Source organism: Tachypleus tridentatus, chromosome 6, assembly GCF_004210375.1.
Source record: "Tachypleus tridentatus isolate NWPU-2018 chromosome 6, ASM421037v1, whole genome shotgun sequence".
In the NCBI taxonomy this organism is placed as follows: Eukaryota; Metazoa; Arthropoda; class Merostomata; order Xiphosura; family Limulidae; genus Tachypleus; species Tachypleus tridentatus.
In genome coordinates this window covers 120,790,028-120,855,825 of record NC_134830.1, presented here as the reverse complement: position 1 = coordinate 120,855,825, position 65,798 = coordinate 120,790,028, and the positions used below count along the sequence as shown (strand labels likewise).

Sequence of the window (65,798 nt, the reverse complement as noted above, 5' to 3'; positions counted from 1 at the left end):
TCTTATTTAGTTATCCTCAAAATGTGTGGTGTTAACTAATCTCAACAAAATACAACCTTCTGATATGTCATTATTATCAGAGATTCTATTTCCATTTCCGCCTTACTATCTATTAGGACACAAGCCACGTGTCGCATGGCAGCATGGTTGTTGACACGCGTGCATGTTTTTTCGCAGTAAAAGACTATTCGGAACTCTTGCATGCTTTCTGCACGTCGTAGTTGTGCTATTCCTGCATGCTGCCTATCTCGGCAACCAGCTACTTTTCTCCGATACCTGTTACACACATCAGTAATACGCAACGTGATTGCTACCTGCTACATTCTTTTATAATCTTTTACATTTGCGTCACCTGTTACTCTTGTCAATAACCAACTAACTAGTTAACAGATGCTGTCGTTGTTTGTAATGTACTACATTTGTTTGTCATAAGTCACTAATGAATTATATGGTTGATACCTGCTACGTATGTTTGCCACATAAATGTAGTTCTAGCTTCAAATTGTTTCAAAAACTTATAACTTAAAACGTCCTCTCACGCAAGATGAAGTATTACGTTATCAAACTAGATGATAACACGTATGTTTGGAACTTTATTATATAAAACATTAATTCACTAAATATATATACGTATACAATTTATATAGATCTGTCTAACTATGCTATTCTCTTACTTTGATCTGTATGTTATGACAACATGTGTACTGATATTGGTCAGTTTTTGTTTTTCAGTTCTGCATCGTGGAATCTTTTATCACAGGGATCGTGGACGAATGGGCGACTGTATTGAGACCACGAAGGAAATTATTTACTATAGGAATGGTTATCGTATTGTACCTGTTACGTCTACCAATGGTCACTGAGGTATGTTCCATAATATTAAAAAATCAATAAACGAGTAAAACGAAAAACCACAGTTGTCACAGTGTAGTTGTTATAGTAAGAAGTTAGTAATAACAATTGTAACAGTATGGTTGTTATAATGAGAAGTTAACATAAGTTTCAGGGACAACAAGGGATATGTTGGTCCATCTCAGCTGTCCCACACTCTAAGCCAAATTAATGCTATTAAAAACAATTAGTGATCACTTGTCATTCATATATGTATCAAGTTTCTTTTAAACTTACTCAAATTTACTAGCATATCTTCATATGCACTGGAAAATAAAGTTGTCATCTTTTATATTTCCTAAATCTATATTTGTGTCACCAAGTTCTATAATTCTCACTATTAAGTATGAAAAATGTTGATACATCAACATTATAAATCCTTTTATAATCTTAAACACTCGAATCAGATCGCCTCTAACTCTTGAGAGAGAAACTTTTAAGGATCTTAATCTCTCCTCAAACGACAACCCCTCCATCCCAGGCACCATTTTAGTTACCCCCTTCCGAATCATTTCCAACAATTCCATGGTTTTTCTAGGGTAAGGAGCCCAAGACTGAACACAATTCTCCTAATGCAGTTTAACCAGTGACCTATACAATGAAATTATAACATATTTATACGTGTATTCAATGGGCCTGGCATGGCTAAACATGCTCGCCCTCCCAGCCGTGGGGGTGTATAATGTTACGATCAATCCCACTATTCGTTGGTAAAAGAGTATCCCAAGAGTTGGCGGTGGGTGGTGATGACTAGCTGCCTTTCCTCTAGTCTTACACTGCTAAATTAGGGACGGCAAGCACAGATAGCCCTCGAGTAGCTTTGAACGAAATTCCAAAAAAAACAAACTTGTATTCAATATTTTTGTAGATACAAATTAAAATACTATTTGCCCTACCAATATTAGCAACAGCACACTGCTTGGATTGCTTAACAGACTGATCAGCCATTACAACAAGATCATTTTTTTTCATGACATTGTTAAAATTATTCCCATCCAAATTATTCTTATAATTCAAATTATTATCACCCACATACAATATTTTGAATTTATCATAATTAAAACCCACCTTCCATTTATTCACCCAACTCATTATGTGAGATAAATATTTTTATAAAGTAGCAGCATCCTCTTCACAGCCAGTAACACCCAAGACCTTGGTGTCATCTGCAAACATAAGTAATTTATTGACTTTCTTCATCAATGTTATTAACATACGTCAAAAAGAGTAAAGGTCCTAAGACTGATCCCTGGGGTACATCTCTTGCAACATTAATCTAGTTTAACTGAACTTCATTTATATCAACCCTCTGCTTTTGAATCCAGCCACTGTTCTATACAGTTAACCTATCCGTAGCTCCTGCAGAGATAAGTTTCTTTACAAACCTTTTATGTGGCATTTTGTTTGTTTGGAATTAAGCACAAAGCTACACAATGGGCTATCTGTACTCTGTCCACCACAGACATTGAAACCCAGTTTATAGTGGTGTGAGACAAGAGACATGCTGCTTTGCCACTGTGGGGCATGGCACTTTGTAAAATGATTTCTGAAAATCCATATATATCACACCTACACCCCTACCCTTATCTACATGTGCAGTAACATTTTTAAAACATGCAAAAAGATTTGTAAGGCAATATTTTTCCTTGGTGAAACTGTGTTGCTATCCAATAAAATTCTAAACTTGTTAAATGACTTTGCAAAGTATCTTTTATCAGACATTCCAAATCTTTTCTCACAAATGAGGTAAGACTGACAGGCCTTCAATTACTGGGACAACTTCTATTACCTCTCTTGAGGATAGGAGTCAGATTAACCAATTTCCAATCAGTTGGTACTTGTACATTATTCAAGGGCTTAAAAACATGTTGCAAGTGGTTCACATATCCAATCCCTGACCTTGTTTAAAACCCTTGGTGAAGTATTATCTATTACAGGATACTTAGTATTCTTTAAATATCCCATTTTTTTTAACCAGCTCAGAATTAAGGCAGCCATCTTCTTTGATCTCATTTCTATTTATCAACTGTTCAAGATGTGAAATGCAGCTTAAGTCTTCATTAGTAAAAACTGAAGCAAAATCAGAATCTAATAATCTAGTCATTTCATAATCATCAGATACAAGCCTTCCTTCATCATTCCTCATGGGTCCTATCTCCATCCTCACATTTTGTTTACCCATAATGTACTTTAAAAAGTTCTCACTGTTAATTTTTATGTTTTAAGCCAAATTTTTGTTCTAGACATCCTTTTGGATATCATAATTTCTTCTTTGACCAACTTTCTTGATTTTCTATAATCTTCTACAGTACCAGTCAATTTAAATTTCTTAAGTGTGTGGTACTTTTCTTTGATTCTATCTCTTATTCCCTTTGTGAACCAACCTGGTTTTTTACTTCTAGATCCCATTTTGTTTCTGTAAGGAATATGTTTATCTTGAATATTTAAAAAATTATCTTTAAACATTTTCCACAACTGATTAGTGCCTCAAAATTACTCAGCTGTCCAATTCACAACACATCTCTTTTAAATTTGCTTTTTTTAAAATTTGGAATCAAAATATCATTATTTCCAATTTCCAAATGCAGCTAAATATCAAACATAAAACAGCAATAATCACTTGTACCTAGTTTACACCCTCTGAACCATTTCTAAATTAGAATTTAACAATAAATCTAAGATAGCATTATTTAGAGTAGGTTCCTTGACCAATTGTTAAGAAATCCATCTTGAAAAGTTTTCAGAAACCTTTCTCCCTCATAGTTTGAGGGAATTTGATTTCCCAATCATAATATTTGCACTTAAAATTACCCTTAATTATGATTTTATTAACAACTGAGATCTTCATCTTATTACAAAGTTTCTTCCTGATTTCATCAGCTCCATCTGGTGATTTGTAACACATTCTTACTAAAAGCTTTATTCCTTGCTATCCACAAACAGAAACCCAATCTCCTTGCTATTATCCTTAATATTCTCAACTTCAACAGTATGTAACTCACACTTTACGTATACAGCCACTCCTTCCCCTTTCTTTAATTCTCTGTCCCTGTTAAATAATGTATGATCATGTATTTCAAACTCATCTACATTTAACCATGTTTCAGTTATTCTAAATCTTTTATTTCTACCAGTGTCCTAAAGTCATCTATTTTATTTCTTATACTTCTAGCATTACTATAATAACAATTAAGCCTACTCTTGTAACTTGTACTGATTTCTGATGTTAAACTTTCCCATACATCTCAGTTTTGTTTTATTTAGTTTATCTTTACCCTTCATTAAATAGTCCTAGTTTAAAACTTCCCTTACAGCCGAGTTAACAGCCCTTACAAACATGTCGGACCTTTTCTACATAAGTGTAAATCATTCATTTCAAAAAGTTCCCTTTCTCCACTGAACTGATTCCACAAGTCCAGTTAGCTAACCTGCTCATTCTTACATATCAATTTTAGCCTAACACTTAGCCCCAATGACCTACTCAAAACATCATCTTCACAATTAATTCTTGTCAGATTCGCGACACAATTAATTTATGACCTGTATCTTTAAATGATTTTATCAATCCCTTGAATTTATTAATTACTTCTTCTGGCTTACTCTTTCTTATAACTTTAGCTCCTACGTGCACAACATAATCTGCATCGTTGTCAAGGTCATTATATCTGTTGCTCAGCTAGTTATATCTTCCACCTGTATCTCTGGATACCATAATATAATATTTTCTCTCTATTTACCCTACATACTGTTCTATCAACATGCTGTGTCAAGGAATCACCTATAACATTCCTTTTAACTTCTCTCCCTCCAACAGTTCCTTGTCTCCATAAGCTAAGAACTGAAATCCTTTGGCCAATAGAATATGGTCTTTACAATTAAATTCACTACTTTTACTAACTTCCTGAATGTCATTTGTTAACTTTAGCCGATGTCTTCCTTGCATGTAAAAACTTAAGCTCCTCTTGAAGTCCTGCTGTCATTTCCCACAGTTTATACTTTTCTTTATATACTTCCTCAACTTTAGTAAAGATAGTTTCCAACTTTTCCTCCAACCTGCAAATTTACATATAAATCGAACATTCTTACAAATAACTTCCTTAAAATTGTATAGTAGCCCAGAGTTCTCAAATAAGACACATTCGTTGCACCTATTGCATTTAACAAAATTAACTCCATTGTTTGTAGAATTAAAATAAACACTCGATTCTATGATTAAATAGTAGCTTGTTGTTAACACTTCAGCCTAAATTTCACAATTCACTAGTTTTTGATTGTATTTAATAAATAAAACAATGTATTTAATTTGTATTACAGTCTCACTAAAAGTTGAATTAAAACTAAGCCTAATCTAACGTTATGCTATATGTTACACTTTTAAAATCTAAAGTTAAAACTTATACCTACTATTTCAGTCCCCATCTCACTAAATCCAGTTATATTTTTTGTATTTTTTAACTTTAGAAATTAAAAGAGAATTACAAAAATATAACTGGATTTAGTGAGATGGGGACTAAAATAGAAGGTATAAGTTTTTAAGTGGGCAACAGAAATATTAAAGTTAGGAAGATTACTGCAGTAATTTCTTGTCCTTTTAATGTTAAAAAGTTAAAAACCACACATACTCTGTCAACTGTCGTTATTAACTTATCACGATAAAAACCATACTTATTCTTAATACTACCGTTTACATTTACTTCTGTAAATGTCTTTTTTCTCTTTGTGTGTCTCTTTTCACCCTTATAGATGTGTATTAAAATGCCAATTCGATTTGTCAATAGATACCGCCAAAATTAATTTGATAAATTCTCAACTTCCTCGTACATGAAAAGCACGTACGCCACTTGTTTTCAAAATATTTATTTTTCGGAACAAGTTAATGTGAATTCTTCACATTATAGGGATATTATAAACACAACATACACACACACACAAATATATATATATATGTATAGTTATCTTCCTCTTGTCAAAAGTCCACTTAGGCCTATTCAGTTACTTTAAAATTTCAGCTGACAAAGCGAAGTTTCTTCTGTTACTATCTAAATATACTTACTTCACTTTATCATTGGCTTACCACAGTTGTATCCTATATGTTTAAACTTTTCTGCTGTCGCTTCTTTCTTCGTATTTCCCAAGAATCGTTTGTTCAGATGCCAGAGTCTACTTATGCTAGTTCATTCACTTTAGAACGCTCTTTAATGAAATAAACTATTATTTTTATCTTTCTTCTACTATTATTTTTCCTCTAACACATTAATAGTTAGGCCTATAGCAACCGTTCGGCCTTTCCCCTCTAACAACAGACAACTTCTCTTTCTCCTCTTATCTGTCTACTGTTCTCGCTCATTTCACACTCTTTGTACATTTATTCCGAAATCGTCTGTTCATTATATTCTCTGCATCAATGATTTATAAACACAACACCCAATACACGTCTGTTTTTAAATCTCTTATAAAATAATTAAAAGTAAACAACTAAACAATCATAAAACATTCTTTCGAAAAATAAACAAAATTAGTATTATCGAAACTAGACAGTCTTTTATATCATGGCAATTAAATGAACTAGGATACGAATGTGAATACTTGACACCAGCAATGTTTAACCAAGTAAGTGTCAATTACCAATATATTAATTTTAATTAGTAAAATACCCAGTATCAAGAAAATAACAGTTTCTTTGTTGTGGTCAAGGCACATATTCATGATTCTACTGATGACAGAACTATCAAATAATATTTCAGTTGTTCATAACCTGAATTTGTTTGATTTTTCCATTAGCTTTATTGTTAAAACTAATTACCTTTACTGTTTTTTTCGTTTCTTATTTTGGGGTCTTATATTAATTTCAGTTGATGAATTATTTTTTACCAGTACCGTAATAATTATATTTTATTACACGTTTCAGCTTTTACAGTAAGTAAGATTTGTTTTCAAAAATACTTAAAATCAAATCTTTTTCACTGTAAAAATGACGTAATAAATAAAACTTACCATAAGCACAACTCCCAATACTATTATATTTTTTCAGTAACGTTCCACTTCCGATATATCTGTTTATTTCTGTGGCTTTACCATGGTGTTATCTTGTATCTAGAATATGGAAACTGTATCTTGTAATAAAATATATTTAATCAAAACGAAACTGTTAAGTAATAATTCTGATTGGATTTCTTTAAACTGATTGTATTATTCACTAAAATAATCTTTTACTTTTCGGGGGGGGGCATTACATATTTCAACTGATGGATTATTATTCTGCCAGTGGAATGACTCTACTGTTCACTGTTTTCTTTCAAACTATAGCTATTACATGGGTTTATGGTAAGTTTCAAATGGCATGTCCTTCATTGATAAAATGGATCATTGTTTTATACATCACTTCCAACTTCTAATACATCTGTTTTTTTCTATGATGTTAGATTTTTCTGTAAAATGTGGTGATGTGTTATACGTACGTTGATCCTGGGAGGATCTGTTGTACACAAGCTAGCCCTAAAAGATGGTATATGCGAGTTAACTCAAAAACGTACTGTTATACTATTTGCAAGTTATCCCTAAAATGGGCTGTATTATTCTCAGATTAACTCTAGAAGATGGTGTTTTATTGTTTTCTTTGGAGGTGTTAATTAATTATTCATTACCTTTAATTCGTGTATTATTGTACTCAATAGCCAATACTTTTGACAATTTAATTTCTTTTCATTTATTGCGGGATTTTCAAATGTTTTCAGTGTAAGCCAGTATTATTAATTAACAATTGGACATTTAATTTATAGATTTGTTTGTCTTTTGAATTTTATGTCAAGTGCTTTTTCACATGAAAATTCTAGTTTGTAAACCAACAAATTTATAAAACTAGTAAATTATTACAGGTGTAAAAAGGTTTTCTAGCAACATTGAAGAGATGACAGGACATTGGCCCAACTGGTACTTCCTTGCCACCTGGGTCTTTGTCTCTCCAGCCGTTTGTTTGGTAAGTTTAATGCTGTGTTTTAAAGAAAGAATATTCAACGGTTTAGTTAAATAAATAATTGAGTGTTATGGAGGATATGGATCTGTACATTGGTTCTCTGTAAGTCATGAAGTGACTTTCAAACCTACAGCACGTGAGAATATTATACGTTAACTGTAAGAACAGATCATTTATCCTACTTACTCAGTTACGTTTCTCACAGTATCAAAATAATATAAATAAATATCTTATCTTTAGTACCTAATATATACTCTTCAAAAAAAGAAACGCAAAAGGCAAAATATGAGACAAACTGTTAACAAGTTTATTCCGGGTAGTTCTGTATGACATGTGTGAAACTTTGCACATTCACTGCTGAACATCCAAAGTCTGCAAAGGCAAAGTCCACGCTCACTAGTTGAAGTTTAACGTCACTCAACGTCAATAACGAGTATGCCCCCCGTGAGCATCAATAACTGCTTGGCATCTTCTGCCCATGGAAGCGATGAGATGACGAATCACATCCTGTGGAATGGCTGTTCACTCAGCCTGCAAAGCTGCTGCAAGCTGAGGTAGAGTCTGCGGTTGAGGTTGTCGCCGTCGCAGACGTCGGTCCAACTCGTCCCACAGATGCTCGATGGGGTTTAAATCTGGTGATCTGGAGGGCCAGGGAAAAACGTTGATGTTGTGGTGTCTCAAGAAGACAGTGGTGAGTCGGGTTGTGTGAGGACGTTGCGTTTACCATGATGGGTTGCACATGGGGCCTAAGAATCTCGTCGACGTATCATTGAGCCGTAAGATTCCCTCGAATGTGCAAAAGGTCTGTTGAGGCAGTAGACGTCGCAGTGGTGGTCCTATCCCGAAGGTGACGTAACCGAATGTAGCGATCTTGTACGGGCGTGGTCTGCCAGATCGTGGACGGTCACGAGTTGATCCATGTTGTTGGTGACGATTCCATAGCCCTGTGATGGTGCTTGGGTGGACATTCACAGCTCTGGCAACATCTGTTCGAGATTTGCCTGCTTCCAAGCGACCAATGGCGTTGTTGCGTTGTGCTTCAGTCAGTCTTGGCGTAACTGTATTGCGTGTCGGTGGCTTAACACTGAGCTATGGAAACCGAGAACCCGTCACTTTTATAGGGATTTTGCACATGTTGCACTTGCAGAACATGCAGATCTCTCAAACAAATTTATTGGACACGTATGCGTTTTGGCGAAAAATCCGATGTTTTCCTCCGTTTTCAAAGTGCACAACTTTTATTATCGTTTTGGTCTGACAATCAGTGCCTTAACACGTGTAACATCACATACTCTGAGCTTGTAACGTTATTACATATATTTCTCTTTAAAATAACTAAAATATCCCTTTTGCGTTTATTTTTTTGAAGAGTATATATATATATATACAAATGATGTTCAATTTTATTTCAGTTTCTTTCAGAGAATGTTTTTTTTCTAATTCTAAATACATATTCCCTTTAGGGAATATTCCTGTTTTCAGTTATGAGATACAAACCTCTGGTGTATGCAGAGACTTACGTTTATCCTTGGTGGGGAGAACTCTTAGGCTGGGGGATAGCCTTGGCTTCCATGGTGTGGATTCCGTCCCATGCTGTATTTTATTTCATGCTAGTCACACCAGGTTCTCTGAAGGACGTGAGTAGCTTTTAGTCTTTATCTAAAGTAAAATTTTAAATATTATTGACAAGTTATTCAGACTGAAACCTATTAAAACTCTACACTAGGTTATTGTTACCTTTGTAGTAGATTTTCAATACTTGTATTGACTATAGATACAGTCTTAAAATTGGCAAACAAGTTATTAGTAAAGTACTCCAGTTTTTTTTTACATATAATATTATGTATGTTATTCTTTCCATATGTGATATATACGATGATAAATGAAGTTAACAATCAGATTTGAAATTTATACCTCCACTGTTGGTTCCGTTTTTATTTCAGCGGCTGATAGCTGGCATAACTCCGAAACTTCAACCTTCTCAGAAATTAACCAAGACACTTGGTCAAGATTTCGAGCTTCCCAGAAGTGAAAACAATAAACTGTCAGACTCTGGAGATTATAAGTCGACAGCCCAAGACATACTTCATATTTAACTGTTAAAAGTCTATGTGATCATATTACAAGCACTAGATCTTCCTTTAGTACATGATCATATTACTAACACACTAGATCCTTCTTTAGGCACAGCAGAATATAATAACAAGAGTTAAAAACAGAGCTTAAAAGATGTACATAAAAATTTTATTCATAAAGAGCCAATACCAAGTTACTTTAAGAAATCTGATAACAATTTGTGATGCAAGCCAAAAAAAAAAGAGTTAAATTATGAAACTAATTATATTTATTTCTCACAAACTGAAATAATCAAACTTCTGTATAAACCTCACACCTCACTAAAACTGTTTTTATTGTGCACTTAATATTGGTGACCATGAAAAGCAAGTTTTAGATTATATTATAGAGGAAACTGGACTCTAATACACTCACAGCATGTAAAGATGAACTAGATTATAATTATGATAGTTATGATACAATACCTTTGGCCATAGGTGTATTAAACCTTACTCAAGCTGCATCCAATTGTTTATGTTCAGTTTTTGTTTTTGTTTCTAGTTTACCATAAACAGATGTAACGGAAATCATTTTAACCTTTTTCTAGCACGTTTGTAAAAATTATGTCGTTATGATTGATAGTTAGTTTATAAGTAAAACCAACAATTAAAGTAGGTAAAATAAAATGAATTGTTTGAAACTCCTTTCAAAATGTCGTAAATAATTTATTCGTTATATTAATTTCACACTCTAATGCACTTGATTGTATATTTTGTACAAATTGTTCTGTACTTTGAGTTTAATTAAGACGTTAGGTGATAATTAGAAAAGAAAATATTGAAATATTGGAAATAACACGATTTGTTTTGTGTAAATGTCTATTATCAACATACACTTGTAATTTAGTGTTCAGTGAATATTTGTTTTTTACATTTTCAAATCTTATAAATAGTATGTAAGTATAATTTTTCCCCTTTATCATATTAGTAATTACTGAACGCTTCACGTTTATGAAGATCTTTGATAAATTTAATAATTTTCTGATATTGCAATTTACCTTTACATGGACAATAAATAAATAGTTTATTTACGTTTAAAAGCCGAGATGTGTAATAAAAGATGTTATGTTTTATTTACGTTTAAAAGCTGAGATGTGTAATAAAAGATGTTATGTTTTATTTACGTTTAAAAGCCGAAATGTGTAATAAAAGATGTTATGTTTTATTTACATTTCAAGAATGTAGTTCCCTAACACAAAGTACGAAAGTACTAACCTCATATTTCTGACCATACTTCTGTGCATATTAATAAACAATGGAATGGTTTATTTCTAAATTAATATTTGTAGCTACTGTGTGTTTGTGTATTTCATCCTCCGTATATGTAATGCAAAGATAACCATGCAGATTCCATATACAGATAGAATTAGCGGTGAGTGATTTGACTTCGTACACGTGCAAGTAATAATCACAATAAATTTAATTTCACGATGAGTCTATAATGAAGATTTATGGTCTAGTGTCCTCCGGAGGGTCTGCGGTAAGTCTACAAACTTATGGAGCTAAAATTCGGGTTTTGATTTCCCACGGTGAACACAGTCTGATTTTCCTCTATCACAAACAGAAATCAGTCCCTATACTAAAAACTACCAGTAGTAAGAACAATACTGTATTAAAACATAAATTGTCGAGTGAACCAAGGAAGCCTTCAGAGTAAATATTATAAATAACTATCAGTAGTAAGAACAATACTGTATTAAAACATAGATTGTCGAGTGAACCAAGGAAGCCTTCAGAGTAAATATTATAAATAACTATCAGTAGTAAGAACAATACTGTATTAAAACATAGATTGTCGAGTCAACCAAGGAGGCCTTCAGAGTAAATATAATAAATAACTGTCAGTATTGACAACAATATTAGAATAAAATACAGATTGTCCAGTGATCTACAAAGGCCTTCGGAGTAAATAGTATAAATAATTACTTCAATTAAAAGATCAGTTTCCAGGTTTTATTATCAATTAATAGCAGTATAATATAGAAAAATACAAATCACGAAATAATATCAAATGGATATACAATTCAATATTAATAACTTAAGAAATAAACAATGTTCAGTCAGCATCCTTCAGAATATTATATAACACACGAGTATTAAGTCATTGTTGTCTTGTGTCATACATAACACACAAAATTTAAATCTTTATCTTCTATTTATAAACAGCACACGAGTGCTATATCGGTGTTCTATACTATTATACACGATATGTAAGTGTTAACACTGTGTTCTCTACTATTGGCCAAGTGGTTAAGGCGCTCGACTGGTAATCCGAGCGTCGCGGATTCGAATCCCCGTCACACCAAATATGTCCTTTCAGCCGTGGGAGAGATATAAAGTGACGATCAATCCCGCTATTTGTTGGTAAAACAGTAGCCTAAGAGTTGGTGGTGGGTGGTTATGATTAACTGTTTTCCCTCTAGTGTTGCACTGCTAAATTAGGGCGGCTAGCGCAGATGGCCCTCTTATAGCTTTGCGCGAAATTCAATAAACAAACAAATCAAACTGTATTTCGCTTGTCTCTGCACAACTAGCCTTTCCATTAACGTAAATCTTGCTGTGAAGTCTCTGTAATTCTTACCTTAAATGCTATTATACAACTTAAGATGGAAGTGGAAACGTTATGTAATTTTATTTGAGATAAACAAATATCAATACAGATATTTGATTTGATTTGCGTTACAAAGTGTTAGGCCTTTCGTTTGGCTTCCTAGTTATGGCTTCATAGGTATGGCTGGGGACTTAAAACGCTAGAAACCGCTAACCTCATACGTATCTTCAAAGTTAACTATAAACAAACATTTCCTTTCTGCTTGTGCCAAATTTTGTTTTATAGATATCTTATCGTTTAACATTTTCGAAGTTTATTCTCTACATTATATAGGAATAATTTTAATGAACCAGCTTTTTGTTTAGTTGGGAAATAGCTCAGTGAGTCGTTCTTTTTTTTTTTTTTTAAGAATGTTGAAAATTGTCGGAGATCCTTTTTTGTCCTGCGATGAATTAGGTGGATATTTTTCATTTGTAATTTGTTTCCACAGCTTTGTTGTAATATTTTTTTTTATGTTGAACTTTTGGGTTTAGTTTCATTTTCAGAAAGGTTGATGTCAGTTATGTATGTTTCTTTAAGGGGTAAACCCAGAAATGGAATTACGTATTTCAATTTCAGTTTATTTTCTTTTATTGTTCTTGTAATGAAATTAAATCTGTTCTTTCCAACCTCACGCTATCACGGGCATTTATTTTTCAGCGAGGCCTAAGTCAATGAATTTCAACATTAGGCTTATTTAGATTTGTAGGATTCGTACTACAGCACGTTAAACGGTAAACATTTATTACCAAAAGGTTTGAAAATATATATGTACATACTTTTCTTTCCTTAACGCTTTCCTATATGGTTTCTTGTATCATTAGCTTGTTGCTGAAATGCTGTTTCTTGTTATTAAGGGATAATGTTAGGCCTATAAATGTAGTGACAGGGAAACAAAAAATAAAAGTTAAACACAACCCAGTTTGTTTGTTTTGTTTTTTTAGTTCTGGAAAACGTTGTAAAACAAAACTTAAGGTAATAAAAACAGATCTTGGCTATAGTTGTAAGGGCATTTTTATTTATTTCAGCAGCCTTCATAGTTGTTTGTGTTTTTCTCGTAAGTGTTTTATAATAGAGGAAATATTTTACTCTTAAAGTATAATAACAAACAGGCAAAGATAGTATAGTGAACATCACCTACAATAGGAGAATAAACCATAGGAAAAAGCAGGTAATTTTATTTAAACGCAACATTCGGTGTCAATTCTGACGGGTTTTTTTCTCGTAAGGAACAACTGTAGCATTTGTTTCCAGGTGAGATTACCCCGCCTTTAAATCAAATGGTTGTAATACAAATCAAATTTTTAAAACTGAATATCACATCGTAATCGACACTGTTTCTTTAATAGCTTGGAATATGAAACGTTTCGTTCCTGTTTTGTTAATATAAGTCGAATGTATTATTCTTTGTGTTTAATAATCTTTAGTAAGAAATACGGTTATTTCTATTGTTTATCGCATATGAAACATTAAACTAACTATGCTAAAGGAAATGGTATTAATTACATCAGCTGGCGAAGAACGACATTTTAGTATTAATGTATGTCTAACAGTAAGACACACCATTCTTTTTGTCCACCAGATTTTTATTTGAGGCCATGTATTAGATGACCTGACAGGTTTTGTTATGAAGCGAAAGACGTGTTTATTTTATATATCTCTGTTAATCAAAGACGATTCACATTTAATATCGAAATGAAGCCGGCTGTTCTTTAACCTTAACCTAAAACATACAGAACAGTGAAAGAGGTACATGTACTTACTTTAGGTGTCTCAATTTATTTTATAACCACTATTTCACGTTTCATAACTGTAAACACATTTGCAAGTGTCGTAGTGCTAGACTTGACTAACAATTGTTCAAATTGTAATACTCAAAGAAATCAGGACAAATCGTCGCATTTTTTATAAACAAATCACTACACGTCATTCATTATTCGCACTTGTTGATAAACTCAACAACACTGAATGAATATTTTATCTCTACACACAGCCAATATCACTTCTCAGATTACTGGTTTTTGTTCTCCAAACAACTGGAGGTCAACATTACACCTTAAGCGACTGCCTATTGATATTCTAACATATGGAAGGTACAATCAAATCATAAGTAAATGTTGTTTTTTTGTTGTTGTTGTTGTTATAACAGTTGGAGGTGAACACTACACCTTAAGCGACTGTCTATTGTTATTTTAAAATGAGGAAGCCATCACCGCATCGTAAGTAACTAATTTTTTCATTTAACACTAAGAGGTTTTTAAGTGACTGATGTTTATAAAAATAAGGAAACTGGAGTGAGATTTGTGATGTACGTTTTATTGAGACACAAACAGAACTGGCCGACAAAACGACCTTCAGTTTTTGGTATTCGAACTTTTCTTTAACAGACCTGTCATGACGTCAAGGAAATAAAAATTTCTACAGGACAGTGTTTTTTTCACTTTCAAAACTCACTTAAGGATATATTAGGACTACTGTATTAACTAACTTAGGAAAAGAGTGGACGTTTGAAGCACGGGACATGAACTTCACACAGCAACCGAACAACAAACAACAGAAAATACCTTTCTACTCTACTGTTCATGGTTTTTACTTATTGCTTGAGGCAGCAAGTCAACAACCAACCATTCAGTAGGAAACGCCTCTAGCATAATTTTATAAAATCAAAGGGTGAACAGAAAATCAACCAATAAAGTACAGAACGAAGAGAAATCCTAATTTCTGACCAATCCTGGCTTTAATAAATGTACATAAGGATAACAACGACTCAGCAATGTTGGAATTATTTTGTTAAATATATTGTCAGTTTTAATATTATCTTTCTGAATTTCATTTCTAGGTTTTTTATGCTTGAAAGCTTGTTTAAGAAATTTAGAAAACCATATAAACAAAGAAGAAATTGTGGCAGTTTAAAATATAAAAATTTTAACATACGAAACTTAAAAATGGATCTACTTGAATAAAACGTAAATATACATAAGTGACATCTCTTGGAACGTACAGTTACATAATGTATTTGATTGTACGGAATTAATGTCTCCCGAGATAAATTTTTGTGTATATGTGCACATAAAAATGGTTTTAAATGATACGATTAAGAGTATGGTTGCACATAGAAGTTGTGTATAATGGATTAAATGAAACAGAACATTTAAACAAATTTATTTTACTTGTTTTCTGAGGTGTATTTATTTCTTCATAGCTTCAACTGTACATGTATATAACTGTATCCTTTTTCAACTATATATATACATATATATCTTGACAGTGTATTTTGTTTTCTACAGCACTTGTTTGTGTTAAAGTTATGTCCTTGAATAAAGTATCTCCTGAAAATGAAACATCAGAAACCGTCAGTGTAGAAAATGGAGTGGAAATGATCACAATACTTGATGAAATGAACCAGTCGGTAACAAATCCAGATAAGGAGAAAGAACCAGAACGTGGAGAATGGGGAGGAAAACTGGACTTTATTTTCAGCTGCATAAGCTACGCTGTCAGTCTTGGCAACGTATGGCGATTTCCATACTTGTGTTATGAAAATGGTGGAGGTATGTGTCTTGTGGTTTAATTCAACATAATATACATGAAACCTTTATCTTACTAAATGTTAAATCGATGGTTCTAATGTTGTTGTTTGTTATTTAGGGGCATTTTTGTTTCCCTACCTCATCTGTTTAGTCTTGTGTGCTGTTCCTCTATTCTTCCTGGAAGTGGCCATTGGTCAGTACCTCAGCGTTGGTGGTATCGGGGTCTGGAATTTAGTTTCTATCTTTAAAGGTAGCTATTGTTGTTTAATTCTAGAGCCTTAGTATTTTTCACATTTTCCGGATATATATAACTCATACTTGTGTCTCAAATATGTCAACAGTTCTTATATTATGTAATCTATACTTTCACTAGGAATTGGCTTTGCTTCAATGACCATCGTTTGTCTCAATAATATCTACTACGTGGTGATAATAGCTTGGACTTTATTCTACTTCGTGTTCTCAATGACGTCACAACTGCCTTGGGAATCGTGTGGTAATTGGTGGAACACAAAATACTGTATGAAAGAGGGAACCAACATTACGAATCTCAACATTACAGCCACCGAAGCAAAATCACCTGTAACCGAATTCTGGGAGTAGGTTTAATTTTTTATTTTTCAGATGAATCTGTTATTTTCGATCAATAAATATAAGTCGTATTTAGATCTAGTGTTCTCAAAATATTGTTTTTTATGTATATATATACATATATATATTACAATGGGAGTACAATTAAATAACTATTTTCTATCAACATAATTTTATTATTTATTCATTTTCCACATTTGTACACTGGTTTTTAGTCCAGTTAACTGTTTACCAGTAATTTATATTTTCTACTTTAATTTATGAAAAATATATTGTCGATAGTCCAAGATGTTTAACTTGTCCAGCCACAATGGATTTTCAACATTTATTTTAAGATATACTACTATGTAAAATGATAATATAATTTATTTATTAACTTATAATATATGTGGTTTAGGTATGTAGAACAAACAACTAATTCTTTACATTTAAGTTTCAATCTAGGTAGATCTCAGAGAAATAAAGATCTTCCCAGTTCTATGGAAATAGATCCCATAAACAAACATTCATTTACTAATGTCAAAATAACTATCTTGGAAAATTATGCAATGTAAATCTACTAATAAAAAGAGGAAAATATTTTGAAGAAAAAACTCCTTATTCTTATGAATTATACAATGATTTTCAAAACAAAACTACTGAATCTTTAAATAAAATTATTTGTATTAGAATTTCAATTGAAATAAATACTTGTAATAGTTAAAACAAAAAAGAAGTAAAGGTGGCTTCCTAGTGGCATAACGTATGTCTGCAGACTTATAATGCAAGAAACAGATATTTCAGTGTGTAACTTTGTGCTTAATAGCTACTAACAGTGACAAAGTTAAAGGTAAAAATATTGATTACTTTTGATAATTTGTTTGAGAATGTAAGATACTTCTTTTAGCAGATATGTTCACAGCTAAAATTAATAATAATAGAAGTTTTTTTTATATAAATGATAGAAAATTTAAATATTTGTAAAATAATTGTTAAATTTTGAATTCAAACATCTTTCTATTAAAAGTTTAATTTTAAATTTGATTAAATTTTGTTTAATATCATTTTTTAAATAAAAGAGTGTAGGTTGGAAGTTTTAACTTTTAGAATTTTTAGGATGTTTTTATTTCTACTTTAAGGTTGTATCTGAATATTAAGCTTAACTGCCTTCCCACAATTGGCTGCAGCCCTATGAAAGGCAGTAGGAGTTGAGATATTACGTTTGTAAGCACTCAAATTCTAACCCTTAAATGATTTTACATACCTGCTGACTAGTCTGACATCAGTGTCTGGATTTTGTCTGATAACATAATGTTATGACCACTTATGTTATTTGTTGTGATTCATGGTTGAGAAATAAGATTGATAATACAAAATAACTGTTTAATTTTAATTCTGTTATAATGTTTGTTATACGTATATTTTGTGGAGGTTGGTTAAAAATACAAGCACATCATTCAAAGGCATTATACGTAAAAAGGTCATTGTTCCAGGGGAAGCACACTTCCTCCAGAGGTACACATGTTTTAATTAGGGAAGTTTAGAAATAGTGTTTCAAAATTATTTTGCATGTGAGTCACTATTCTCACAAACTACCATTGCCTTTGTTTCTCTTCTTTTTAACAATATGAGATTAGTGATTTCAATATAATATGTGTCAGTGTGTAGAATTCTGTTCAAAACAGATGATGCTTACTGCAGCTACATCTAGGAATGGGCTTAACTAACAATGACTATAATAATAATGGACACCTTATGTGCCAGTTTATCATGCACCATGTACCTTGTAAGAATTTTACCTAGTTAACCTTGTTATTGTTAATCTAGTAAGATAAATTTTAGGACATATATTTCTAGGTATAATTAGTTTTAAATAACCTTCCTTGTTTCTATTATTGGCTTGAAAGTACTTATAATACCATAGTAGACAGTTTTATCATTTAATACTCAAAAATTAAAAAGTATGAAACCCTAACTGAAGTTGGTTCAATAGTATATTTCAATAATACAATATTTATTACTCTTTTGAAGGTGTCGAACATTACAAATTACTTCAGGACTACATGACTTGGGAGGTGTGAATATGGAACTGAGTTTTTGTTTGTTACTTGCCTGGTTTGTGGTTTATTTGGTCATATGGAAAGGTCTAAAGAGTAGTGGCAAGGTGAGATTTAAACTAAAATAAAACTTGGAGACAAAAGGAAAAGGAAAGATTGCATAAAACAGTGTTTCAGTAACAGCAAGGAAACATCACCTAATGACATGAAACACCATCACAGTAATCATAAGGAAACATCACTTAATGACATAAAACACCATTGGAGTTATCATAAGGAAACATCACTTAATGACATAAAACACCATTGGAGTTATCATAAGGAAACATCACTTAATGACATAAAACACCATTGGAGTTATCATAAGAAAACATCACCTAATGACATAAAACACCATTATAGTAATCATAAGAAAACATCACCTAAAGACATAAAACATCATTACAGTAATCATAAGGAGAGATCAGCTAATGACATAAAACACCATTACAGTAATCATAAAGAGAGATCATCTGATGACATAAAACACCATTATAGTAATCATAAGAAAACATCACCTAAAGACATAAAACACCATTACAGTAATCATAAGAAAACTTCAACCAATGACATAAAACACCATTGCAGTAATCATAAGGAGAGATCACCAAATGACATAAAACACCATTGCAGTAATCATAAGGAGAGATCACCAAATGACATAAAACATCATTACAGTAATCATAAGAAAACATCACCTAATGACATGAAACACTATTTTAGTAATCATAAGAAAACATCACCTAAAGACATAAAACACCATTGCAGTAATCATAAGAAGAGATCACCTGATGACATAAAACACCATTTTAGTAATCATAAGAAAACATCACCTAAAGACATAAAACATCATTACAGTAATCATAAGAAAACATCATCTAATGACATAAAATGCCATTGCAGTAATCATAAGAAAACATCACCTAATGACATAAAACACCATTTCAGTAATCATAAGAAAACATCACCTAATGACATAAAACACCATTACAATTAGCATAAGAAAACATCACCTAATGACATAAAACACCATTACAGTAATCATAAGGAAACATCACATAATTACATAAAACACCATTACAGTAATCATAAGAAAACATCATCTAATGACATAAAACGCCATTGCAGTAATCATAAGAAAACATCATCTAATGACATAAAACGCCATTGCAGTAATCATAAGAAAACATCACCTAATGACATAAAACACCATTTCAGTAATCATAAGAAAACATCATCTAATGACATAAAACGCCATTGCAGTAATCATAAGAAAACATCACCTAATGACATAAAACACCATTTCAGTAATCACAAGAAATCTTTAATGTTTCTAGCATTAATTATTTCATATCTTTGGACTGTTTTACTTTATTATTTGTTCATTGTTTGCAGATTATTAAGGTGTCAGCAGTCACTCCATACGTCATTCTAATCATTCTTTTTATTCGTGGAGTGACGTTAAAGGGCGCTGGAGATGGACTACTTTTCTTTTTTATATTAGTCCACAATTTGACAAACTTTTGGATCCCAAGGTTCTTTTATGACATTGCTATTACATTTATATGCTAATGTTATTGTTATTATATTCATATATAAATGTTATTGCTATTACATTCATATATAAATGTTATTGCTATTACATTCGGACCGGCATGGCCAAGCGTGTTAAGGCGTGCGACTCGTGATCTGAGGGTCGCGGGTTCGCATCCCAGTCGCGCCAAACATGTTCGCCCTTTCAGCCGTGGGGGCGTTATAATGTGACGGTCAATCCCATTATTCGTTGGTAAAAGAGTAGCCCAAGAGTTGGCGGTGGGTGGTGATGACTAGATGCCTTCCGTTTAGTCTTACACTGCTAAATTAGGGACGGCTAGCACAGATAGCCCTCGAGTAGCTTTGTGCGAAATTCAAATATAAATGTAAACAAATATAAATGCGTTATTACATTCATATATAAATGTATTTGTATTACATTCATATATAAATGTATTCGTTATTATATTCATATGTAAATGTATTTGTTATTACATTCATATCATTATATATATGTAAATGTATTTGTTATTACATTCATATATAAATGTATTCGTTATTATATTCATATGTAAATGTATTTGTTATTACATTCATATATAAATGTATTCGTTATTATATTCATATGTAAATGTATTTGTTATTACATTCATATATAAATGTATTCGTTATTACATTCATATATAAATGTATTCGTTATTACATTCATATATAAATGTATTCGTTATTACATTCATATATAAATGTATTCGTTATTACATTCATATATAAATGTATTCGTTATTACATTCATATATAAATGTATTCGTTATTACGTTCATATATAAATGTATTCATTACATTCATATATAAATGTATTCGTTATTACATTCATATATAAATGTATTCGTTATTACATTCATATATAAATGTATTCGTTATTACATTCATATATAAATGTATTCGTTATTACGTAAATATTCATATATAAATGTATTCGTTATTACATTCATATATAAATGTATTCATATATATAAATGTATTCGTTATTACATTCATATATAAATTACATATTCGTTATGTTCATATATATAAATGTATTCGTTATTACATTCATATATAAATGTATTCGTTATTACATTCATATATAAATGTATTCGTTATTACATTCATATATAAATGTATTCGTTATTACATTCATATATAAATGTATTCGTATTACATTCATATATAAATGTATTCGTTATTACATTCATATATAAATGTATTCGTTATTACGTATTTGTTATTATATTCATATATAAATGTATTCGTTATTACATTCATATATAAATGTATTCGTTATTATATTCATATATAAATGTATTCGTTATTACATTCATATATAAATGTATTCGTTATTACATTCATATATAAATGTATTCGTTATTACATTCATATATAAATGTATTCGTTATTACATTCATATATAAATGTATTCGTTATTACATTCATATATAAATGTATTTGTTATTATATTCATATATAAATGTTATTACATTCATATATAAATGTATTCGTTATTATATTCATATATAAATGTATTCGTTATTACATTCATATATAAATGTATTCGTTATTACATATATAAATGTATTCGTTATTACATTCATATATAAATGTATTCGTTATTACATTCATATATAAATGTATTCATTATATTCATATATAAATGTATTCGTTATTACATTCATATATAAATGTATTATATTCATATATAAATGTATTCGTTATTACATTCATATATAAATGTATTCGTTATTACATTCATATATAAATGTATATTACATTCATATATAAATGTATTTGTTATTATATTCATATATAAATGTATTCGTTATTACATTCATATATAAATGTATTTGTTATTATATTCATATATAAATGTATTCGTTATTACATTCATATATAAATGTATTCGTTATTACATTCATATATAAATGTATTCGTTATTACATTCATATATAAATGTATTCGTTATTACATTCATATATAAATGTATTTGTTATTACATTCATATATAAATGTATTCATATATAAATGTATTCGTTATTACATTCATATATAAATGTATTTGTTATTATATTCATATATAAATGTATTCGTTATTACATTCATATATAAATGTATTTGTTATTATATTCATATATAAATGTATTCGTTATTACATTCATATATATAAAATGTATTCGTTATTACATTCATATATAAATGTATTTGTTATTATATTCATATATAAATGTATTCGTTATTACATTCATATATAAATGTATTTGTTATTATATTCATATATAAATGTATTTGTTATTACATTCATATATAAATGTATTCGTTATTACATTCATATATAAATGTATTCGTTATTACATTCATATATAAATGTATTCGTTATTACATTCATATATAAATGTATTCGTTATTATATTCATATATAAATGTATTCGTTATTACATTCATATATAAATGTATTCGTTATTACATTCATATATAAATGTATTCGTTATTATATTCATATATAAATGTATGTTATTACATTCATATATAAATGTATATTACATTCATATATAAATGTATTCGTTATTATATTCATATATAAATGTATTCGTTATTACATTCATATATAAATGTATTCGTTATTATATTCATATATAAATGTATTTGTTATTATATTCATATATAAATGTATTTGTTATTACATTCATATATAAATGTATTCGTTATTACATTCATATATAAATGTTATTACATTCATATATAAATGTTATTACATTCATATATAAATGTATTCGTTATTACATTCATATATAAATGTATTCGTTATTACATTCATATATAAATGTATTCGTTATTACATTCATATATAAATGTATTCGTTATTATATTCATATATAAATGTATTCGTTATTACATTCATATATAAATGTATTCGTTATTATATTCATATATAAATGTATTTGTTATTACATTCATATATAAATGTATTTGTTATTATATTCATATATAAATGTATTTGTTATTACATTCATATATAAATGTATTCGTTATTACATTCATATATAAATATAAATGTATTCGTTATTACATTCATATATAAATGTATTCGTTATTACATTCATATATAAATGTATTCGTTATTACATTCATATATAAATGTATTCGTTATTACATTCATATATAAATGTATTCGTTATTACATTCATATATAAATGTATTCGTTATTACATTCATATATAAATGTATTTGTTATTATATTCGTATGTAAATGTATTTGTTATTACATTCGTATATAAATGTATTCGTTATTACATTCATATATAAATGTATTTGTTATTACATTCATATGTAAATGTATTTGTTATTATATTCATATATAAATGTTATTGTCATTATTTTCATATACTAATGTCATTATTATTATATTCGTATACGATCTAAACACCAGTAAATATTAATGTTAGATGTTAAAGGTTGTTGGACAGAACCCATCGCATATTCTTTTACCAAAGAATAGTGGGATTAACCGTACATTTTAATGCCCCTGACGCTGAAGACAAACACTAACAACCAGGCTGGGCAACAAATAAAACTTCCCATCTAATGAAGCTATAGTTTACGTCTTCAGTGAAAACAGTGTCACTGTTAATCAGTAACTGTCAAGCGACTTTTGTTTGTTCGGTAATTTGCTGTCAAGCTTTAATACTAGTTAATAATTCTTTAATCAAAACGTAACGAAACTAAATTAGTGTTAAATTTAAAGAAGTGAACTCTTTGTAATCAGTATTAATTTATTGTATTAATGTTATTAGGTCTGGGTGACAGCATGAACTCAGGTGTTTTTCACCTTTGGAATTGGTTTCGGTTCCGTCGTAACTCTTGGAAGTTACAACAAGTTTAGCCACAACTTCTTCCGGTAACAAAAAAAAAACTACAAACAAACTCTTAAGAAATGTTTTCTTATGTTTTAATTTAATTATTTAACAATCATTTGTTACATGATTACAGTAACAAATGACATAAAACACCTATGTTTTATATAGGACCAGCCTGTCCTATATAATGGACAGAGTTATTATAGGAATAATAATAATAACAAGTATGCTGTACATACTTGTTACAGCAAGTAACTGTAGAAAAGTTTTATTTTCTATATCAAAATAAAGAAATTTTGTTTATTTGCACAGAAATGTTCAATGTAATAATTCTCTATACTCTGTATTCGTTATTCTTTCAGTGTTTCTGTTTACATGGATATTATTGTACACTTTGCACACATTCATTATTGTTTCTATATTTTTATTTCTAGAGACGGATATATTCTATGTATTGTAAACCCTGCTACCAGTATATTTGCTGGTAGTGTGATATTTTCCGTCCTCGGTCACATGGCCTACTTGAAAGGCGACGGGACTGGAGTTGCTTACGTTGTAAAGTCCGGTAAGATAATTCAGTCTTCTAGTTCTTCAGTTGTTTATATAAACACTAAAAGTTCTGTTTATGTACTAAATCAACGTGTAACAAAATATTTCAGAACAAACTTTATTATTTTTTTTTAATCTTGGTTCTAAAACATTTAAAATGAAACGTCTAATGGTAAGTTACAGTGAATCAACATCTTAATATACACTAAGTGTTATCAGACAGTGACCTGTTGTGTTATTTTCAGAGTACAAACACGGTCTTTGTTTAGATACAATCTAACATGGTGTATTTTCTTCAGGTCCAGGGTTGGCATTTCTCACCTACCCTCAAGTTGTTTTACAGTTGCCATCTCCACCTCTATGGGCAACTGTATTCTTCTTCATGCTGCTAATCCTCGGCATAAACAGTCAGGTGAGCAGATAATATGTTGATATGTGTTAATGTACGTCAACATTGTGAAATATTCAGAGACTAAAGACTGTCTTTTCGTTTTTCTTTCAAATTTATACGTTTCTGTTATCGTTTGCTTGGTGGGAGATTTAACGTCTTGTGCGTGGCTCAACGTATGGAATCTCCTTGGAAGTGAAATAAACAATTTCAGCAGCATAAAAACGCGAGTAACGTTAACGTGGGGGTGTTATTTAGTAAGTCCGTTACATTTTACCCAATTACACATTTCAACGAAGAACAAGAGATATACGAGAGAACCGATAGGTATGGGGAAAACAATTACCAAGTTGCGACTGTTTTTTGGGATTTAGAAATTCTGCCAATCCCTCAATGAACGTAAGGCAAGTACGTGAAATTTGTAAAACTTGTAGTTGATGAAATGAAAGGATATCATTGTCATTACTTGCACTGACAACCTGAGTAGTAACATGAGCTAACGGTAGAAGCTACGAACTGTTTTACTCCATGACTCCCATATATTATTCCCTGGTGTGCGTGTAACATATAATTTTTCAGTTTAACAAAACTAGCCCTTCTGGTGTGTTGCTAATATCATATATTTTATTTCCTCCTCTGCTCTATCAAATATTTGGTCACGTGTCGAGTGACAATACAATTGTTAATACGTGTGTATGCTACATCCTACAATTGTGTGTAACTTGCTACATATAACAGGTATCATCTACACGATGGATACCTCCTAAGTTTTCCTGTCGTGTTACATATATTAGTAACAAGTTACGTGGCTGTTACGTGTTACATTTTTTAGTTATTTGCCACATATCACAGTAATGAAGTATATCAGCTACATGGTTAATACCTCTTGCAGTTGCTACATATGTTTGTAAGTTGTTACATATGTCACTAATGAGTTACGTGGTTGATACCTGCAACAAATCTCACCACGTTATTCTAGTCCTAGTTTCAGATTGTTGTGTGTTTCAAGTGCTACCTCTAACACATGTTTGTTGTGTGATACATATACTTGTTGCTACACGTCACCTGAGTTTACATTATTATGTTCTATTATATATCTAACAAATTAAACAATGGATGCGTAACCACATATTGTTTAACTATTTATCGCTGGTTAAATATTTCAATATGCAAGAAATTTCAAAGTACCATTCTTCAGTGATTCATAGAGATAAACTTTTATTTCAGAAACTAATAACTTAGAACGTCCTCTCACGCAAGATGAAGTATTACGTTATCAAACTAAATAATAACACGTGTGTTTGAAACTTTATTATATAAAACATTAATTCACTAAATATATATACACTGCTGGCCAAAATCTTAAGGCCAATTAACATAAAAAAAATTTGCATTTTGCATTGTTAGACTCAACCACTTATTTGAGTAGAGCTTCGAAAGATGAAAATAAGAAAAGGGGGAAAAAAAAAACTTTTTAAGCATTTAATAGGGAAAAATGTGAACACTATGAAATTAGTCTAAATACTAGCTGGTCAAAAGTTTAAGACCATACCAGAAAGAAGTCCCAAACAGGGTGGGAAATGCCCAACAAGAGGTCTCATTAGTGAGTTGTACGGCCGTCATTGCGAATAACTTCAAACATTCGCTTTGGCATGGTCGATATAACCATTTGTAGAAGGCTGACTGGGATGTTATTCCAAGTGGTGAAGATGGCTTCACGAATATCATGCACTGTTTGAAATTGACGTCCATTTCTATAGACTTTCCCCAAACATTTTCAATGGGGTTCAGTTCGGGCGAACACGCTGGATGGTTCCAAAGAATCACGTTATTCGCCACGAAAAAGTCCTTTGTCCTGCGGGTATTGTGGATTGCAGCGTTGTCCTGCTGAAAGATCTAGTCATTTCTACACAAGCGAGGGCCTTCAGTCAATAAGGATGCTCTCGCCAACATGCCAATGTAGCCAGCTGGTGTTTGACGCCCCTGAATAATCTGAGTTCTATTGTTCCATGGAAGGAGAAAGCACCTCAGATCATGATGAAACCTCCTCCACTGTGTCGTATAGAAAATTTCTCCAGTGGGATATCCTTATCGTGCCAGTAACGTTGTAAGCCATCTGGACCGTCCAGGTTAACTTTTTCATCATCGGAAAACAAAACTTTCTTCCACTTTTCTACGCCCCGTGTTTGGTGCTTCTCAGCAAAGTTTAACCGAGCTGTTTCGTGGTGTGGAAGGAGGCGTGGCCTTTGAAGACGTTTACGATTTTTAAAGCCTTTCTCTCTTAGATGCCGTCTTATTGTTCTTGAGCTGCATTGTGTGTCCGTAAGGGCCTTAATCTGGTTCGACGATCAGCTGTTGTCTTGCCGGACAACCCATCGAATCCTCCTACTCAACGCCGGCGAAATATTTTTGGGCTGACCACTTGAAATTCTCGTTCCATATCTCTCAGGATCTTTTAAGAAATTTGCAACAGCAGTTTTACTTCGCCCAGTCTCACCAGCGATGGCATGTTGAGAGAGACCTTAATTTTGCAGTTCGACAATGCTGCCACGTTCAAACTCTGTCAATCTTTTTGCCTTTGCCATGTTTGTACCCAATGTTACACAGGAGATGTGAGTGGAAGATGTTGACAATGCTAATGCTTGAGCACAAATGACTAAATTTCGTTACGTGTTTACCGATTAACGCTTCGTTTCAGTACGGTCTTAAACTTTTGATCAACTGGTATTCAGATTAATTTCCTAGTGTTCACATTTTCCCTATTAAATGCTAAAAAGGTTTTTTATTTTTATTTTCCCTTTTCTTATTGTCTTCTTTCGAAGCTCTACTCAAATAAGTAGTTGAGTCTAACAACGCAAAATGCATATTTTCTCTATTTTGTTCATTGGCCTTAAAATTTTGGCCAGCAGTGTACATATACAATTTATATAGATCTGTCTAACTATGTTATTAAGTTACTTTGATCTGTATGTTATGACAACATGTGTACTGATATTGGTCAGTTTTTGTTTTTCAGTTCTGCACCGTGGACTCTTTCATAACAGGGATCGTGGACGAATGGCCGTCTCTTTTGAGACCGCGAAGAAAAGTATTTACGATAGGAATTGTCATCATCTTATACACGTTAGGCCTACCAATGGTCACTAAGGTATGTTCCATAATATTAAAAAAATCAATAAACGAGTAAAAGGAAGATATCATTATGGTAGATGTTTCATTTGTCCGTCAAAAAAAAAATGTTCTTCAAGCCGTCATCTTATCCAAGATGTCTTCAGTAATGACGTCATAATTAGTGGCGTCAATGATGATAACAGTTAGGTACTGCTGTAGAGTGAGATGTTAGTTCCTGTAGAAAGATATCTATAACTATCTCAGTTTATTATGTAATGATGGGTCTGTAGTACATGACGTCTAATGAATGTGTAGCACATGATGTTAAATGTTTAGTGTTTAGTATGTAATGTCTAATGATGATGTGTAGTGCATGATGTCTCATGATGATGTGTAGTGCATGATGTCTCATGATAATGTGTAATACATGAAGACTTATGTTGGGTGTGTAGTACATGACGTCTAATGATGATGTGTAGCACATGATGTCAAATGTTTAGTGTTTACTTTGTAATGTCTAATGATAATGTGTAGTGCATGATGTCTAATATTGGGTGGGTGGTCTAAAACAAATCTTATTCACTGTAAAAATGACGTAATAAATAAAACTTACCATAAGCACAACTCCCAATACTATTATATTTATTCAGTAACGTTCCACTTCCGATATATCTGTTTATTTCTGTGGCTTTACCATGGTGTTATCTTGTATCTAGAATATGGAAACTGTATCTTGTAATAAAATATATTTAATCAAAACGAAACTGTTAAGTAATAATTCTGATTGGATTTCTTTAAACTGATTGTATTATTCACTAAAATAATCTTTTACTTTTCAGGGAGGCATGTACATATTTCTACTGATGGATTATTATTCTGCCAGTGGAATAACTCTACTGTTCACTGTTTTCTTTCAAACTACAGCTATTACATGGGTTTATGGTAAGTTTCAAATGGCATGTCCTGCATTATTTCTTACGTCACTTCCCACTTCTTATATATCTGTTTATTTATATGTTGTTATTCTGTTCCGTAGAATGTGATGATGTGTTTTACGTACGTTAATCCTAGGAGGAGCTGTTGTACAATAAACAAGTTAATCTTAAAGGGTGGTATCTTATTATATGCAGGTTAACCCTAGAACATGCTGTTGTACTATATGCAAGTTACCCCTAAAATATGTTGTTGTATTATTCTCAAGTTAACCCTAGAACGTGCTGATGTGCTATATCCAAATTACCCCTAAAAGAAGATGATGTATTATTCTGAAATTAAATCTACAACGCGCGGTTGTGCTATATGCAAGTTGCCCCTCAAAGGTGGTGTTGCATTATTCTGAAGTTCACCCTAGAATGTGCTGTTGTACTATGTGCAAGCTCTCCCTGAAGATGATGATATATTATTCTCAAGTTAACCGTAGAAGATTGTGTCTTACTCAAGTTTCTCTTTAGAGATGATATTTAATTATTAATTACATTTAATCCTTGTATTATTGTTCTCAAAAGCCAATAGTTTTGACAACTTAATTTTTTCTTCGCTTCACTTTTTCTAGTTTTTTTTTTTAACTTTTATCACCAAAAAGGATGAGATTCGCTATTCATCCTTTAAATTATCTTCTTACTTTTTGTTTTGTTTTTTAAATTTTTCGAAGGCTACATAAGGACTGTCTGCGCTAGCATCACTAATATAGTAGTATAAGATTAGAGAGAAGGCAGCTAGGTGTCACCACTCGCCGTCAACTCTTGGGGTACTCTTTTGCCAACGAATGGTGGGATTAATCATCACTTTATAATGCCTTCATGGCTTAAAGGGCGAGCATGTTTCGTTTGACGGGGATTCGGATCCGCGACCCTCAGTTTACGAGTCGAGCGCCCTAACCACCAGGGGCCTTTTTTTGTTTTTAATTTTTTACGGGGTTTTCAGTTGTTTTCATTATAAACTTGAACTATTAATTAACAAATATACTTTTAATTTGTAGATTTGATTTAATTCAGGTTTTATGTCAAGTGTTTTTTTTCACGTGAAGGTAACAACCAGTAAAACAATAAATTCGTTAAATTATTAATAACAATAAATTATTTCAGGTGTAAAAAGGTTGTCTAGCAACATTAAAGAGATGACAGGATATCGGCCTAACTGGTACTTCCTCGCTACCTGGGTTTTTGTCTCTCCAGCCGTTTGTTTGGTAAGTTTGATACCCCTATATTACCAATAACAGTATAACATTGGAATTAGTGGATTATATCAGCACGCGATTATTGGTATTTTAATGGAGAGTTCGGGTTTGGTCCCAAGAAACGTCCTCACCTAAATGCTACAGACTCCTTTCCAAGAAGAAGAGGACGAAATTCGACCGAAAATCCAACTGGAGTAATGGAAATTTAAGAATAGATTTCCATGATTGTTGAATCCAACTCTGATATCGGAGTTTGTTTGTGGCACCTTTCAGGGTTCAAATGGCACAATTCTTTGAAACCTCACACAACAAGCTAGCAGGATCAAAGGTGACTTGTATGTTCCAGCTACACATGACCAAAGGAATGAGCACACCTCATGGGAAATGTGTTCTGATTGTGTAATTTAGTAATGTTGCATCAAAATGATTCAAAGTACAGAACTCAAACCATTCATATGTTTCTGATATAAACATTAATGTTTTATGTGTTAAAGATGGCACCGTTCATTGAAAATTAAATATAGTTTTAACAACCGCAATTTTAGTATTACATTTAAAACATTTATCAATAAGTATATAATCAGGATCTTCACATACTGAAAGTCCTGTTCATGTTGAGCACACAGTACTTTTATTTATAATCATATTATGTGATAAAGAAATGATGGTTACACATACCACAATTATTTTTATAATTGTGTAAATCTTGAATACACAAAGTGTTGGCCCGATATGGTCAGGTGGTTAAGGCAATCGCATCGTAATCTGAGGGTCGCGGGTTCGAATTCCCGTCACACCAAATGTGTTCGTCCTTTCAGCCGTGGGGACGTTAAAATGTAACGGTCAATTCCATTATTCGTTCGTAAAAGAGAAGCTCACGAGTTGGCGGAGGGTGATGATGACTAGCTGCCTTCCCTGTAGTCTTATACTGCTAAATTAGGGACGGCTAGCGCATATACACCTCATGTAGCTTTGCACGAAACTCAAAACAAACCAAACTCAAAGAGTGAATTTTTTATTGATTTTTGTTTGAGGTGTCATTCAATAGATGGCGAAACATTTCATGGGCCTCAATCGCCACTTCTGAGATTGCATAATAGTATTAATTATTTCGGTCACTGACATTCATATAAACAGCCACCCCATATATCAGTTACAGTAAACTGTATTGACCCTCACCTATGGTGGAGTTATAAAAGTATTTAAAGATAATGGAGAACCTGGATTTGTACATTTGTTCACTGTAAGTAACGAAATGAACTTTGAACCTTCAGCAAGTGATGAATACTGTATGTTAATTGACTTATCTCACTCGATAAAACTGGCATTATGTCAGCTCAGTTACGTTTCTCACAGTATCAAAATCATATAAATAAATACTTTATCTTTAGTAACTAATATATATATATTATGATGTTCAATTTTATTTCAGTTTCATTCAGAGAACCAGAGAATGTTTTTTTTTTCTAATTCTAAATACACATTTCCTTTAGGGAATATTCCTGTTTTCAGTTATGAGATACAAGCCTTTGGTGTATGCAGAGACTTACGTTTTTCCTTGGTGGGGAGAACTCTTAGGCTGGGGGGATAGCCTTGGCTTCCATGGTGTGGATTCCGTCCTGTGCTGTTTATTTCATGCTGGTAGCACCAGGTTCTCTGAAGGACGTGAGTTGCTTTTCGTCTTTATCAAAAGTAAAATTTTAAATATTATTGATAAATTATTTATATTGAAACTTATTATCATGTTTTCCTTTACTACATAATCATATTACTAACACTAGATCCTCCTTTACTACATGATCGTATCATTAACACAAGGTATTCCTTTAGTACGTGGTCATATTTCCAACACTAGATCTTCCTTTGGTACGTGACCATATTATTAACAATAGATCTTTAATACCTGACCATATTACGAACACTAGATCTTCCTTTAGTGCATGATCATATTGCTAACACTAGGTCTTCTTTTACTACATGATCATATTATTAATACTAGATCTTTGTTCAGTACATGATCATATTACTCATACTAGATCTTCTTTTAGTACATGATCGTATTACTAACACTAGGTCTTTCTTTACTACATGAACATATTACTAACACTAGATGTTCAGTAGGTGATCATATTTTTTAAAACCAAATCTTCCTTTAGTGCTTGATCACATTATTAAAACTAGGTCTTCCTTTAGTACATGGTCACATTACAAAAAATAAATCTTTCTTTACTACGTGATCATATTACTAAGAGTAGGCTTTCATTTAGTACATGTACATATTTTTAACACTAGGTCCTCCATTTGTGCATGATAATATTCCTTACTATACATCTTTAGTACGTGATCATATTACTAAAACTAAATCTTACTTTAGTACATGATCATAATACTGACACCAGATTTTATTGTAGTACATGATCATATTTCTAGCACCAGATTTTACTTTAGTACACGATCATATTACTAACTATAGATTTTTAGTACGTGATCATATTATTGACACTAGATCTTCCTATACTACATGATCATATTATTAACACTAAATCTTTAGTACATGATCATATTACCAACACTAGATTTTCCTTATATACATGATCATGTTACTAACATTAGTTCTTACTCTTGTGCATGATCACATTACTTATACTAGATCTTCCTTTAGTATATGAACATATTACTAATACCATGTTTTCCTTTAGTACGTGATCATATTAGTAATACCAACTCTTTCTTTAGTACATGATCATATTACTAATACCAACTCTTTCTTTAGTACATGATCATATTACTAATACGAAACCTTCCTTTACTGCATGGTCATATTACTAACAATAGATCTTACTTTAGTTCATGGTGATATCACTACACTAGATCTGCCTTTAGTACAGCATCATATTACTAACATTAGATCTTCCTGTAATCCATGATCATATTAGTAACAATATGTCTTCCATAAGTTCCTGATCATATTCGTAACACTAGATCTCCTTTTAAGGTTTGATCATATTACTAACACTAGGTCTCCCTTTAGTACCTGATCATATTCGTTACACCAGATCTTCTTTTAGTGTTTATCATATTACTAACACTAGGTCTTCCTTTGGTACGTGACTTATTACTAACAATAAATCATACGTTAGTTCATGATCATATTACTAACAATACATCTTCATTTAGAAAATGATCGTGTTATTAACATTAGAACTTCCTTTAGTACATGATCATTTTACTAATACTAGATCTTTCTTTAGTACGTAATCATAGTACTAACACTAAATCTTTCTCGTGTACATTATCATATGACTTTCACAAGATTTTCCTTTATTATGTCATCATATTTTTAAAACTAGGTCTTCCTTTAGTACATGATCATATTACTAACATTAGGTCTTCCTTTAGGACATGATTATAAAACTAACACTAGACCTTACTTTAGTACATGATCTTATTAACACTAGGCTTTCATTTTGTGTGTCATCATATAACAAAACACTAGATGTTTTTGTGCATGATCATAATACTAATAGTAGATCTCCCTTTCGTACGTGATCATATTACTTTATCCAGATCTTCATTTAGTACATGATTATATTACTAACAAAGATCTTCCTTTGATACATGATCATTATACCAACATTACATCTTACTTTAGTACGTGATCATCTTGGTAACAGTAGGTCTTTCATTAGTATGTGATCTTATTAATAACACTGCATCTTACATTAATTCATTATCATATTACAAACATTAGATCTTCCTTTAGTATATGATCATATTACTAACACTAGCTTTTACTTTTCTACATAATCATTTAAATAACACTAGATCTTCCTTTAGTATATGATCATATTACTAACACTAGGTTTTACTTTTCTACATAATCATTTGAATAACACTAGATCTTACTTTAGTACATGATCATTAAACTAACACTAAAACTTTCTTCACCAGATGATCATATTACTGACAAAAACTTCGCATTAGTACATGATCATACTACTAACGTGAGATCTTTTTTCAGTACATGATCCTATTACCAATACTAGATCTTACTTTAGTACATGATCATATTACCAACACTAGATCATCCTTTAGTACATTTTGATATTACTAACACTAGAACTTACTTTAGCACATGATATTATTCCTTACACAAGATCTTACTTTGGTGCATAATCATATTACTAACTCTAGATCTTACTTTAGTTCATGATAATATTACTAACACTAGATCTTCATGTAGTACATGATCATATCACTATCACTAGATCTATCCTTAGTACATGATCATATTACGAAAACAGATCTTCCTTTAGTACATGATCATATTACTAACACCAGATCTTTCTTTAGTAGATGATGATATTACTAAAACTAGATCTTTCTTCAGTTTGTGATCATATTACAAACACTAGGTCCTCCTTTAGCTCATGATAATATTAATAAAACTCGGTCTCATTATGGTATATAATTTTATTACTAACATTAGATCTTCCTTTTGCACATGATCATATAACTGACACTAAATCTTCCTTCAGTACATCAACATATAAAAGTCATTGGGTCTTGCTTTAGTATATGATCATATTACTAATACTATGTCTTCATTTACTACATTATCATATTACTAATATTAGGTCTTTTTTTCGTACATGGTCATGTAAAATACATTAGGTCTTCCTTTAGTACATGGTCATGTCACTGACACATTGGTTTCTCTTTAGTACATGATTATATTACTAAGACTAGATCTTTAGTTCATGATGATATTACTAACTTTGATACATACGTGATACGCACGAAAAGAAGATTTAGTGTAAGTAATATGATAACGTACCAAGGAAGTATCTGGTATTAGTAATACGATAATGTACTGAACGAAGACCTAGTTTTAGTAATGTCATCATGTACATAAAAAAGGTTCAGTGTTAGTAATATGTTCATACACTAAAGGAAGACCTAGTTTTAGAAAAATAATCATGTATTTAACAAAGATATGGTGTTAGTAATATGACCATGTGCTAAAGTAACATCTAGTGTTAGTAATATTATCATATACTAAAGTAAGTTCTAGTGTTAGTAATATGACCATGTAATAAATGATGACCTTGGATTAAAAATATGATCATGTACTAAAGGAACACATGGTGTTAGTAATACGAGCATGTAGTAAGGGAAGGCCTTGGGTTAGTAATATGATCATGTACTAAAGTAAGAACTAGTGCTAGTAATATGATCCTTGACAAGTTCTTACTCTAGTGTTAGTAATATAATCATTGAAATCTTACTGTAGTACATAATCACATTACTAACACTAGATCTTACTTTAGTACATGATCATATGAGTAACACTAGATGTTCCTTTATTACATGATCATATTACTATCACTAGATCTATCCTTAGTTCATGATCATATTACTAAAACAAGATCTTCCTTCACTACATGATCATATTACTAACACCATGTGATCTTTACTACATGATCATGTTACGAACACTAGATCTTACTTTAGTTCATAATCATATTAATAACACTGGATCTTCATGTAGTACATGATCATATTACTAACATTAGGTCTTGGATTAGAATATGATTATATTACTACCATTAGATCTTACTTCAGTTCATGATGATATTATCAATACATGATCACATCATTAACTCTAGATATTTCTTTAGTTCATGATTATATAACAAACACTAGATCTTTATTTGGTACATGATCATATTACTAACACTATATCTTACTTTAGTACATTATGATATTACTAACACTAGGTCTTTTTAGTACATGATCATAGAAATAATAGTAAATCTTCCTTTAGCACATGATCATATTACTAACACTAAGTCTTCCTTTAGTACATGATCATATTACTATCACTAGATCTCGCTTTATACATGATCATATATAGGTCTTCCTTTAGAACATGAACATATTACTAACACCAGGTCTTCCTTTAGAACGTGATCGTATTACTAAAACTAGATCTTTAGTATATGATCGTATTTTTAACACTAAATCTTACTTTGTTAAATGATTATATTACTAAGATTAGGTTTCCTTTAATACATGATAATATTCCTAGCACTATATCTTCAATTAGTACATGATCATATTATTAACATAAATCTTCCTTTAGTACATGATCACAGTACTAACATTAGGTCTTCCATTAATTCAGGATCACATTACTAACACTTGATGTTACCTTAGTACGTAATCGTGTTACTATCACTAGATCTTACTTTAGTATGTGATCATATTACTAACACAAGATCTTACTTTAGTACATGATCATTTTACGAACACTAGATTTTACTTTAGTACATAATCGTTTTACTAACACTTGGTCTTCCTTTATAACATGAACATATTACTAATACTAGATCTTTCTGTGGTACATGATCATATTACTAACACCAGATCTTACTTTAGTACGTGATAATATTACTAACCCTAGGTTCTTTCAGTAGATGACGATATTACTAACACTATATTCTCCTTTATTACAGAATAATGTTACTAATGTTAGCAATATGATCATGTACGAAAGGAACACATGGTGTTAGTAATACGATCATGTAGTAAGGGAAGGCCTTGGGTTAGTAATATGATCATGTACTAAAGTAAGAACTAGTGTTAGTAATATGAACCTTGACTAGTTCTTACTCTTGTGTTAGTAATATGATAATTGAGTAGATCTATCCTTAGTTCATGATCATATTATTAACACTAGATCTTACTTTAGTTCATGATCATATTATTAACACTAGATCTTACTTTAGTGCATGATCATATTACTAACACTAGATCTTACTTTAGTATATGATCATATTTATTAGCACTAGGTCTTCCTGTAGTACATGATCATATTGCTAACACCAGATTTTCCTTTAGCTCATGATTATATTACTAAAACTAGATCTACCTTTATTGTATAATCATATTTGTAACAGTAGGTCTTTGTTTAGTACGTGATCATATTACTGACCCTTAACGTCTTACTGTCTGATAGAGCAAGTAACTTCAATTTGAGATCGGTTTCTGAAGTTCCTCTCTCGAAAATTAACTTTTTTTTTCATCCTAAGCTCACAATGTATTTATTTATTATATACGTCTAACTTCTAGATATAAACCTCAAATTTCAATAGGAAAATAAAGTAGAATTATCTAATTTTCTTTAAGCCTAATTAATCATGTTAAATAATGTTATTTTGAAAGACTGCATGAAGAAATTCCAAGGGTAACTCTATCCTTCAAAGTTCCATTATGTGTATACTTGAATAGATTGAGAAAGTCGTAATAAATCACTTGATGTATCAAGAGTATTAAATTTTGCTATGACTTCAGGTCAATTTTTGTAATATGTATTTGTAATTCTCCTGATTAAATTATTAAATTGGTACCTTTTAGGTGGTTTGCTTGTTTTGTTTTTATTTGAAGTGAAACTATTAAGCCAGAAAACGACAACAAAACCTGCAAAATCCATGTCATTTGAAGAACGGTTCCTTCAAAAAAAAAGATAAAATATGGTTCTCACATGGAGTTCACATATCAGCCCATACTGCCATCTAGGGGAGAGAGGGGTGACAGTGCTCTGGTAAGAAGTGTAAAACAAAGAAACTTCCAATAACTCATTAACGTCAAAACTCAGTGTGATATGTTGTTCGATAACTGTACACAACTCCTAAATACAAAAAAAGAAGAATCAGTTGATACATTGCTAGCCATAACTTACCTACTATAAAAGAAAATATAAATAACAACCGAAACAGTAAAGCAAATTTAAATCAGTGTAGTCTGTTTTATCGTGACAATAAACGTTATCATATTCAAGACAAGATCAAAGGTCATAGAGGGATGAGATCACATAATATGTTGGTACTGTTGATGTCAAAGAAATGAAAGTAAATCATAACACACTGCTCTTGTTTTCAAACACCAACCTCACTAGTTTTACTCCTTCTGTCATGCGATTTATTGTGTTGAACGTTGAACTTAAACAATTCATAATCTATTATAGAAAACACCACCTACAAATATCATATTAACTTACAATTTGGTTTGAAAAATGTACACTTGATTAGAATCTTGTTGAGGTTTATACAAACATGAACACACTAGGATAAGGCTATCAGAAAAAGCAACAAACTAGGATATAACTAACAGAAATAGTTACAAACTAGGATGTAATTAACAAAAATAGTTACAAACTGGGATGTAACTAGAAAAAATAGTTACAAACTAGGATGTAACTAGAAGAAAGAGGTACAAACTAAGATGTAACTAGCAGAAAAAGATAAAAACTAGGATGTAACAAACAAAAGTAGCAACAAAATAGGATGTAACTAATAGAAACTGGTACATACAAGGATGTAAGATTTATATATAAGAATCATGTTTTTTGTTTTGTTTTCTTAAAGCAATTTCTAATCCCAAACGACTTTCTAACTGTCGTTTTAATCTTCCATTAAGAAATCCAGTCTGAAGAACAAACGTGAGATATGTGAAACGTATTTTGGTTTTAAAGTTTTTAATTGAAAGGATGTTTTTAAACTCTATGAAAGTATACATATCACACAGTAATAAAAATACAAACCTAAAGAATAGATATTTTATACCCTTTGACCCTTTGCTTTCAGCTGTGGCTATTCCAAACTGAAATTCAAATATTGTTATTAAGAACATGATTTATAGAGGGCAGTAGTATCAACTTACTACGTGTAGTATATTTTCAGCCATTGTTCTGGTTTTTGAAAATCATGAGATATTGTACGGAAAACAGGTAATTATTGATAGAAGGTTTATACTGTTAATACGACGTAACGACGACCCTGAGAAATAGAGTTTGTATTAAACTGTCGTCTTTTACTAGGAATTTGTATATTTGGAAAAAAATCTGACTCGAGTCTTAAAACTTTGGATCTGAAGATGTCCATTGTTATTTACTTGAAATTTGTAATTTTTGAAAGAACTGGGACTTGATCTGAATACTCCATTTTGCTTCTATGTTATGTTTATCTGTTTTGAGCCTACAGTTATACTGTGAGCTGTCTGCGCTCTGTTACTAGAGGCTAAACTGTTGCGTTATAAATCCTGAATTTACCTATGTATTTTACTTATGCGCATCATTTTATTGTGCTAAAAGTGAAAAAGTAGTGACATAGTTACTTGAAAAGTGTCATTCTTAATTTGATATTTGTATTACCTGTGTTTAGATTATTCTAGCTGAAATACCTATTTCCTGGACGTAAGTTATGTAAATTCATGGTTATTCGAGGATATGAAAAGTTGCTTCCCTTATATGTAATTATATAAAACGCCAATGAAAACTGCAAAACACAAAATGTGAAACCGAAAATTTGAACATTTCTCCACATCGACTCAACAAACCTTCGTAGACAAATTCAGTGTTGATCGGTCAATAAGGGGCGAAGTAGTTGTAAAAGAAACGCTCATAAAAACCGTAAGCCTCAAAAAGGTCTGTGTTTCCCCCCATGGACCCAATGAACCACCATACCGAGTTTGGTGAAGATCCACCTACCACCGGTTAATGGTAAAAAACGCTCATAAAACTGCAAAAAACAGAATTGAAATATTCTAAGTATCTCTTCATTGACCCGATGAACCTTTGTATTGCTGTTTAAGCTGAAATTCCGAAACCCTTACGGCTATAAAAAACTGCTAAAAAATTAAAAGAACAAGTACGTTTTCTTATATAATTTATCTCATTGTTCCAAATGTGACAATATTTTTAGATAATTTGTCTCAATTCAGTTCCATCTGTATCCATTTTTAATGTGTGATGAACTGTAAAACATGGAAAAATACAATTTTTAAAAAAGTGACCAGTATCACCAAAACTGATATCCCATACGAAACAACACTTTAAACAGTTTACATGTGTTTATTCAAGAAATGTTTGAAACATTCAATATCTAGTGTGACGTCCACGGGCTGTGATACACTTCTGACACTGATTTGGCACACTTCGAATCAGTCTATCAATGTTATCTTGGGGTAAGGGAGCCCACTTGTCTAGCAGGGCTTGTCGGAGTTCCTGTACATTCTGAGGAGAGTGCTGCCGTTCAATAACACGCATCGACAACATATCCCAACAATGTTTAATCGGATTTAAATCTGGAGATCTGGCGAACCACTCAAAAGTCTATATTTCTTCCTCATCAAGAAAGTCCATGCACAGGTTGGCGACGGGGGCTCGCGCGTTAACCTGCATGAAAATGAACCCATCGCCGACAGCACCGGCAAAAGGCCTCACAATGGGTTCCAGAATTTCGTCTATGTATTGTCGTGCGTTTTGATTATGAGTAAGTCGGTGCGGCCACCCAAACATATGCCTGCTCAGACCATTACAGAACCATTACGGAAAATCGCTGTCCTCGGCGTCTCCACACGTGAGAGATCACGTCCATCATTATGAGACACAGTGAACCTACTCTCGAGACACATCCATCTCTCGCACATCCATCATTATGAGACACAGTGAACCCTTTTCCGAGTGACGTAAATAGTTAAACACACTAACCCTAACGTTTCACAAAACTGTTCGATTACGTGTTGGATAAGTTTTCAAGACAAACATTTAATTCGATTTGAATCTTAATTATTTTATATGACGTTCAAGCATGCTAACTAAAGATGCTTTGTATAATTATTTAATTAAAATGTTAAATTAAGACAAATTAGATCATAGTCTATAGATATATGTTGCTGCTCTGCTTAAAACCCTCATAAAAGACCAATATTTGATTTTGTAAGGTCTACGTTAGTGTTAACACCAAACTAGTTGTTGTTTAAAAACATAGAAATGTAAACCCTCATTTTAATAAATGTTTTCAAAGCGTGGAAAATTGATATAAACTGGGGTATGGAAAAAAAACATTTATAAACAACAATCCTTTAACTGTTATATTTCATGTTCTATAAACTAGGTTTTCAGTAACACGTGTCTTAAAGGTCAGAATAGGTTTTCACAAAATTCTTTAACTTGCGCATGCTCACTGAGTGTGAATTTATAAACGATTGTTTGAAATCGTAAATGTAGCAAAAACTTTAGTGAAAAGGGCTATATGGGTTATGTTTATAGTTTTATGAATTTAGATACTGAGACCCTCGGGGTCAAAACAAAATTAAATGTTATTTCATCAATTTCCACCAGGCGTCACTTTAACTAAGATTTGTTTTTAAAAGAATCTGAATTTCTCTCCATCTTTGCGAGTTCAAGATAACAGGTTACAACTAAGTCACTAAATCACTCAACGTGAACCTGCAGTGCCGACTGGAGGCAGTAATTACCTCAAGCTTACTACACCCCCCCCCCCAGCATAAAAACACAAAAAACACTTATTTGGCAGAAGGCCAAAAGTAACGTGTTTAAATTGGGTCACATACTCTCGGAATCATGGATAGAATAGCATGTAAACTGATAGAAACAATAAATAATTATATACTGAAGGAAAAAAAGTGAAGGCAAAACGACCAGTTGGTTTTCATTTAGTTTGCTTTGAATTTCGTGCAAAGCTACACTAGGGCTATCTGCGCTAGTCGTCCCTGATTTAGAACTGTAGGAAAGCAACTAGTCATCACTACCCACCCCAACACTTTGTCTACTCTTTTATCCACAACTACTGGGATTGATCGTTGCTTTATAACTCCCCCGCAGCTGAAAGGGCGAGCTTGTTTGGTATTGAAAACCGGGACCCTCAGATTACGAGTCGCGTGCCTTAACCACCAGGCCATGCCGGGGATCAGTTGGATTTAATCGAAGGAAACTGAAGTTTTGATCTGAAAGTGCAAAAGTATCAAATATTCAACTTCTGAGCCTATTATGAACAGAAAATTTAAAAATATTAAATCTTTTATTGCTTTGATTTATGAAAAGTTTAGTAGAACAACTATCAATTATGTTAGGACAAGTAGGGAGCGATATGTACATAACTTAGCTAGCTATAGTAATATAAAAAAGTTCTTATGCTACAAAAGTACTTTTGCCCGGCATGACCAGGTGGTTTGGCCATTCGACTCGTTATCTGAAGGTCGCGAGTTCGAATCCCCATCACACTAAACATGCCCTTTCAGCCGTTGGGGCATTATAATGTACGGTCACTCTCGCTAATCGTTGGTAAAAGAGTAGCCTAAATGTTGGCGGTCTATGGTGATAACTACCTGTCTTCTTACACTGCTAAATTAGGGATGACTATTGCAGATAGCCCTCGTGCAGTTTTGTACGAAATTCAAAAACAAAGAAAGTCACAACTACAGAACCTGGGCTACTTCCGATTTAAAATTTGTATCCCTACTTTGGCAAATCACTGTAATTGTTTTAATGTGAGCCATAAAACTAAACAATTTTTATTATACTTTTTTGCTTCCTTTTTATAGTTTTGTGTACCAGCACCTTCAAGCGTGGCGCGCGCTTCTATCCGAATATTTTTATTACTCATCAGGATTTTCACCAATCTGCCCTCCAAACTAATTATATGGTAAAGGTAATGCAGCGTCCGTTTTATATCTTTGGTAAAAAAAAAGGAGTGATTGGCCCCTAGACGATAGAGATTTGTGGAAAAATTAGAGTGAGAAGGTTCGTTATTTTTTCTGCATGCTTGTCTGGAAAAGTTACTTACGTACTGATTTATTGTTATTTTTTCTCTGAATATACAAACCAAAGTTTCTGTATATTGAGCTTGTTTTGTAACTTTAATGAAGTAAAAGTTGTATCTTAATGAAATTATTTCAGGCTGCAAATATGGACAAATATTAATTGTTAAATAAAAATTCGTTGAAACAGTGAAATTATTCACTCCCTAAACACGTATTTAGCGATTTAGGTGGCTTTATAAGTACAATATCCTTTAATTTAGTTCACCCAATACTGTGAAATAGTCATAGTTAATATTCAGACATTTTAAAAGTGGTTTTAAACAAACTATTTTTTATAGCCGCCATTTTCTTTCACGACATTTCCTAATTTTAAGTGCTACCATATTTAATGATGATCCTCTGTGACTCGTTTGAAAGAGTCAATAAATGCTTCAAAGAACAGAACATGTTTACCTGTCATCACCTAATTAAACACAACTTACATGTGTTTTGAAGTGGGCTTGAACTCTCTATGTAGAGATTGTACGGACGTCCGTATCAAAGAATTTTTGGATTTCTTTCTCTTTGAAAACTGGCGAATAGCCAAAACCAAGATTTGTTGTTTTCGTTCCTTACTGGCAAAATAAATAGAACAAGAATTTCCAATAGTCGTAAAAGTAAGATTTTAAAGTTAACTGAAGAAAAGGTATAAAGATACAATCTAAGGTTCTATAAAAACACCAATCTTTTAAGCTGAGGTTCTATAGAAATACCAAACTTTTAAACTAAGATACTATATAAATATCAAACTTGTAATCTAAGATTCTTTTGAAACACCAAACTTTTAATATAAGATTTTATACAAATACCAAACTTTTAATCTAAGATTCTATGCAAATACCAAACTTGTAATTTAAGATTCTACACAAATATCAAACTAGAAATATGAGATTCTACACAAATATCAAGCATGTAATCTAAGATTCTATACAAATATCAAGCATGTAATCTAAGATTTTATACAAATACAAACTTGTAATGGACGCAGTGGAGATTTTATTCTCCATGTAGAGTTGAGACAGCTTATCTGCTACGTGATCATTAAACAAATAGTAATAGATCAATTTCCATCCGTGTCTTCTCTGGTTCCTTTTTTCAACGTGCAGAAGCCACCTTTACATAGGGTTTATATTTAACCATAATTGTTTGCTTACACTTGTAGGGATAACATATACTCCTAAAAGAAGATTAATACATAGTCCTTATATAGATAGGGGCGATGTACAATCCGTCCCCAAGTGGCATAGTGGTGTGTCTGCGGACTTACACTGCTTGAATCCGGGTTTCGGTACCAGTGGTGGGCAGAGCACAGAAGCCCCTTGTGTAACTTTGTGTTTAATTATAAACAAACAAAATGTGCAATCCTTATATAGGGATAACATACAGTCCTTATATGCAGAGGTAATACATACATATAATATTTAAAGATATGAGTAATATATAGACCTTTTAAGTATGTACTATATAGTATATACATACTCCTACGACGGAAGGAATATATACTGTGCTTTAAGGTTTGCTGTACACATACGAGTAACATTATCTCGGTAAGAATACGGCTATATATACACATGATAAGCATTAACTAGAGATAAAGAACTTTCTAAATATTTACTCTTAAGAACTAGTTTAATTCAGGTTTTAGTTTCATTTATTATTAAAAAGAACTAATAGTTAGTGTCTTGCAGAATGTGTAACTGTATTTTCAAACGCCAATAACACATTGAAATTAGTATAGATACAGTGTATTTATGAGTGTATAGTGTATTGAAATACAAACTATTCATAAGACCTTCGGAGTATTTGTTGGTGTTTATAAGTGGGAAAACATCATAGCTATGTAGCAAACATTTGTACCTCCCAACCCGAAGTTGCCTCAAAAACAACTGCCCTGATTATTTGTAATTTAACGGTGCTGTAAACAGGAACAGCAGGATTCCATCAATTTCCTGTTTGCTTCAAGCGAAAAGAGAACACATGCATTACCTCCCCCCCAACAAAATAATTAACTAATTCACAAACAGTAAAAGGTTTCTTCTTTACAAATGAAAATCGATATATAAAACGCAACGGTGATTCAGGGGTAAGTGTGAAGGTTTATAACGCAATAAAACAGGTTTCGATACCCGTGGCGAGAACAGTATAATATATATATAAAGAAAAATATATATGTATCAGTATAGTTTTCTTACTGTAAAACAAACAAGACACGTGAAACTGTCTTTTACACACTGTGTAAATGACTAATAGCTCACTCAGACAAATAAATTGACTAAATTTGTAATTTCACTTAAAGTTTCAAATGAAACGGAATATTTCATTACATTCAGTTTCTTTAGCTAGTTACTAACAATTACGGTAAATTATATGATATACACTCTCTTAGATAATATACATCTAATCTGTTACATAACATACACATAACCTCTTAGATAACATATATATAGTTCCTTACATAAATGTATATATAGTCCCTTAAATAACGTACTTGTAGTCCCTTATATAAAGTGCATCTAGTCCATTACATAGTGTGCATGTAATCTCTTAGAAAACGTACACGTAGTCCATTAGATAACATATATATAATCCCTTACAACATAATGTACACGTAGTCCCTTAGATAACATATATATAATCCCTTACAACATAATGTACACGTAGTCCATTTGATAACATATATATAATTCCTTACAGAAATGTATATATTGTCCCATAAATAACGTACTTGTTGTCCCTTATATAAAATGCATTTAGTCCCTTACATAGTGTGCATGTAATCCCTTAGATAACGTACACGTAGTCCCTTAGATAACATATATATATAGTCCCTTACATAATGTACTCGTAGTCCCTCAGATAATACCTGTTCTATAAGTTCAGTATCCTGAGAAAACAAAAACCTAATTTTAACGTCACGAGACACTAAAGATAAATCTCCTAGCAATAAAAGTTAGAGATAACGTTTGGTACCGTAAGATACCTTATGTCAAAATATTTCTTTCTAACCAGTCAGAGGAAACTAATATGCAAAGAAGGTAAACTCATCTTTTTAAAGTGCAGGTTGGGGCAGTGACCCAGCCTAGTTCCTGCATGAACCAATGAGAAGAAGGGAACAGTCAGGTGCAGCTAAGACGTGAAATTCGAGACAGTGTGTAATTTAGAGCTGAATTATTCAAACAAAACCATAATAAGACTACAATATCGCGATTCCAAAGGTCAAAGTTAAAAACAAAGGTTAATTTTAGGATGTCATACTTTCCAACAACTGTTGTGTTAACTTAAGTTGTTTGGTGTTGAATTTCATTCAAAATTATTCAACGGTTGCCTGCAGTAGCCGTTCCTAACTTTCAAGTGGTAGACTGGCTAGAAGAAAGCTGTTCAACACCACCCACCGCCAACTTTGGGTTACTCTTTGCCAACGAACAATAAAATTGATGATGGTAATATAACGTCACCATGGCTGAAAGGACGAGCATGTTTGGTAAAGGGATTTGAACTAACAATCCTCAAATTAAGAGTTCAGCATTCTCACCACCAGACCTTTTCAAACGAAAAAATATAATGTAAAAAACAAACAAGCAGTATTAAATATGTATATGGTCATTTATTCACTCTTAAGGTTTAAAAATTGACTAATTTTTCAAAGTTAATATAAAGTACAATGAAATAAGTTAACAGCTGGTGGTGTGTTTAGTTTTATAACTTCTCATACACAAGTTTTCAACTCAAAAGTAGATAAGTTAATCAAGTGCATGAGGTAATGATTGGAGTACACATTTATTTCACCCCCAGTGGTACAACAGCATGTCTGCGTACTTACAACTCCAGAAACCAGGTTTCGATACTCGTGGTTGGTAGAGCACAAATAGCCCATTGTTTAGCTTTGTGCTTAAATCCAAATAATTAATCAATAATTATAATTATTTGCGGCAGTTAGTGAGATATTTTTAGGAATATATTTTACTTTTATATTACTTTAATATAAAACTTTTAATTACGTTGCCTTTCTAGTTTGGTCATATATTTAATAAACGTCGTTCTATATAAAACACTATGGAGAACAAAGATACAAGTTCGTTGTCACACCCATAGCTCTTTTACTCAGACTGGCCAATATCGGGACAACGCCCTTCTTTAGGGTTATCTACCGTGACTACTTCCCTAACATATTTGGGAGTCGAAACGAAATGTACTTCAGTATACAAGAACAATTACGGCTGATTTAAAACCAATTGGGCCTAACTCTATTTCCCGAATTCGTTACCAAATATTGCTATTAATACTGCAATCAGGGTGTATTAATTGCAAAAAGTGAATTTACTATATTCTGCCCAGTGAAAATTCGTAATTATAAGTATACCTCACACGAGTCGATTCCCAGGCGCAGGCTTAAAGTGATAAAAAATTTCTAGATGTTGGCGTATGTAATCTTGAGAGAAAGACTAGTACGAAGGACTTCACAACTAAATATAAAGTGTTTTTTTTTAATTCCACGCAAAGCTACACGAGGGCTATCTGCGCTAACCGTCCCTAATTTAGTAGTGCAAGACTAGAGGGAAGGCAGCTAGTCATCACCATCCCCCACCAACACTTGAACTACTCTTTTACCAACGAATAGTGGGATTGACCGTCACATTATAACGCCCCCACGGCTGAAAGAGCGAGCATGTTTGGTGCGACGGAGATTCGAACCCGCGACCCTCAGATTACGAGTCGAACTCCTTAACCCACCTTGCCAATATAAAGACATATTCAAAAATAGTTTTGGAAGGTTAAAAATCAAGTGTATTTCAGTAATTACACTGTGTTAATAAGTATAAACCCATAAATCAGAGGAATAACAATAGTTTCTATATTATCACTACACGTTCACAGACCCGAGCACTAAGAAGAATAGATATATTCATAAGAACTATTAGAATGAATAGCTTATTTTACTGGTTACTATATACGTCGGTGTAACTTGTCAATTTTTACGCATAGTATTTTCTACTTGTATCGAACAACAAATTTTATCATTCTGGATTTCATGAAAGAACTAAATTAGTTACAAGTTTTTTGAAACAGAGGTCACTTAAGCGAGAAGTTTGAAGACTGCGAAACGTTTTACCAATTAAGTTGATCTTTGTAACGGGAGAACCTTCAGTTCGCGTCTGTTTCTGAAAACACGTGGTTTCTCATCAAAGGAACCGAACCAGGTCCCGCCTGTATAACGTGCGAGCTCCCAAGATCGTGATACTCTAAAGTTAATTTGAAGTTACACTCTAGTCAGATAGACGACAGCAACTTTGACGCGTAACTAATTCTATTCGGCCATCTTTGCCCGGAATATAAATCGAAACATGCTGTTGTTTGTCTTTATTGTAAATTTTCTTACTGCTGATGTTTGTGCCCTGTTCTAATTTATTTTACTGCTATTGTTTGTGCCTTATTGTAATTTACCTTACTGGTGTTTTTGGATCCAATGTAATTTATGTTACTATTGATGTTTGAGCTATATGTAATTTATCTTCTGCTGTTGTTTGTGCTTTATTGTAGTTTATATCACTGGTGCCGTTTGTGTCCTATGTAATTTAGCTTACTGCTGTTGTTTTGCCTTATGTAATTTATCTTACTGGTGTTTTTTGGGTCCTATTGTTATCTACTTTATGTTCTAGTTTATTGTATTAGTCCTTTTTATTTCTCTTAACTTATTCACGTTTAATTTTTATATCAATTGTGTGAAAATAGTTCCGTTGTTTATTACCAACCTATACCTTAAGAAAAAAACTAAGTATCATACTTATTTTATATTATTTCTTTTACCTTAACAACAGCACTAAGTATCATACTTATTATATATTGTTTATTTTACCTCAACAACAGTTATAAATACTCTAATTATTTTATATTGTTTATTTTATCTTAACAACAGCTATAAATAGTTTACTTATCATATATTGTTTATTTACCTTAACAAATACTAAAAATACTTTATTTATTATCTATTGCTTATTTTACCTTAACAACAGCTATAAATATTCTTCTTATTGTATATTGTTTATTTTCCCTTAAAAATGGCTATAAATACTCTACTTATTATATATTGTTTATTTTACTTTAACAATGGCTATAAATACTCTAATTATCTTATGTTGTTTATATTACCTTAACGACAGCTATAGATACTCCACTTATTATATATTGTTTATTTTACTTTAACAATGGCTATAAATACTCTAATTATCTTATGTTGTTTATATTACCTTAACAACAGCTATAGATTTTACTTTATTTTACTTTAACAATGGCTATAAATACTCTAATTATCTTATGTTGTTTATTTTCCCTTCCCGACAGCTATAAATACACTATTTATTATATATATTTTATTTTACCTTAACACTAGCTATAAATACTTTAATTATTATATATTGTTTATTTTACCTTCCGAACAGCTAAAAATACTTTACTTATTACATGTTGTTTATTTTACCTAAGAACAATTATAAGTACTCTAACTGTTACATATTGTTTCTTCCCCTTAACAACAGCCCTACGTACTGTTTATTGTAAATTGCCTTTTTTATACCTTTTCCCTCTAGCATAACAGTTCGAAGAACCCTATTACTATGTTTTGTTCGCTATATAACAACTCTAAGAACCACTTTACTATATCTTATTTACTCTACCACAACAATTGTAAGAACCCCTAACTACAGTTTCTCCACTCTATCACAACAATTCTTAAGAATCTCTTTATTGTACAATCCTCCCTTACACAACAATAGCTCTAAATGCCCACCTTGTTTTATGCAACGTGCATTACTATAACAGGGTGTAAAGTTAGAAGACAACAAACTGTTACATGTTGTTGGTTTTATTATTTATTGAACGATAACTATATTTAACTGAAACATTTATTAGCAAACATTCATGTGTATAACTACATGATGTGTTTGTGCACGTGTATGTATCATCACGGGTTTCAGACTTGTGTACAGTTTCGGTTCTAACGAGAAATAGGAGATTATGTGTCAGATTTCCAGATCATGGGTGTGTCGTCACATGATTTACTTCCCACGAAGGCGTGCTCAAACAAAAGAGAAAATGATTGGTTCAAAATGGAGGCGCGTGACTATTGCTCACGGCTGACACTGAATGGGACAGTGTTCGCCAGCAGACGTAAATTTTAAACAGACAACGCCCGTGCACGATAAAGATCACGTGATTACCAGTCGCTGACCTTCAGACTGTAAATATATATACTCTCACAAGTATTGGGTCTTGGAATAGTTACAACTTGGTTTTTTTTCCTACTATTTAATGAAACAACTTATATTTGATACGCGAAAGATCCTTTAGCATTTTTCTCATATTTTTCTTTCTTTCTGTTTTGTTTTTATATTGAATCGGAATGTTAACTCGAAACTGGAATGTGTTAATTTCTTCCACGTGTCAGAAAATGACCTTTAGAAACACGTGAGAAATAAAAACCGAATATTTTGCTTAACCTAATTAATGCAGAGAAATATAATTTTTTTTTGTTAGTGACTGCCATCAGTTCTCTTTATCTAAAGCGCTATCAGGCGCCAGAAGGTTGAGTTATTAACCAAAACGTTATAGTGGCCGAAACCAGATTAACAATATTTCTTCAACTCATGTTATTACGTCATGCGGCTAATAATTACAATCTTTAGCTGAATTCAGTCAGCCAAGAAACTGGCATCTTTCCAGTTAAGTAATTCACTTGTTAAGCCGCGTTGGAAATAGTTACAATATGATTAATGGCTGTAAAACTTAATGTGGATAAAAAATTGATTTTATTTTGCTTAATTTATTAATCTCGTACTTATAAGAAATATAAAAGCACTGTAATACCATGTATTAATATTTCGTGTTTTATGTACAAACCCAATATAGTGTCGTTATTTTGGATAAAGTTAAATAAAATAGTACTGAAATAATTACCATAACGGTATAATAATTTATCTACGCATATTTCAGATTTTAGTGCATTTAATACTGAAATAACTTTTATAAGAGCAAAATAAGTTATCTACGGATATTTCAGGTTTTAGTGCATTTAATGGTGAAATAACTTTCATAAGGGTAAATAATTTATCTAAGGATATTTCAGATTTTAGTGTATTTAATAATGAAATAACTTTCATAAGGGTAAAATAATTTATCTAAGGATATTTCAGATTTTAGTGTATTTAATGGCGAAATAGCACACCTAAAGGTAAAATAATTTATCTCGTAAAATATTTAATAAGTACGGCCCAGTAACCCTTAAATAAGAAACATTTAAGGCTAAACTCACTGGAGAAATCCGAGGACGTTCATTTTGTGTTTACGTGATATGAACGAGGACTGACCGATATTCCGAAACAATCCGCCCTTTATTACTGGAGTTTGCCTTACTCTTTTTATCTTCGTTCACTTTTTATATCTTGTTTCTATAATAGTAATTTCATTATCATACGAATTTTGACCTAAGTTTTCAAGAGATTGGAAAGTTTCAATTATGTGTAACAGTACACGTATAAACCTCAGAATGTTATCGGCTTATGATAAAATATTAGACATAATACTGTTTATGCAATATAAGAACTTGAGTAATACGGTTTGTTGTTGTTGTTTCGGCACAATTAAAAGCAATAAGAAGATTTACCTTTCATTGTGCTAAAAAAACAAATTTCTCTGTTTTATTTGTAATATGATGGCATAACGTGCGTGAAAAGAAATGACGTGTAATTGCTTTTACGTTTAATTTTCGAAATATTGGCATTTCTGAACTATAACCCTTCGTAATTATGACTTCTTAGAACTACAGACCTTCTGAATATCGGTCTGTAATTACATGAATACCTATTGCTTTCAAGTCGACACGGACAAAATTACATCTACTCATAATGATGACCTTGTAGCGAAATGTTACTGCAGTCCAAGCTGGTTATACAAACCGAATACAGTACACACGTACCTATGGCAGGCCTTTATTTCCACGTTTTTCGTGTATTTCTTGTACGAAATTTGTAACTATCATATTTTGTGACTGCAATGTCAAGTAAGGTTCTGCTGTAATAAATTAAAATTTTACGTCTATCCTATATTTATAATCATTATTTACATAACGAAAACTTACAGAATAACAGGGCATTAATAGACATGCGCATGCGAAACATAACGACTGCTACATTTTTATGGGGACAAAATACTACCTGAGTATATGTTTTGTTTGTTTGTTTTTTAATTTCGCGCAAAGCTACACGAGGGCTATATGCGCTAGCCGTCCGTAATTTAGTAGTGTAAGACTAGAGGGAAGGCAGCTAGTCATCACCACCCACCGCCAACTCTTGAGCTACTCTTTTACCAACGAATAGTGGGACTGACCGTAACTTTATAACGCCCCCACGGCTGAAAGGGGCGAGCATGTTTGGCGCGACGGGGATGCAAACCCGCGACCCTCAAATTACGAGTCGCACGCCTTAACACGCTTGGCCATGCCGGGCCCTTATGTATATTGTAATCATTTTTTGAAAAATTTTAGTCTCTTGTATTTGAGTTTAAAATATGTTTTACGGTTCTTTTATTGAAATGGAACGATATGTTTTTAACAATACGCCAATTTTATACAACAAAGTGCCGAATTTTTTGAAACAATGTGTAATTTCTCATCTTGAAAAATACAAGCTACAAATAATAAATTATCTACCTAATTATATTTTAGCTTTGAAACGAACAAACGTTCAAGACGTCTTCAAAAAGTAATAAAAATAAATAAAAAATTATATTATATAATAAATATTTGGGTGAGACATTGTCTGTGTACCATTAAAGATAGTTAGGATCGCTAACTTGAACAAACAAACCCCAAAACAAAACAACAACACCAAAATAATGTGTTCGATCCCTGTGATAGGCATAGTGCATAAAGGTCCTTTGGAATTTTGCACTAAAACAAGCTATGAAAACAACAGGAATCTCTTATTTTCATGTACTTACGAGGTCCCAGCATGGCCAAGCGTGTTAATGCGTTCGACTCGTAATCCGAGGGTCGCGGGTTTGAATCCCAGTCGTACACACATGCTCGCCCTCCCAGCCGTGTGGACGTTTTAGTGTGACGGTCAATCCCATTATTTGTTTGTAAAAGAGTAGCCCAAGAGTTGGCGGTATCTGCCTTCCCTCTAGTCTTACACTGCTAAATTAGGGATGGCTAGTGCAGATAGCCCTCGAGTAGCTTTCCACGAAATTCTAAAACAAACAATATACATAAGACATAATTGTACGAACAAAAATAATTTTGTCTGAAAACAAAACAAACAAACAAATAAATTCATGTCAAGAAAAATTTAGAACAGTTGTTTACAATTGAAACATCGTTCAAGAAAACTTCTTGAATATTATAAAAATTAGAGAAATTTTGGTGGTCGATTTCATATGATTAGCCCCAAGTGGCACAGTGGTATGTCTACAAGCTTACATCTCTAAAAACCGGGTTTTGATACCCGTGGTGGCTAGAACATAGATAGCCCATTGTGTAGCTTTGTGCTAAATTCTAAACAAACAAACAAATAATTATTTGTTTGATTAATACATTCAAGATTTATAGCTTTAATATTTCACAAAACATGTATCTTATGCTTTATCAAAGTTACGCCAATTTTTTGCAAAAATCTCTATTTATGAATAGCAATGCAACATCAAAAGTGAGTTGTTTTAAAGTGAGAGTCAATAATCATGGAGGTGAGACATTATCTTGCATTCTGTTCTGATGTCACACCGTTTACAGTATGACAAAGACTGGGAACAATAGAAGTTACTGGTTCCACTACGGTTGATTTTTTTTTTTTTCCATAGCTGTAAGTTGCTTCTGACAAAGCCTCAAATCGTATACATTAACTGTAGTGAACTTCTATTCGACTTGAAATGGATAATGTTTGTATTGGTTTCACACTTGCAATAATACCAAAAAAAAACAAACAAACAATAAATATAATTGAACTTTAATTTGACTCTCTAGCCTCGTACTTGACAGGCAGATAGGATGACCAGACGTCCCGGTTTTGCCGCGACTATCTAGTATTTTGGGTAATTTGTCCCAGAGTCCCGGTATTAAGATAAAGACATCAAACTGTCAGTCACATCAATTCACGAATATGCTAGGCCTACTTGACTTGCTGTCATAACACGTATTCTCCTTCCGACAAACTCTTGAAAGTTCCATCTGTGCTTGGTGAGAAACCAAGTCTGAATGTGGAGACAGTTAAGTCAGTGCCTATGGTCAAAATACACTTTACAACGTTGTGTTACAATTAAACAGAACAAAATATGACTTAAAAATTTTCAAAGTTTCATTGAAACTTGAAGAAATATATTTGAAAATGTTAATAACTCTAAAATAATTGTTTTTCAATTTCGCGCAGAGTTACAAGAGGACTATTTGTGCTAGCCGCCCCTACTTTTACAGTGTAAAACAAGAGGGAAGGCATCTAGTCATCACTACCCACCGCCCACTCTTGGGCTACTCTTTTATCAACAAATAGTAGGATTGACCGTAACATTATAACGCCCTCACGGCTAGCTAGCTTTGCGCGAAGTTCAAAACAAACAAACAAACAACTAAACCCAAGATGTAAGCTTTCTCGTCACACACTCAGTAAAGCCTAACTTGTGTTTTCACTTTAACTGCACTTGACCATATTCAGCTTTACTTATTTTCTCTTCTTGCTATTATTCCTGCCTTACATCGAACCCCGAGGTCACGGGCTCCAATCCCCGTTGCACCAAACATGCTCGTCCTTTCGGTCGTGGGGGCGTTATAATGTTACGATCAATCTCACTATTCGTTGATAAAAAGTAGCCCAAGAGTTGGCGGTGGGCGGTGATGACTAGCTGCCTTCTCTCTAGTCTTACACTGTTAAATTAGTAATGGCTAGCGTAGATAGCCCTATTGTAGCTTTGTGCGAAATTCAAACCAAACCATACCCATCCCCGACCGACGTTTACTAAGTCGCTTATTTCGTTTTTTTCCTCTTGAACGAAGTGTAAGGCAAACCTTTAGACAAACGCCACATCAAAACTAACATTTTAAAATATGCAATAAATGTACTTTGCTACCCACGGGAACGAAAAACCAACGTATCTCCTTTCGGAACTTTTGAATTAACGATTTTTTTTTTTATTTAGAAAGAAGGACGAATGAATAAAGTCTTAAATGACTTTTTGCAAAGGTTGGTTCGAAACTTTAGAATTCCATAAGTGTCTACTAAAGAGTGTTCAAGGTTAAATGAATCGAGTTTAGCTAATTAACACTACAGACGTTGCTAAAACGATACTGAGTCTTGTCCACAGATAAAACGTCTCAGTTATGATGCTGATTTGGACTCTGTCCTTGATCCCAGACCGAGGAAAGAACCCATTTAATTTAAACCCTCAACTTTTGTCCTTCCGCCTCGGCTTAACTGTCCATAATGTCATCCGAGAAACGTACCACACGTCGTTTCCCATTAAGATGTAACGTTTACGAAATTAGCAGATTACCCGTTCACAGATTTACTGATATATATAAAAAAGGAAGATACTGAACATATGTCCTTGTAATTCCTTGAGAACACTCTGTTCCTTATTCATTGCGATTAGGTTCATTTACCTCCCCGTGTTTCTTCCTTGTAAGGCAAGAAATTTACGATTTTTCCTTAATGCGAAAGAATCTTAAAAGTACATTATTACACTCGGCAAAAATCACATAAAGTGGTCTTAGTTATTAAAATAATCGTAGTTATTGTCAATTATCTTAATGTAACTTTAAACCATATGGACACTATCGGCCTTTTAAACAGATTTTTTTTTCTAAGCTGTTTATGTAATAACTTACTTGCTGGTTGGTGTCTTTGTTTCTTACGGGAATATTAATAACAAATTAGACACATACAAAAATTTCAATCACAGAAAAATCATCCATAGTGCAATTAATATCGCTGCTACTGCTGTGGGCCCCGTGTACTTAACACAGAATATAAACAATTGTTACCACCATTACTGCTGGTATCCGTGAGTATTTTGCACAGATACAAACAATTAATACAACTGTTACTACTGGGGTCTCTGTGTACTTAACACAGAATATAAACAATTCATACACTATCATTGCTGTGGGCCCCGTGTACTTAACTAAAAGTCACTTTGTTTGGTTTTTTTAATTTCGCGCAAAGCTACACGAGAGATATCTGCACTAGTCGTCCCTAATTTAGCAGTGTAAGACTAGAGGGAAGACAACTAGTCATCACCACCTACCTCCATCTCTTGGGCTACTCTTTTACCAACGAATAGGGGGATTGACCGTCACATTATAACGACCCCACGGCTGATTAAGCGGGCATATTTGGTGTGACGGAGATTCGAACCCGCGACCCTCGGATTACGAGTCGAGTACCATAAGCACCTGGCCATGCCGGGCCTTTCGAAATAGGAGGAGTCATAAAAGCCAAAATGCATTTCAGGTAGAATATATAGACTACTGTCTGCCCATTATGATTTTAATGACCGGGTGAAAGAGAGCTTGTGAAGAAAGCCTATAAGTGTAGTGAGTGTTGACATAATAACTAAAATAAAGTAATGGAGTAGAGTAAGGGCCACCTAGCCTAGAGACAAGTGTATAAAATTGATCATGAAAGTAAAAATATGGACTCAGTTTTAAAATTAAGCTATTTTCTGTTATATCACCGTCATTTTAAATAAAACAAATCTTGGTTTCGCATAACTTATTTCTTTCAGTTAGCTAGGTTTGTGATTTCTGCTAACTTTTAACTTTAAAAAAAAAGAAAGAAATGTCGTTCTCGAACGATTGCATCGTATTCCATTGTAAGAAACGACTACAGCATTGATTTCCAGGTAAGAATATCCCTCCTTTATAAAAAGCAGTTTTAAGGTTTTCTTTCACCTTTATACAGGTATTTAAAGGATATTCCATGTGTGTTTTTTGAGTTTCGTAAACAAAATGATCTAAAAATAACAACTTCTTGGAAAAGTTAAGGCATTAAAGATTTAATTACAGGTTGAAATTAGACCACTTATTGAATAGTTTCTTGTTAAATTAATTTTTAAAAAGTTATTTTCTTAATATAAAATTCAGTTACAACTTAAACCTTCAAAATTGATTATCCTATCCATGTTGACCGAATTTTTTACTAGCTTGAAATATTTAACGAATTCGTTGTGGTCGCTTGTTTGTTTTGTTAATAGGAGTTAAATATATGTTATTATTTGTGTTTAGTAATATTCAATAATAAAAACCGCTGCTAGTTATATTGTTTACTGTATATGTAAGCCAAAGAAAATGGTATAATTCTGGTAAGGTATTGAAATTACATTTTAAGTACCGAAGTGTGATATTTTAGTATTAATACACGTACAACAGTAAGATACACCAAACATTTGTCCAGTACATTTCAATTAATACCTTTTATGCGCTGACCTGTGGTGCTCTGGCGTTAAGTATCGACTTTTTATTAATGTCCGTTAATCCATGACGACTCACATTTAATATTCAGGAAAAAGCTAACGATATTTTAACCCTAACACATATCGAACAGTAAAAGAGCTACGTGTACTGAGTTTAGGTGTCTCGATTTATTTTTTCATAGGTCTATCATAACTGTAAAAGTATTCATAACTGCCATCGTGTCAGACTAGGCCTAACTACTGTAAAACTGAAATAATTCTTTAAATCAGAACAAATCGTTGCACTTTTAAAAAAATCAGATCACTACAAATCATTCAAAGAAACATTTGTTGATCATCTCAACAAAAGCGAATCAATATTTTATTTCATAATGTAAGAAAAGCACGGATTTTAAAAGTCTTGATAGAAATGGATGAAGATTGTTTTCTTGTTTTTGAATTTCGCGCAAAGCTACACGAGGGCTATCTGCGTTAGCCGTCCCTAATTTAGCAGTATAAGGCTAGAGGGAAGGCAGCTAGTCATCACCACCCACCGTCAACTCTTGGGATACTCTTTTACTAACGAATAATGGAATTGACCTTCACATAGCGCCCCCACGGCTGAAAAGGCGATCATGTGGTGCGACGGGGATTCGAACCCGCGACCCTCGGATTACGACTCGAACGCCTTAACCTACCTGGCCATGTCGTTTCTAGATAAAGAACCTATAACACGAGCGCTTTCGAAAGGTGGACTTTCCTTTTTCAAGTGGAAACTTAGAACCCAGGTTATAGGTTTTTTCATTTTAATTTGTCAGTTGCTGATGAGATTGATATCACGTCATAGGTGTTTTTTCTTTCAACAGGTAGGCCTCATTCAAATCTTGTATTACAGTTTTTTGTTCTCCTAACATTACATTCTTAAGCGACTACCCGTTGTTATTCTATCATATGGAAGCTGCCATCAAATCATTAGTAAATTTTGTTATAACAGTTGGAGGTCAACATTACTTCTGATATTCTAACATGTGGAAGCCACCGTCACATGTAAGTAACTATTTTTTATTTTAACAGTTAGAGGGTTTAGGTGACTGGTGTTTATAACAATAAGGGCACTAGAGTGTGATTTGTGACGTAAGTTTTATTGAAATACAAACAGAACTGACCGACAAAACGACCTTCAGGTTCTTGGTATTCGAATTTTTCTTTAATAGACGTCAAGGAAATAAAAATTTCTAGACGGTAGAGATTATTTTCACTGTCATAACCATAAATTAATAAATCAAACCAACAACTGACATGATGTTATAAAACACATGTCTGATCTGATAAGAGAGTCAACACGTCAGGTCATGCTGTCTACTAATAGTAATAAGAAGAGTCGCGTACAGAGCAGAAAGAAAAACAAACAAAAACAGAACTCATCTTGTGGGAATACTTTCTGTGTCATCGTATATACATAGCGCTTGCAAAGTTGGGATGTATACTAAAGAATATATCAGAACTATTATATTAACTGATCAGACTCAATTAGCAATCGAGCGGTACTATTATATTAACCGATCAGACTCAATTTGGAATAGTGGTACTATTATATTAGCTGATCGGACTTATGGTCGACTCGTAATATCGTAGCTCTGATGTGGTCGCGGGGCGGCAGCACAATCGAGCGGGTTCAAGCGCCATATTTGTCTGGTTGTTTTTGGTGTTTGACAGAAAACAACAGTTTGCCGCCAACAGAATGTTGTGTTCCTTTGTGCGAAAATCGTGGTGGGCTCAGATTTCTGTCTAATACAAGTGAGGAAACAGTGTTCGAAAACGCTGGATTCTGGCCATCAGAAGAGTTGATCCTAAGGACAAGTCTCGTGTGTGGGAGCCTGGACCAAGTTGTGTCGTGTGCCATGATCACTTTGTATCGACAGATTACTACAGTGAAACATCTTTTGTTAGTTATCATTCCAGTATTTTAAAACAAAAAAAAATGACACCAACTATTTCCCTCTACTACCTTAACCACCACCACAGGGGCCGAGGGACACACACATACATAGATACACATACTCACACACAATAACACATACCCCCACACACAGTGACACACACACTAACACCTGTCACCATCACTAATCTTTTTTTTTTTTTTTTGCTTTCAGAGCTTTTATGATTTCATATAAACCCAATGTTGTCAATATTTAAACTTATAACAAGTTGTACATCATAACAAGTACATATACAAGTGTATTTTAGTGTTACATATTTTTTATAAACATAAATAATTCTCTTTCAGGTTATGAACCTCAAGCAAAACGTTTGCGACCAAACGCAGTTCCATGTGTGTTTCATGGACGATTTCACAGACATCAGAATCAACGGAGAGGACAGCTCGCCAAACGAAACGCCTGAATCGGACTGCAACAGTGATGTCAAGCCAGAGTTCACCAGGATGTTCATATTTAATCCAGGAATGCATGGAGTGCGAGGTATAATAACTTCAAAGCAGTACACACTATGACATCTTTCTTGTGACATACAATTTCTGCTCAAATTGAACTTTCAAACCTCGAGTAAAAAAAAGTGAACATACAACTAGATGTAACATCAAACACCTCGAGCAGTTTCCTGTGTAGCTGAACTTGAACCAAACTCAAGCTAAGGTGAAGAAACATAGGAATACAAGATGATATATCATCAAGGGATACTAAAGTTAAACCAGACATACCAAATAATTGTATAATTTGTGGGTGGTATATATAGTTACAATAACTCTTAACCAATACATGTATTAGTAATCATTAAAATTGTATTTTTCTATGTTCCTGTAGAAGTGTTTTTCCAAAAGAACTTTACAGAAATATTGCTCATAAAACATTGTCAATTGTGAAACCATTTTGCTAATAAATGTCTCATTTCTCTTTATTGGAATGACTTTGAAATATTTCAAAGCATACAAAACAAATTTGCACACATCACTGTTTGTACAAAAAAGTTGACCCTGTACCTGGTAGAATCTGTTCCCGACATACTTCAATGAATTAATCATTTTCGTAATTAAAATATTTATCTATGACAAAACGCTAGCCTTAGTAAAAATAAAAATCAAGGAACGTCACAAGCTCACTATCACCATAAAACTGGCATTGTTTTATTTCGTCATGTACCTTTTCTATACTTTTTTTAGGCCTAGATGACATTGAAACCAATAACAAGGCCTATATTATCGCCCATTTAAAACTTCATGATTCACTTGAAGAAAAGAAAATTTGTCGTAATACACAAATACAATACACACAATGTATTTACATATTAGTTATTTCATGTTCCTAAATATGTTACATACGACATATAAGAACCAAACGTTGTGTATTTACCCGGTAATAGTCCGTGTCCAGACAAGGCGACAACAAATAAGGTGAAGGACCCTGACGATTGTGCTGCCACCGTGCGAATGCGAAAACGCGCTAGTTATGAGCTTTCCATTAGGGATAGATTTGGACCATTACACTGACTGATCAGACTCATTAATGGATGGCATTGGACATCTATATCAATTGGTCAGACTCACTAATGGATAGGTTGATACTATTATATTAACTGATCAGACTCAATTAGGGATAGATTTGGACTATGATATTGACTGATCAGACATATCAAAGGATAGGATTGGACTACTGTATTAACTGATCACACTAACTAACGGATGGGATTGGACTACTGTATTAACTGATCACACTAACTAACTGATGAGATTGGACAACTGTATTAACTGATCACACTAACTAAAGGATAGGATTGGACTACTGTATTAACTGATCACACTAACGGATGGGATTGGACTACTGTATTAACTGATCACACTAACGAATGGGATTGGACTACTGTATTAACTGATCACACTAACTAACGGATGGGATTGGACTACTGTATTAACTGATCACACTAACGGATGGGATTGGACTACTGTATTAACTGATCACACTAACTAACGGATAGGTTGATACTACTATATTAACTGGTCAGACTAACTAATGGATAAGTTGATATTATTATATTAACTGATCAAACTAATCGATAGGTTGATACTATTATATTAACTGATTAGACTAACTAATGGATAAGTTGATATTATTATATTAACTAATCAAACTAAATAATAGATAAGTTGATACTACTAGATTAACTGATCAAACTAAATAATGGATAATTTCATACTACTAGATTAACTGATCAAACTAGCTAATGCATAGGTTGATACTACTATATTAACTGATCAAACTAAGTAATGGATAGGTTGATGCCATTATATTAACTGATCAGACTAACTAATTGATTATTTGATACTACTATATTAACTGATAAGACTAATGGATATGTTGATACTACTATATTAACTGATAAGACTAATGGATATGTTGATACTACTATATTAACTGATCAAACTAACTAATTGATTATTTGATACTACTATATTAACTGATAAGACTAATCGATATGTTGATACTACTATATTAACTGATCAGATTATTTTTCTCAAGCCAATGAAGTCTTGATATTTAGTTTTTTCTTGATACTGTGTTCACTTGACAGTATATTTCTATTTATTTATATTTTACAACTACTGTTTGAATTGAAGTTTTCTCCTTGAACGACGTAACTCGTGGAAATGAAACATCAGAAACCGTCAGTGTAGAAAATGGAGTGGAAATGATCACAACACCTGATGAAATGAACCAGTCGGTAACAAATCCAGATAAGGAGAAAGAACCAGAACGTGGGGAATGGAAAGGAAAACTGGACTTTGTTTTAAGTTCTATAAACTACGCTGTCGGTCTTGGAAACGTATGGCGATTTCCATACTTGTGTTATGAAAATGGTGGAAGTATATGTCTTGTGGTTTAATCCAACATAATATACATGTAACCTTTACCTTACTAAATGTTAAATCGATGGTTCTAATGTTGTTGTTTGTTATTTAGGGGCATTTTTGTTTCCCTACCTCATCTGTTTAGTCTTGTGTGCTGTTCCTCTATTCTTCCTGGAAGTGGCCATTGGTCAGTACCTCAGCATTGGTGGTATCGGGGTCTGGAATTTGATTCCTATCTTTAAAGGTAGCTATTGTTGTTTACTTTTAGTGTCTTAGCAATTTTTATCTTTTTTTCCTGCAAATATTTATTTGTGATACCTATGAGTAGTTATCATGCCTATTCATAGGATGCCCCCTTAATGGGAAGTTGCCATATCAGAAGGGATCAAAGAGTGCCATCTTAAGGTTATGTAACGATCACGTAATATGTTGCATAATTGTTATGTTATATATATTCTCCAAGATTATATAAATGTGATGCAGTATAAAGAGACAGCCTGCTACCAGAGGGCGTATTACTAAGATTATAAAGCGACAAAGTTGATATGATGAGCGCACAGATGTGTCAAAATGACTTTAACTTTATAACAATAATGAAAGTCTTACAATTAATGATTTAATCTAATTTACATTACTTTAAACCTGCTAACTTAATCTTACCAACTTTATAGTTTTCGTTTGTATATTGTAAACGTTTTACAAGGGTAGGCGGTGTGTATGTGGGCGAATGATTCTGACCTCCGCTAGTACAGCGGTAAGTCTATGGATTTACGCTAAAATAAGGGGTTCAATTCCCCTCGGTGGGCTTAGCAGATAGTCCGATGTGGCTTTGCTATAAGTATATATATATACACACACACGAATGATTCTATGACGGACAGTGGTGCTATATTTCTTTATATCAACTTACGTTTATAATTTTCATTTATAGATTCATTCGCATTATATGTGTCTTACAAAGGTGGAGGGTGTTACTAAGGTTCTACAGGCGGAAAGTGTTACTTGAGTTAGTGCTGCTAACGTAATCGCAAGTTGAGACACTCCACGAAAAACTCATCATACTATTGAACTATGTCTAGATTTAATTATATATCCTAATGATCCATTTATTTGTATTGGTTTAGCATAAGAATAAAAATGTTCTTGGTGAAATATTTTTTTTGTTATGCTTTTCATTTATAAAGTTAATTGTATTATAAAGGTGGATAGTAATACCATACAGAAAGTTCAAATATTTTTGTCTAAAACTTTTACAGACTTTGTTCTTAAAAACTTCAAAAGTATAGTTTATGCATATTATTCATGGGTGTACTCAGCGAGAAGCAAGAGAGGGCAACTTCCCCCTTACATTTCACAGAAACTTGCACATATGTTTCAGCACACATAACAAATATTCTTTTAGTTTGTTGACTTACACTGATCCCCTACATACATGTCCTCCACCCCTCTTGAAAATATGTTTTTGGACATCCATGATATTATTTGTGACAAATCTTGGGTAAAGCTGTCCTTTTCTAACTCGATGTTTTATTAATAAATGCTTCAGTATGTATGATGCATGAAAACTCTATCATTTTACTTACGTATCATACTATAATGAAACTCATGATTATATGATACTGGAAAAACTTTTTTATTGCGCAATGTTCAACCCTCAACTTTGCAAAATTTGTATCCTGTGTGCAAGTAGATTTGTAATATAGATCACAATTTTCCCATTTCGCCTTTATTTCCCGTCACGGGTGCAGATATGGCGTCAGGAATATGTTACACACGGATCTAATGCACTGTCGCCAAGGGTAATTAAAAATCATATTTCTACTTACGAAATAGTAGATCTGAGCTAACAAAAAAAAAGTATTTAGACTATATAGATAAATCTAGAAATATCATTATGATTACTTGAAACTCGCTGCGACAAAGATTGTTTGTTTGTTTTGGAATTTCGCACAAAGCTACTTGAGAGCTATCTGTGCTAGCCGTCCCTAATTTAGCAGTGTAAGACTAGAGGGAAGGCAGCTAGTCATCACCACCCACCGCCGACTCTTGGGCTACTCTTTTACCAACGAATAGTGGGATTGACCGTCACATTATAACGCCCCCACGGCTGAAAGGGTGAGCATGTTTGGCGCGATGGGGATGCGAACCCGCGACCCTCAGATTACGAGTTGCATGCCTTAACACGCTTGGCCATGCCGGGCCCCGCGACAAAGAATCAGAAGGTTTTGGACCTAAAACAAACGTTACTTACTTTTATTATGTAAGTAAAAACACGTGAACCTTGTATTGATAATGGCAATTTAAGCTATGTTTAAACACGTTTGTTTTAAAAGATTGTACAAGGATAATAGGAGGGTCAAAAGGTCTAATATCCATCACGACAGGTATAAAAGTTTTAAATAAAGAAAGAGAGTTTCTATAATAAGATTAATTCAAGGAAAGTCCTTTATGTTTCATTTACAGTGATTTATTCTATTAATTAATAGCATATTGGAATAAGTATATACCACAGGTGTTATTACATTGGTTTGTAGCTCAATAGTTTATAAACTTAAGATGTTTTCATAAATACTATATTAGTATATTTTGAAGTTTTTTAATACTTGTGTGGTACTTAAGTCTGAAATTTTACATATACTAAATATAGTACATTAATGTATGATGAAAATTGAGTTTTATGTACGAGTATCACAGAACACTGATTTGTAACTGACAACTTGTATAATTTTAAAATAAAAAATAGTTCATATTACCGTAACGTTTCAGAATCTCTGTTTTGAAAAGCCAATAAACTAGTTTTTTTCTGAGCCTATTTACTGAACTCTTACGTGTTTATTTTAAAATGAATCATTTATTCCTTTGTTTATGTAATGACATGTCTTTAGTAGAGTGTATTAAAATGTCTCGTAATAAATTCACTTTGTTTTCATATTAGTATACAAACTGTACCTTAAATAGAAATATGAGCATAATGTACATACGTTGTATGAAAGTTAATCCTCTAATTTATAAGCTAAGATTTTTGCACTAAATTGGTGGATTTTATTGGTAATAAATGTTTCAGTATGTATAATAACAGTCTTATTTGGAGTGGCTGAGTTTACTTATTTACATTGGTGATAGCATATCTATATGAGTATTTTATCAAATGGTTGTGTTGAATTACAGACTTAGAGGTGAATATCCAGGATTTCATATGGATAGATCATGCACAGATCTCATCGCCACGTTCAGCATCATCATTGACAAATCCATTGAATGACAGACACCACTATACACTAACTTTGTGGATTTCAAAAATACTCTGGACAGAAAAGTAATCTGGCATCCCAGCAAAATTCGTGAACATCCTCAGAAACCTTTACTAGAAGTCTAGTGTAAGATCATACACAATGGAAAATTGCCAGAGAACTTTATGATTCAGACAAGTGTCGGG

At 32.5% G+C, this 65,798-nt stretch overlaps 1 protein-coding gene, 1 long non-coding RNA gene and 1 pseudogene across 3 annotated transcripts; all 3 read left to right on the top strand.

Moving 5' to 3' along the window:
- The first annotated feature begins 7,129 nt into the window (after positions 1-7,129).
- On the top strand, positions 7,130-11,199 carry LOC143253464 (sodium- and chloride-dependent GABA transporter 2-like). The gene is made up of 4 exons (XM_076507431.1): positions 7,130-7,215; positions 7,767-7,867; positions 9,328-9,501; positions 9,808-11,199. The coding sequence occupies exons 1-4, from the start codon at positions 7,137-7,139 to the stop codon at positions 9,958-9,960; spliced, it is 507 nt and encodes a 168-aa protein (XP_076363546.1). The 5' UTR covers positions 7,130-7,136; the 3' UTR covers positions 9,961-11,199.
- A 4,676-nt stretch (positions 11,200-15,875) lies between these two features.
- Positions 15,876-42,910, top strand: LOC143251699 (sodium- and chloride-dependent GABA transporter 1-like; annotated as a pseudogene).
- Positions 42,911-58,461: 15,551 nt separating this feature from the next.
- LOC143253463 (uncharacterized) lies at positions 58,462-60,573 on the top strand. Of its 2 annotated transcripts, none has more exons than XR_013029645.1 (2): positions 58,462-58,548; positions 59,789-60,573. It is a non-coding gene; the product is annotated as an uncharacterized LOC143253463 (long non-coding RNA). The 2 variants fall into 2 exon arrangements; XR_013029646.1 differs by lacking the exon at positions 58,462-58,548 and adding an exon at positions 58,948-59,446.
- Positions 60,574-65,798: the final 5,225 nt, after the last annotated feature.

What these genes read in the sequence shown, in the direction of transcription:
- LOC143253464 (XM_076507431.1), top strand. Translation starts at nt 7,137, where the DNA reads ATGGATTATTATTCTGCCAGTGGAATGACTCTACTGTTCACTGTTTTC. An exon ending in TCTCTCCAGCCGTTTGTTTG is followed by an intron (nt 7,868 to 9,327) that starts GTAAGTTTAATG and finishes TATTCCCTTTAG; the next exon opens with GGAATATTCCTGTTTTCAGT. An exon ending in CACCAGGTTCTCTGAAGGAC is followed by an intron (nt 9,502 to 9,807) that starts GTGAGTAGCTTT and finishes TTTTTATTTCAG; the next exon opens with CGGCTGATAGCTGGCATAAC.